Source organism: Notothenia rossii (genome assembly GCF_949606895.1).
Source record: "Notothenia rossii genome assembly, chromosome: 7".
Taxonomy (NCBI): domain Eukaryota; kingdom Metazoa; phylum Chordata; class Actinopteri; order Perciformes; family Nototheniidae; genus Notothenia; species Notothenia rossii.
The window spans coordinates 18,310,990-18,371,937 of NC_136905.1; the positions used below are offsets into that span (position 1 = coordinate 18,310,990).

A 60,948-nucleotide genomic window follows, 5' to 3' on the forward strand; every position below is an offset into this window, starting at 1 on the left:
CCAGTTATTAAATCCAAGGGTTCACATACTTTTTCCACCCTGCACTGTGAATGTTTACATGGTGTGTTCAATAAAAACATAAAAACATATAATTGTTTGTGTGGTTTTAGCTTAAGCAGACTGTGTTTGTCTATTGTTGTGACTTAGATGAAGATCAGAACACATTTTATGACCAATTTATGCAGAAATCCAGGTAGTTCCAAAGGGTTCACTTTTTCTTGCAACTGTAGTTGAATTTAATTTGAACTGTGATTGGGCAAGGCAATCAATATTTTTCTGTGAAAGAGGCCTGCTGCCCCATTTGTGGATATATTCCCAGATTAACACTATAATTATGTTAAAGCACACCGAAATCGATAAAATAGCTCTCCTTTTCTACATGCTATCATAAATGGAGGGGGTGGGTAAATACCAAACAGCCCACATACCACATCCTTGATAGATTTCAGATGAATAATAATGTCTGTTTGTTGAAGCTTGAGTTGTGTAATGAGGATCATGCTGTGAGAGGGCCTGTCTCTTGAACTTGGTTCTGAGGTATGGATGCTGTGTTGATGCCAGGATCACTGCAGGGTGAAGCATGTTAGGAATGTGCGGTGTCCACTGAGATCTGTGGGGAAACAGGTGGAAGGAAACTTCTACAGAACTACAAGATATTTATAAAATATTATCTTCGGACAGCACTGCAACTGTTGATCCAAATAATCTATAAATGTCTGAAAAAACAGGAATAAATCTGCACCTTTATATGTTGCGACCAAAACATTTGAAGTGTTTTAGGTATTTGTTTTTCCTACATTTGGAAAATAGATGAAAGTCAGCACCCTGGAGGGTAACTTCACAAGCACCTCTGGTTATTTATGAGTTTACATATTTGGCACTTTGGCACACAGAACCAGATTGTGTTTTACTATTTAGAGACAGAACAGGGACGCCTGCGCCTCAGAAGTAAACAAAGCTGGCTGATTTTGAGACTGTACCACCCGTGGTGCTATTGTGTGATTGATCTTCAAAAGCTTTTTTTCCCCCTCCCTTAGTTGTCGGCAATTCAACTTAAAATAATGTACTTGGAAGTTGAACTGTTAAGTTGGCATGGAGTCGAGCCTTCAATATTTGCTGTAGAACCAGAATCAGCGTCCCTGATACTACACTCCCATCCAGAGTGACCAAACCTGTACAGTGCCAACTTGTTTGTGTTCTGTGTATACCTGTTTTGTTAGACTGTCAATAATGAGGGAACATACTTTCCATGGGTGGTGGGTATCATTCCAGGTTTCCAGGATTATTCAATCCTGAGACTTGATTTGCCAAGAGCTGGGTGTGTTTTGTTTTGAAATCGTGATGTGTTTCCTATTACATATGCTTGCTCTGAAATAACGCAAACCCATCGTACATTTAGTTCCATCTGCCTCCATGTGTGGAAAAACAAGTCTTTTGGGCTTGGATTGCCTTGAGCTCGTTCACACACACAAACAAGACCAATGACCAATTTAATTGTTTTTGCTCTATCAGTAAAAGGTTCAACAAATGAAAACATAAGGAGTCGTCCGTTCTATAAATATATCTTGTTTTCAAAAGCAAAAAATAGTCAGGCCTTTGGTATTTAGTAATACAGCTATAGTGTCATTGTTGTTCTCAAGGAGCAGCTCTGTGTCACCATAGTGCACTTTTAACCATTAGGATTTGTTCTCCTAAATCCAAAATAGGATCTTTTCTGCCTTATTAGTCGCTCTCTGCACTGTTGTTTCAGATTATCCAACTTGATTTGACTTTTGTTGTGGTCTCAATTGTACAAAAAGCAATAGAAACTAAATGGGTATTATATTTTAATTTCATTTGAATAATACTTAATGCAGCAATTTTGTTTCTTTGGTTACTAGCAACAGCAAAGATATATTTAAAATAAATGACCTTCTACAAAACAGTTGCCATTTCCATTCATAGTAAGAGTGAAGGAGGATGACATAACTACATGTATTTCTCCATTAAAGTGAAATCAAATATGTTCTATTTGTTTCTATGCACAAGAACTGTTTCTGAAACTTGAGAATTAAATCTATTGGCATGTAATGTTAACATGACATAATTAAAATGGTGAATACATACCTTAAAAAAATGAATTGGTCATATGAAAAGAACAACATGCTCACATTTTGTTCAAATGGATCACAACTGCTCATTAGGTATCTTCTTGTGGTATTCTACAAACCAATGTTGACTAAAAACACCCAAACTTGTTTCCTATTCAAATCAACATTAACACAATATGCCCTTTTCATTTTGACATTCCTCTGGATGGGTGAACAAAGGTATTTAATAATATTCATTATGGCCCAGTTTCATTGAGGTGGGGTTGTATTGTGCTCACTAGAATAGCTTTGACACCGTAAATAGAACCGGACCATAATTAATGATATTAACTACACCTGTGTTTACCGTGCTATGACGTGTGAAGAATGGCCGCTGTGAAAGGGCTTATTCTTTATTAATTTGGTTTTAAAACAGGCAGTGCATACTGGGATATCCATATGTGTAAACTTCAACCAAGTCCGATAGATGGCTTATTCAGATTAAGTATGACTAATTTATTAACTATATATTATAACTCGAACTGTACTCCTATGGCAAAGGTTAAGAAGTCCATCAAAATCACATGTGGAACACAGACAGAGAGTGAACAGGAGTCTGACTCACAGCGTTTAGACTCAGACAGGGATGTATGTAAACACAGAGACCTTCATAGGTGTCTGATCTATGGATCAGTCTATCTGAGTGTGGTCGACTGTGTGATGTAAACACATTGTTGTGACTCATGTTGTGGATTAGTTTCTGAGACACATGATGACATACTGTAGTAAGGTTTAGGTGTGTTTGTTGAATGTGGGTAGCCCCATTCCAAACGATATATCGGCCGTTAAAAAAGAACAACTGGTCTTTTGTAGAAGTCCACATTTTTTGTTAGTAACCTATTTGGGGTAATAGTTATCTTGAAACATTCACTTATTAAGTACCCCCTGCACTTTAGGCAAACTTTAATGTTTTTTATGGTGTCCAGTCAATGTGATGGCCATTTGTCTTCATCTGCACATTCTTTCTGTGTGTGCCGTGTCTGCTCTTGGCTCAAATTAGTGTCATCCCTTATATGCCACCGTGAGCTTTTGTTTGCTACAACCTGCAGTAGCTAACAACCATTAATGCCATTAAAGTCTTTATCCAATTTAAGGTCTGTGCCGGCCTGGATCAGCTGCTGCTGGAATCAGCTGAACGCCATCAGGGACACTCACTGTGTTACTCGTGCTTTGTCAGCCTATTTATTTTTCTTAGCTGACAAAGCACAACACACTTCTCTTGGAAACATTTAGTTTATCATGTGTAAAGTTGACGCTGTAAAATACTAAAAATAAAAAGATAAAGGTTCACAAAACAACACACCCACATCATAGGTCATGGTGAACAACTTGGTTAAATATATTTTAGGAACAGCCTGTGCTACACTAACCACATTACAAGGCTACTTATTATTATTAAGGATTTTTTTTTTAAAGGTGGCATAATGTTCATTGTGTTGTTCTTCAAAAAAATGTAAATCTGCAAATGATTACCCATTATTAATCAATAAAAAACACATGTTAGTATTTCAGGAAATGGTGGGAAAATGCATTCACTTAAATATGTTAAATGTGTCAAAAGAAGAAAAAGTGAATTACAGATATATTGTCTCTATAAAACAGCTTTAAATTGCTTTAAATCTCTGAATCCAAGACTAGTTTTCCATTGCTTTGTAAGATAATAGATCGAGTTCATCCAGGGGTTAAACCTCCTGAATTAATAATGTTTTGGTAAACTGAGCAGTGTTATGCACGGCATTTGGCAGGAGCCGACCATCTTTAGTGTGTCACTGCTTGAAAACATTGCACCCATTCAACCTGATACAAATGCCAGCACCATGAGGTAAAAAGCATTGACGTTTCTCCAGAAGTTGTTCCAGCATGTATATCCATCTGCCCCTTACAAGTTCCATGCTTCCCTATTCCCTATTCCCTATTTGGCTGTCTCGGTGTGTTAGTGGGCGGGTTGTTACGGTTTCCCCCTCCCTAACCCTCCCCCATAGTGACGTGGTGAGAAAAGTTTTAACAATGTGCAGGGAGGGGACGGAGCATGAACGCACCAATACACCGGGCTGAATACTGATAACTGCAGCCACTGTAAACCATTGGAAACACACACCGGGGAGCTGTTCTAATTGAAGGAGCTTTATTTAGTTTGACTTTATTTATTAATTTATTATTTGAGTTATATTTATTTCTATCCAAGATGAACGGAGTGTCGAGAAGTATGTGTACATTTGAAGACATCAGAAATCAAGAGCAGGCGGTGAGTTATTCCTTATAGCTATGCTTGTTTTTATGTATTTTATGTTAAATACAATGATAAAGTAGACCTTTGTGTACTTCTGTGTGTTGACCTCCTCTATGGGTGCATTGTGGGACAATAAGACATTTGCAAAAGTAAACCAATGTCAAAAGCTTAAGTCCTTTTTTCCCACTTTTGGATCTGTTGGATCTTTTCTCCCTTAAAACACTGTTAGGTTTCTATTCTTGCTTTATTTTTCCTTTACATGACCCTGCTCAGTTATGTAGACTGTATCAGAGGCTGGTTTACTTACAGATCTTCAGGCTTCACCTCCTATATGTGGTGTATTAACTGTTTAGTCTCTTGTTGTGATTAAAGTATTTGCCCCCCCCCCCCCAACCACAAGCACATGTTCTCCCTACCAACATATAAAGGCATCAGCTCAGAATTAGTCCAATTTACATTTGTCAGTCACAGGTGCCTTCTGCCCAAATCATTCAGGGGCTTACAGTTGCATTTGTGACAGTGTGAAGCCCTGTAAACACTTAGCTTGTACAGTATGTGTGCCACCTGTGCATGAGGAGTTTCCTTAAAGAGGATTAAACATCCTTGACTTTGGCACAGACTTCTGATACTTGCACTGTGAATAAGTGATCACTAGTTGCCTGTTTCAAATATCGAAGAGGGTTTTATTAGCACTCTGTGGCTGCAGAGGTTTAATAATTTACCTCGACTGAAAAAGCAAACTGTTAACCTGCCCTGTGGTTTATGAGGTTGCTGAGTAACATGACACTTTCCCCTTATCAGCAGCGTCCTGCCGAGTACAAAACCTGTCAGCAAAAGATCCCTTCAACCCATCACAGAATAATATATAATAGGCATTACAGTAAAGAGTCCTCATAATGGTTAATTTAAGTTAAATAGTATGATGAGAGCGCCGTGCATTGATATTGACATTGTGTGCCAATGGCCTAGACTGAAATAACAGTTAGTGTTTTGTAACTGTGTGAAGGGGTCAGAGTGCACAAAGGGCAGCTCCACTCACACACCTGATAAACCGATTATTGGTGGAGAGGAATGTCTCATAAAGCAGTATATGAAACTCCACACTTGTTCAGCTTCTGTGTTATCTATCATACGGTACATTTCAACATGCGACTGAAAGCATATTTGCATGAGCTCTATGAGGAAAAAGGCAGCTTTCAGTCAAATCCATTAGTGAAATAGTCACCCACAATCCGTTTTTCCCATATCTGGTAGGGTTATTAACGTCAGATTAAACAAAGCAGCAAAGATACTTCACCTCTACGCGTTACATTTTTTATAATTACTTATTAACAAAAATACCCCTTTGTTATTTATCAGGAAGTGTTTCTGATAAGGATGTGCCTGATGTAGCAGAGAAAGGCCTTCAGTGGGTGGTTTGTGTGCTTCCTGGAACGGAGATGATGTATAAAACACAAGGAACACCCAGGCCTGGCTTTGAAACTAAATGTTACGTTAATAGCAGAAAAATATTCAGCTTTTATTTGAAAATCATTTAAATGTTCTGGCATAATTCCTCCTCCCAAAAAAACTGTTATATTGGGCACTTTTTGAATAATGCCACAACTTTCCCCCCAGACGTTTAGTTCCTTGTGCTGTGTGACCTCACACATTCCTGCTGGCTTTCCTCATCACAGACACCATCTCAGTCAGGAGTGTGTGACGTTACTTGCTGGGAATGAGCCAAACATGACATAGGAGATGCATCAATGTATAGGAATGATCGTAAAATGCAAAATCCCACCTGGTTCACACGCAGAGAGCAGGAGAAGATGATTATTGATGGAAGGATGACTAGTAATTATATATCTGTTCTGATGAAAGCTCTCACTTCATGACTCAAATCGAAGCGTTCACCTGTTCAGGTTCTCACATGTTGGAAATACACACACACACACAAACCTCCAAACGCTTTACTTCACACCTCAACTTGAGTCTTTCCTGTTTGGCCTTTAACACTTTAGTTTGAACTGACTGCTGACTGACCATAGGGCGCAGCGTGACAGTCAGTCACCCTTCACTACTGTGGGAACTACAGCTCAAGGATTTTATCCTAAAACAGGATATATTTAAAACTGTGGCTGCAGACGACGTTTATTGAAATTGATTAATATACTAATTATTTACTATTTAATAGAGTCCAAAGGAAATGTGGAAAGTCTTTTTGTCCTACCAAAATTACAAATCCCGGAGGTACTTCATCAACTATTATTTAAAACATAAAAAAGCAGAAAATCCTGACATTAAAGCAGCTTGAACTTGCAAATGATGAATTTGTTTCTTGAAAAATATAGTTAGTTAAAAATTAGTTATAGATTGTCAAACTATTTGCCAATATTCTTTCAATCGATTAAAGGTTGAAGCTTTGTTGAGCAGGTCAAAATATGTCTGCACTATAGAGTATCTGATGGGGTTTGAATACTTGGCTTTGAATGCTTCTATTTTTTTGTCTTGTTTGATCAATTGATTTATTTGATCAAATATTTCCTGATGTTAGTCATAACTTACTGAGTAGTCAAATGATGCTAATGGTGAAAGCTGCGGGAAAATATGTGTATGAGTTCCTTGTATGGGTAAGGTAATAGAACTCAGGTATTGTATGGTCACTTGATACCTGCCTCAGTCTCACAGCTGTCGCCTCAGAGGCCGAGGTTTATTAAGGAATGGACAGAAGACAAAAGGGGCACAGTGTGGGAAAGTAGCTCATGAAAGGAAAGAGTGATTTAAAGTACGAAGAACACACAACTGTGGAATTTGGAATTTAGTTATGGTATGAAGGTACAACACCTGCAGGCAACATGTGTTTATTTCCAAGATCCCTGCTACTGCATGAGTTCAGAAATCTGAACATCACGTTCTGTTTGAAACTGTCAGCGAGCTCTAAAGAACATTTCGTTTTTTTAACCAAATCCAGCAGCTCTGTCTTTTTATCAGCAGCTGACCTGATCCACAGGCCTCAAAAACCAAAAGCGTCCCCCTCATACCCTTGAATCCTTTCTGCCCCGCAGCACCCTGTGGTCTTTTGTGCTCATTGTCCAAACACCCAGCAGTGTGCAGTGTGTGTGCTTAGTTTCAGGTTTCTGCCCTGTTGTTAAGGTACTGTGTACTTTTATCTGTGTGTGTTTTTCCGCGTGCGTACATGTACACACATACGTCACCCTCCACGAACGCATCCAACTGGTGCCTTTGTCTGTGATCCCAGGAAGTCTAGTATTACAGGTTGTAAAGTATTATAGATGGCATTGTAGTATGATTTATAAAAGAGCAAATGGGCAGAGAGAGTATATGTCAATAGTCACTGGCTAAGAGAGGATTAGCGGACTCTTTGTCTGGTTGTCTATGGAGATCAAGAGAGATTGTATAATGATGGATTCCTTCTCAACAACCCTCGCACTGTTCCCTCTTTATCCCCCCTCCTTTATTTTTATCCCCCCCCCCCCTTTTCCTGTGTTAAAGCTTTCAGGTGTTTGTAATCTGAGAGGAAAGCATGTTGAACAAGAGGGACATTTTTTGCTTTCAATTCCCTGAGTTTCGTTTTTCGTAGTTGGACCCCCCCCCCCCCTTACTTACTGCCCTTTATCTCTGCTTTACACAACGCTGCACAGTTTATTGTCCCTGTTTGGCTAACATCCAGGTCGGGGTATCCTGCATATCAGACGTGATTTCTACAGCAGACAAAAAAATACACTAGTGGCTTAAACTCTTACTGTAAACTGCAACAACTATTGACTTAGTAAGAAGCCGCAATTAACATATTTTTTCCACTATTAATTTGATTGTTTAATCTATTGAAAGTCAGAAAAGAACACACCCACATGGCAGCCATTTCTTCTTTGCCTTTTCAGTCTCAGAGTTGAGTTTAATAACCAGGAGGACACAGTAAATGTATAAGGGAAGATAAACAGATCAAGATGTCGTTTGCTGGAAGGAGTTACGTAATGTCTCTGACCTCCTCCCTAACATTCTCACACTTACACATGCACACACACTCTACAAGGGGGTTCCCTGCAGTACACACACCCATTCACATCCCTTTCCTGTTTAAAGCCACTTCTCTCCTTCAACTCAAAGTAAAAACGATTTTTTGTTTTTGTTTTCGAAGCCATCTGTGCATTGTTTTGTCTCTGACTTGCTCCTCCCAGTGAAATTGTTGGCGTGCCAGGCAGTTTATCGCTTCTGTGAGGATTTTGTTACCATGGAAATATCCTGTCTGGCTTGACATTACATTTTCTGCCCACTTTCCCAGAAATCGAGCCTCTGCTTCCAACCGGCTGTGAGCGCCTGGAGAGTTTCCGCATAAAGTCCCTCTGACGTCCATAGCACACAATTTAATTCAAACAATCTGTCTCTGTGCAGCTGTAACAAACTTTTGGTTTCTCTCTGACGCTCGTTGTACCCCCTCCCTCTCTTACTGGCTACTCTCTCCCTCCTCTGTTTCTGACTTTGAGTATGACTCAGTCTCTCCTCCTCTTTTTCCTCCTCTCCTCAAAATAGTCCTCAACAGTCTCTCCGAAACATAACGGTCTCTTTGTGGTTTCACTTCATCGTGTCCTCTCTTGGTTGCTTTTTTCAGGAGGGGTGCAGGAGACTGCGACTCACACTGCACGACCAGAGGCAGGCAGCCCAGAGAACGGAGCAGTACAGGGACAAGGTAAGAACTTCCTGCACCTGATAACTTAGTCTGCAACCTGGGCTGTAACACCGATGCAGAGAACAGACCTGGGAATCAGGACTGTAGGAGATATAGGAATGTTGCAATAGAAAAACATTCATCACTGTTTTAGATGCGTGGTTTAGATACTCAAGGTGTTATTTATCATGCTGTTACTGTACTTTTGAATTGACTTTTTCAACCTTAATGCATCCATTTTGTCTACTTTGTTCTACGACGTAAGGAAAAACCGTAGCACTCTTTTCTTTTAAGGCAAAGTGATCGTCATTAATGCCATATTTGGATTTGATGATTCAGACAATTCATCTTAATTAATCCCTCTCAAAAATACTGAGGATTTATCTCGGAGCTACCGTAGCGTACATTCACACATCATCATCATCACGGCACATGCCCACACACAATCTGACAGAGACACAAACTGCTTGTAAAATGCCACAGCTGCCACACAAAATGTCAAGAAAAGAGCCAAGACAGCAATTGTTCTCCTAACACCAATGCAAAAGTTAGATATAAAGACATCCAGATTAGCAGTTCTGTCTCCCGACCTGCTGTCTCTGTTTATGGTTGTGATGAAAACTGAATAATACCTCCAACGAAAGCAGATGTTTTTGGGTTTGTCTCCAAAATGTTTCAGCCTTTGGATAATAGAGACTCAGTCACACAGGAATACTCCCTTCACCCCTAAAGACACAGATGGTGTTTATCAGAATGGCATTTCAACAGAAGTACTCTTGGCTTTCCTTTTTAAACGTTGTGTCGCAATATTGATCCAAACCACGCTCTAGCGTCAGCAAAGCACCGTGACTTAACATCTGTTTGCTGATGATGTGTGGAAATGTATCACACCCATCCTCATGCAACTCTGTGCGTGCCACATTGTTAACTCCTCTTCACTCTAATCTGCAGCCAATCGGACGAGCGTATGCGCTGGTGCAGCCGGCCGCTGACAGGACATCTCTGAACCCTGAACCGGTCAAATGCAAAGAGGAGCAGGTGGAGGTTATCAAGGTATGTGTTGTGTTGTTTTTTAAAGAAATATCTGATATGTTAATATAGATTTGTGTTGTGGCGTTTCAGTGTTAATCATCCGTGCCTCTCTCTCCCTGTCCCAGGTGTATCTAGAGGCCCGCAAACAGGAGCAGCAGAAACACCAGCAGAGCCTCAAGATGCTGTCAGATGAAGTTTCACAGATACAGGAGGTCAGTGTCTGGACAGTGTCTGCTGTAGCTCTGATGCACATTTGAAACACACACTATCACTACAGTCTCTGCCTGGTGGTTATATAACGATTTGCATCATGTAAATTCCTCCGCGCTTCCAGACTTAGTCTCTATCTGTTGCTAATAAAGTCTGCTGTTTAACACTTTATAGCGCATTCGCAGACATTCAACACATAGCTGTTAACTAATAAACACATGTCACTAACTCACAATGTGTCTGTATTCATCGCAGGTGAGATATTGCCTGAAGACACTGAGGGAGCAGATGGCAGCCAAAAACAAGGTAGATTTATTTTTGCTTTATTCTGCCCTCCACATTGTTAACCCTGCTTCCTGTGAGCTTAAAGGCATTTCCTCCATCCTCTTTCACTCTGTAGTCGCTGACTTCCCCTTTTTCTCTTTACAGCCGCTCACAAATGGGTGGAAAGTTGGTCTTCCCTTCAGAAGGAGCGCCCCGTCTGCCCCTAAAGACGAGGCTAAAGCGGAGGCACAGGTGAGCATTCAAAGTGGTAAACACTCAATGTGTGTGAGAAATGCACATATCAAATCTCGCATTATATCATAGCAACAGCTCCTCTGTTTTCCTCGGGACAATGTGTTCTTGTTCGTGCGATGCCTGTAAAGCAATCCCCTCCCAGAGGCACACATAAGACGTAACAAGGAGGTATAAAGTTAAACAGAGACACACCGAGATATGGGAGGGGGGAGAAGTGTTCAAATGACAGCATAAGTGAAACTATGCTTATAGCACCCCGGGGTGTCAGAGGAAGCCTGTCCCAGCACACTCTGTTCCTCTCCTCTCTGTGTTGTTGTGCTCAGGCCCTCCCTATTGTTCCCAGCATTCCACAGATACCTCTCCTTTAATGGTTTTGTTGCTGTGTTTGAGCCACACACTTTTAGCATCCACTACTATCTGCGTGTCGGTTGTGTCTCGTACAATTACAAACAAAAGCTGATGTCGCTTTGTTTGGCTGAATAGCTGTTGTGCCAATTATATTATCTATATGTGACTCACGCCGTGGTGCGCTCACAGAAGCGTTGCACAAATTAGGAGGGAAAGGCAAGTCCTGATCCAACTGATCCAATGACGCACACTAACACACCTGCTGACAGCCACCGAAAAGAGGATGTTCAATGATATCATCGGGAAAGCATCTGTCTATCAGTCCAGAGTAATATTGTTGTTTTAAGGTCAATGGTCTGTGTACAAAACATTTGAATATAAAGTGTTTAAAACAAGATCCTAGTAGGTGCGGCTTTTTTGACACTGATTAACAGAAAATAGGTGGAAACCTGGTCTCAATGTAGGGCTGCTCGATTATGGCAAAAATCTTAATCTCGATTATTTGGTCAATAATTGATATCACGATTATTAAGAACGATTATCCATTTACTTTGAAAACATCCATTTATTGGAGAAAAAAATGTGAACAGTATGTTTTTAACAGTTGATTACCCTGAACTTTAAGTATAATTCAACTGAAAAACCAATACAAAAAATATTTAATTTGAAGTAATAATAAAAAAATAATAGTTTTATTTCGATTACGTTGTTTTCGTAATCTTTGCCAGCCATAATCAACATTTCGATTAAAATACGATTAATTGAGCAGCCCTATCTCAATGTGGCAAAAGTAATCCAAATAATTTCAATATTTAAACAAAAAAAGAATTGTTTGCCAAATATTTAAGTCAGTATTTAGCAGATTAATCTCTGATGCAAGCTCAGCCAGGTTGCATAGAGACATGTGTTTATGATTTATATTCTGATTAACTCCTTAATATGAGGACGTAATATCTGCTAATCTAACATTTGATCCTTTCTCTTTCAGGAAGCAGATGAAGAAGCAGAGAGAGCCAAGCTGAGGGAGGTCAGTAAGCGCTTGTATGCTCAGCTACAGGAAGCAGAAAAGAAACACCAAGAGGATAAAGAGAGGCTGCAGGTAACACACATCTACAGAGCTTATTTTCACATTCTTTACGCATCACCAAATATAATGTATACTGTATTCTGGGTGCACTGAAACTGCATTTAACACTAAAGTAATAAGCATCCCCTCTTTTCCTCCCTGTCTCCTCCAGGCTGAGAGTAGCTGGCTGAAGGAGTGTCTGAGCGAGGAAGAGGAGAAGCTGAAGACCACAGAAGAAGCCAGTGAGAGGAAAGACATGCGCATAGACGACCTGCAAAGGCTGCTGGGAGGGATGGAGCAGGAGAGTGCCACCCTGAGGGAGGAGATGAACAGCCGCGAGGTTGAACTCCATGAGCTGCGCACAATCAGAGAGGAGGGCCAGAAAGGGGGGCAGAGGTCAGTTAACTCAAACACATGAACAGAAAACAGCATTTATTCATTAGTGCCAATCAAGTCATGAATGAGTGCCAATCAAGTCACAGCTTTACTGTAACTCTGTGTGTATTTTTAGGACTGAGCAGCTGGAGAGGGAGTTGGCAATTCTCAAAGAAAAGATCCACCATCTGGACGACATGCTGAAGAGCCAGCAAAGGAAAGTCAGACACATGATTGAACAGGTGAGGTGCACATGTGTGAGATTTAGTGAAGCAAACACACTGTCTCCATGTTCATATTTGTGCAGGATTTACTGACTGTTTGACTGTTTGTTTTTTGCTTCTTCAGCTCCAGAACTCTCGCATGGTGATCCAGGAGAGAGACCGCGTGATCAAAGAGCTGGAAGAGAAAGTGGCTTTCTTGGAGGCTGAGGTGAGCGACGGTTGTCTATGAAGAAAGATATTTGCATGGCTTTGAAGTGGAATTCAGATTCAGGATTAAGTGCAAGGCATGACAGGAGAAAGGAGATCAAATATGTTCAGATAAAGAGGTTTTTATGTTTAGTGGCCACATACATTTTTCGTCTTATTGCTGTTATGTGAACTGACCTCTGACCTCCGCCTTTCTGCAGAACCGAGAGATGCATGACCAGATGGATTACTTCATGGGAGGACAAAGGTCCAACTCCCACCTTTCATCCGAGCGCAATCCCCAGATCGTCTACAGGTAACTTATTGTACCCTTCATATTTCTACTGGGCCCTTTTTGCTGATGCATGAGTGGCAAGTATTGCATTCATTGTTTATTTAATTATGCAGATTTGATGAAACGGGTCCCAAAATACAGTACACACACACACACTAAAATATTCCCCTGTTCTATTTGTACACCTTCACACAATAACTTGTTTTTATGCTGTTCCAAAATACAATCGACTAATTTCTCTTTTTCCTCTCCCCTCAGTAAACCGATCAAGCCTTCCAACTCCTCTAACAAACCTCTGCCTTTCATCAAAGTCATCGAGATCAGGTCATGAAGTAACCGCGCAGAAGAAAGACACGGTATTGGACCACAACACCGTTTCACTGCAGACTGAAAACAAGCACGACTCTACGAGCGCCCACATCTGATTTCGCTGATAGTCGGGATGTTGGAGTTGAGCTTCCCTGGACTGTAACTACATCAAAACTTCCACCAAACCACAAACACTCCTTGAAGGAATTGGCGACACACGCACCACAACTTGCTTTGTTTATGCATAATGTGTGAATTTGAGCTTGTTATAGATACTTTAAGCTGATTCAGCTGATGTGCATTTGAAGTTTTACATGTGATACTGCGTACCTTGTGCAAGTGTTTCCGTGTGCTGCCCTGTTGTGATCGCTTTAGTAACCTTTGAGATATGACAATCTCGTGTTGTTGTATCAAAACAGAACTGTGCGGGTTGGCAGACCTTTTGCCAAAGTGGGTTATGATATTATGAAATTCACATATAGTGATGTAGCAACATAGCTAACTAAGCTAAATGTTTTCTGTAGCAATCATTAACCCGAGGATCTAAATCCAGTGTCCTTTTACTGAATGGTCACTCATCCTCCATGACTCCATTCACTTCACTGAGTGAATGGTATAATGCTCTAAACATGTAAATACCGTTTATAATTTATCTAAGGTCAACACCCTCTGATGTTTTTAAACAATATAAGTGTTTTTTAAGTCCTTAACAACTATTTAGCACTTCCTGAAGCTGTGAGGAAGCAGAAGGATGGCGTGTCAGTGGTGATGAAGATATGTGACTTTACTGCTTCATGGAAGTGTCGTTCTACATATTTCTTGTAAAGCATGTCAGCTCCTTATCATTTTGTAAACTGTCACCTTGTTTGTACATATTAATAATAATGAATGTGATTTGATATTTTAACTTCCTAACAGCTTTCTCCTTTGTATTTATTTATATAAAACCTCTAGACAGATTGTGTTATAGGAGGGTTTTCTATGAAGTAAATTCCAATCTATTATCTGTGTTTGTGGCTTTCAGAATAAATTACTGAAAATAATATAAAGCTTCTTTTGTCTCCTCGCTGAACTCAGGCATCCGTAGGAATTCAATGCAGATTACTATGAAAGGTGCGCCCTCTGCTGGACACTAACGTGACATGACCTTATTGTGCTGATCACTGTTAATAACATTGAAACGCTTTTACAACATTTTGACTGCATGTCACTGTTTTATTCGGATGGCAACTTATACAATAAGCATCACAGAAAATAATAATTCACCTGAATGTTCCCCTGATACGAGAATTAACAAACATTTCAGACATCTGGGGGCCAGTCGACCTTTTTAAAAAGAGACCTCCCCTGATGCTACATTATAATTGCATAAATGCACTGGGAAACAGTTAAATTACATTTCACTGAGAGATCAGATTAAATCTTAAGAGCACTTAATAATCACAATTCATTAAATCAAGTATGGCTTCTGTAAAACATGTTTAAGGCTAAAAACAGCAAATGAACCGCAGAGACATACATAGATGTAAACATAAGTGACATAAACAATGTGTGTTTTTCAGCTATTAACACTGGGATTTACCTACAAACATTGTTAGCGTTTAAATACACTTGGTTAATAATAACAATTCTGCATAGGCTTTTATAATTGTATAATAAATACTGATTGTCATGTGCCATTGCATAAAACCGAGAGCTCCAGTGTTGTTTTGGACAAATCAACTCTACTTACCATAATAACTCACTATAGTCATTTTGTACCTAATATAACACTTGTACATGCATTAATACAGGATATATGCATAGGCTAGGTAGAGCAGTTTGAAGTGCATTATACTTTGAACTAGGCAATATGTGTTAGTATATGAAGGCAGTGCTTTTTCATTTCACCCTAAACTACCGATCTGTAGGCACTTAAATCACAGGAAGCTCTACCTTTGTCTTTGACCTTTCTCTCAGATGCGAGTCACATCTTTTCAGAACAAACTGTCCAGAGTGTTGTAGTTGTCTTTGAAGTTCTTCAGCTCCAGGAAGTGTCTGGGACGCTTGCTGCGCTGCTGCATCGACGATGTGAGGTAGGTGGTTTGGGTGGGGGAGGAGGAGGAGGAGCTCATTGGCTCCGAGGTGCCGATCAGGTCTTTGGCGGCCGAGTGGTGGTTCTGGCTCGGAGTGCTGCTGCTGCTACGAGACTTCACGCTGAAACAGGAAGGAAGAATCAGATTGACCCAATGATAGATTAACATTCCACAGTGGGATTAGCATAAAAGTGAGGCTGAACTGCGAGGAGAGGTCGTGTTTACTCACACAGAGGCCAGTTCAGTCAGTGCTTCCTGGTATTTCAAAAATTCTGCTTCACCAAAAGCCTACAGACAAAAAAATGGGTAAAATTATAAGACATCCGTACATTTGACAGCTTTTCCTGCAGTCGCAGCTCACTGTAAAACAACAGGAGGGACTATATGGTGAATAGCAGAAGCACTAATAATAAGGATAATATACATTTGTAACAATTTTGTCAGAAGACCACAATACAGCCACTATGTATAAACTGGTTAAATGTTTGGTCAAAAAAAGTCAGAAAATTGTGAAAAATATATATCCCAGTCTGTCAAAGACCAATTTGATGTCTTAAAAAAATCTCTTGTTTTGTAAGTCAAACTCAGAGATATTCAGTATATGACTTCATTAGACAGGCTAACAACTGTATTTGTTCTGCCATTATTGCATTATTACGTAGTATAACAATTAATCTATTACAAAAATAGTCAGCAACTATTTTTCTGTTGATCAGCTATGACATTGAGTTCGATGGAGCACAATGACTATTAAATCAATTGTGTAACAAACATGACTAAAATACTCTCCTTTCATATTAAGCATATTTTATGATTTTGTTGCCAGTTTAAAACAATTGTTTTGCTCTTTATTTAGACAAGGTACTGTCACACAATATTGCAATGATGTGTCTTAAGAGATGTAAGTTCTTCTCACAAATGGACAGAAGGACACTGACCTCTGCCCCATAACGGGCTTTGTTGTATCCGTCCAGCACCGTGTCGATGAGCAAGCTCAGACTGTTTTGGAACATGCACTGGGACTTTCGTAGCTGCAGAAGCCACGTCCGAAGTCTTTTACCCGTCACAGCGGTAGGTGTGCCGCCGAGTTCACGGAAAGGTAGATCTGTTGACAGAAAGTACAGGTAGAATTGTAACAGTTTGTCTTTACAACAAAACCAGACTGTGACCAGATTGTTGACAGCAAAGCTTACCAGTGTCTCTGATGGCATCCAGTGCTTTCATCCTATACAGGAAGTTATGAGAACCTACAACAGACACACACATTATTCGGTTCACTTGGTTCAAAACTACTCATATAGATAGTTTCAGGAGTAGTGTATATGAGTGTGTGTTGTTGCATATGCCTCTTACCAGACTGTTCTCTGTGCTTTAGCCGGTCGTCATCTAGGGACAGCAGACGAGGCTCAAAGTGGATTTTCTGGACCTGGCAAAGTTTGGCTTCAATTTCTTGTCTCAGCTCCTGCAGCACAGACAACAAACACCTATCATATTTGACCAGAAAACAATGCACATCAACAGACTTAAGTGTAATTGTGTGGGTCACCTTGGGAGCATTGTGGCCGAGTGGAACATGTGGTCCTCTCCGAGACTTCATGGCAAATCGCACAATTTGCCTTTTGACAAAGATGAAGAGCAAAACAAACACCTAGAAAAAAGTCAGGGGTCAGTTTTATTTGTACTCCTCTTTTGAGCATACTGAGCAGAATGCCTGTGGATCATTAAAAATCATAATGCAAATAAAAGTTGGGCAGTAGAAATTAAAATATATGCCCCCTAGATGTAATGGAGTAAAAGAAAAAAGTTGCAGGAAATAGAAATACTCACGTAAAGTAAAAGTTTCTCACCTTTGTACTTAGTTATAGTACTTTAGCACAGTAGTTCTCAACTGGTCAGGCCTCGGGACCCACTTTTTCCTTGGTCAATAAATCGCGATGCGAAATGTTGAACCACTAAAATCTATTCAACAAAAAATTGTGCTGTAATATATACGCTTTTCAGCATACAATATTAATTAAAGTGAAGTAAAGTAACCCTTATAGGCTATCCCTTCACAGAACTAAAGAATGCCTTTAAAATAAAAAGGTAGATTTGGAGCCAATCCTGCAAATTCACCACACGTGAAAAACATGACATGCTGAATACCCAACCCTAGCATGGGGGTCTGGTATAAACTACGCATTCTGGCACACTCTGAGAAGAAAATAAATAAATACTATTAATAATATGTTATTATGCCATTGTTTGTTTTTCACTTTGTTCTGACAGCTGAACTTGCTGCTCCACACAGAGAGAAGAGCAAAGAGGAGAGAGTCTGTGTGAATTACTTTAAATTGTGGATAAGGGTAGATAGCTCCCATTGTTCTGTGACCTGTCAATCATCAAACCAGGGGTCATATCTCATTATGTGTTCATTTGTATCTGAAGTTGTACCCATGGATGTATAAAGAATAGTTCTACCGCAAAGTTATTCTCCGTGGGGACTTCCGGCAACAATCTTGATTCTGATTGGCCAGAAGACTCGAAAAAACATCAGCAAATATGTTTTATTAAGAAGATGATCACTACGTGTCGTGACAGAAGTTTTCAAAACCGTTTATGGTCTCCGGTACTTCCACTCCAACTGCATGCACACTGCACAGCGTTAGAAAATAACCTTCAAAATAAAATAAAAATGTCTTCACACATCTGCGACCCACTTGAAACGGGTCCGCGACCCACCAGTTGAGAACCACTGCTTTAGTACATGTACTTAGTTATTCCATTAACTGTGTGTGCCTTGTAATGACTCAGCATAGGATTTTGAACTCTGTCCAGTTAAGGGACATCTTTTGTGTTTCATAGTGAAAATGAAGCCAATTTGAAATAATAAGCTTTGTAAACAGAAACTCTGTAGTGAAAATGAACCAAAAACATGTTTTAAAAAACTACGCTTACAGGCTTGTCATCGCGAGAGTTAACATACACCTGACCTAGGTAAGAAAATGACACATATATAAAGAGAAACACACTCACCAGACTACCGTAGGCCATTACAAGCACCACGTTAACGCTGGAGAGGAGAGGGTCGCTCCGCATCTTGAAGCGGTGTGTTTAAACGACAATAAACTAACTTTAGTTACCGCTCGCTAAATGACGGAGGGTGCGTCCAACACTTGACACTTGAAAGCCATTCAGTGTCCCTTTAGAGCTCGTTTTTAAAGCACACGAAGCTTATATTAAACGCAACACATAAAACAGGGAAGTAGGTAAAGTAAAGTGCTTTTTAACATTTCGCTGACCGGTTTGTTGACTTCCGCGTTGGTCAGGTGACAGGTACGGGCGGGCAGGACTGACGTCAGAGCAGACGTTTCCACGGCCTCTCCTGCCATCTGCTGCTGACGACCTGCAAACAAACAACAACACTGGAGGGAAGAAAAACTACGATGTTCTTCAAGTGAGTGCAATTTTTAGGTCTCTAAGTTTCTAAGTGCTTGCCTACGTTGCTGCCTTTACTTGTAAAAGAGTGTATTTACGTATTGGAAAGATTCAATGGTTCTATTGCCAAATGCACAGTAGCTAGTGTAGTTATGGCAACAGAATAAGATGGGCTAAAAAAAGAATGTAAAAATGAAATACTGTACAGAATATATTTGTATTACTATTTTCACGTAAAAGATCTGATTAGGCTACTTAGGCAAATGATCCAAACTCCAATAACAGAAGAACAAGATATAAGGATATTTCTGTAATATCCACATAACACAATTCCCAATAGCTTTTGTTCTTGTTTTTGTTATTGTGTTATTCAGGGAGTGTTGTTCAAAGTGCTCTGCAATAAAGTAAAAAAAACAAGATGATAAATAAAAACAGGCATACTGAAACAGTTGCCAATACTTCACGATAAAACCAAGCAATTAAATGTATAACAAATAAGAAAAGATACAGAAAGAACAGGATAAAAAAAGGATTGCATTAGTACATTTAATCAGATAATAATGAACACTAAAAGTAACAGTTAAAATAAATCCCCAAGGCTCCTACAAAATGGGCTGAGCTGCCAACTTTCCTACTCATGTGACAGTTCCAATCCAAAAAGACACAAAGTTCTGAGTGAATTGTATTTTATCGATGGATTGCTTCACACTAAAAGCATGCAGACTATTTATATCCACTGTGACTCATTGATTAAATATCATAAATTGCCCATTCCTCACATGGCCCTCTGATGCCTACACCCTAAAGAATGAATCTATTGAACCAGTTTGTCTGTGTGAGCAGAACAGCGATTTGCATCTATCCTGTTAGACAATAAGTGCCATTCTTCTGTCAGGGACAAGGGTGGCGTTTGGGATTTGAACTGGAGCTATTTACCCTTCCTCACAGACTAATCTCTGTTCTGAGGAGACCATGCGACCTACCACCCCTCTGGCTTATCACTTATTGGATTCTAAGACCTGGCCTATAGGATCAATGTCTCCACTCAGTCTATTTCGGCTTTTGACAGGCACTCACTTTAAGACGTTTCTTATGTAGCGTTGCAGCATGCTGACCACAGTTTCCTCTCTTTCAACGGAAGACAATTGCAGGTGCATGCAAAAAATAATCAGTATAACAAGAGCGTCTACACAACAGACATAACTGTAGGTACTAGAATTGAATATTTTGATTGTATTTATCGCTGTCCTTTTGCTTTTTGTACATGTGACTGTTCATACGCCTTCCCACATTTCACGAAATCTTCTTCTTGTCCTGCTTCTTCTTTATCTCAGACACTTTTCTCCTGTAGCCTGTTGTTTTATTTAGCACATGTCACACGAGAGGTGTACTTTTAACAATATTAATCCCTGCTGGTATTTCTGGGCCCTTTGTTCTCTCTGGTCCCAATTATAGGTGCTCTGTTATTATGTATCTTGATACCTGCTCAGCCCAGATGACTGAACTAAGATTGGCCCTGAGGTGGGGTTATGCAATAAGACTGTGTTGGAAAATGTCATTTTTGTCTGTTTCACACATTAATCTGGACTGCATCTTCTCTCCCTTGGGCTATGAAATGCTAATGTGTGAGGGTGCTTAAGGTTTGAATTGTCAGTGTGTGTGTGTGTGTGTGTGTGTGTGTGTGTGTGTGTGTGTGTGTGTGTGTGTGTGTGTGTGTGTGTGTGTGTGTGTGTGTGTGTGTGTGTGTGTGTGTGTGTGTGTGTGTGTGTGTGTGTGTGTGTGTGTGTGTGTGTGTGTGTGTGTGTGTGTGTGTGTGTGTGTGTGTGTGTGTGTGTGTGTGTGTGTGTGTGTGTGTGTGTGTGTGTGTGTGTGTGTGTGTGTTTTGTCAGGAATGCTACCCTGTGAGAAGAGGAAAAGAGGGAGAAAACAACAATGGGAGGGGGAGGAGAGAGAAAGAGAGACAGAGAGAGAGAGGATGAGAGGATAAACCAGTGTGGCAGGTTTGAGTCACTGTACACACTTCATCATGCAAAGCTGACAGAGAGTACAACACAGAGAGAGAGAGAGAGGAGTTGAGCTGATGTCATTGCAGAGCGTTGCCTTTATTATGAACCTGTTTCACACAGCGGTGTAGGACAAGAACTCATTCCTAGAAAAGGTAAGGCACATCTGTTTATGTGGGATCTATTTTTGCTAATTCTTGATCATGTGAGTGAGTGAATGTTTTATGTATGTATATGTCTTGATGCATTTTTGTTTCCTCGCTCTTCAATCGGGGTTTAAAGTAAACTGAGCAGTGTTGCCTGGTTACCCAGATGGGAGGCTTTGACCTAACAGAACAGGTGTTTCTGTAAACCGATACTCACAATCACCTTCATTGGAAAGCACCACGGAGACTGTCTCCCACAGTAACAGGCTGACACCTAAACAGCTTCATACAATTATACAGCCATTGCTTATCTGCTTGCTAGTCCTGTTTTCTATTTGTACAGTAAATCAACAGCTTACACTACTTGTGTTCAACGTCAAGATAGATTGCTCTTAATTCTGCCTTGATTAATGATCAAAGATGGTTTCGGTGGTTATCAAACAATGCCTGTAATTTGAACAAGTGCCATTGTCCATCAGTAATACAATATATCCCCAAGCAGGTTGAATGTAAATCAAAGTGACTTTGTCCTCATTTTTGTCCATCTTATCTGATCGCTTCCCCTGAACACTGTTACAAAGTTTCAGTCAGTCGTTGTCCTCCTGTGGCTCTGAGGCCGATACGCGCTGCACAGACACTGATTGTTTTATTTCAATACATTGTTTTGACTGGGAGGATTGCAGTTTGGTGAGTTATTCCAGTTCTTAATTCAGGTTTTGCTGACGCTGACAGGTAGTCATGAGTATGTTGCTTGTGTAAACAGCCGTTATGATATGTGTGTGTACAACAGAGTGCATTATGTGAGTCAGAGTCCCACTGGTCTGTGAATGGGCTCATTGAGATAGTGTGAGGGGTATGTCAGCAGGGAAGAGACGTGTTGCCAAATCACATAACTTACAGGCGTTAGTTTACAATAGTTTAGTTCTCTGGCTGTCATGCTCTTTCTTTTGTTCCTATTTGTTGTTCTTAACATTTTCCTATCTTCTGCATTCACTGTCCTCTTTATTCTTCTCTGTTACGTGTTGTGTTCCCTATCATCAAACACTTTGTGCTTCTGTTTGGCCATTTCAACGAGCCACAATCTACATGTCACAACATTTCATCCCAATGCAATTTCAGCATAGAAATGTGTACCTTTGTTATGCTTTGCAGGCAATGGGAGCTGTTCTCTGAAGTCATGTTGGGGGAGCCAAAGAATCCAAGGGACAGAACGACAAGAGATCAATGAGAGAAGCCCAGTGGAGCTCTCTTCTCAACCACAAAACAGACAATCATCAGACAGTTTCTCGGATTTGCTTGAATATCAAGTTCACTCTTCCGCTCTCTTTTTGGGATTTGGCACTTGACAGCAGGTTATTAACTTTGTTTACTCTCAGACAATGGACTTGTCCATGCTGCCTACTCAAGTGAGTGACTATGACAAGCAGCAGACAGGAGCATGCTTCACTGTCCGCTCAGCCAGCTCTCCGTCTTACCGTCTCACTCGCAGGCCAGGTGTCAGGAAAACAAGGAGTTTTCAAGAACAGGAGAAGGAGAGTTCTGAGGAAGTCGGCGAGAGAGATTGCACTCTCTCTGGCACAAATGGCACAAACCAGGAGGAGGATGTCACAGTCACTGCTTATCAAGCCAGGACTGGGAGTCGCAGCACTGTCAGAGGGCAGGGTGAGGAGCAGGAACCATCAGACCATAAAAGGACTATTAAGCTGAACCAGAATGGCACATCAGATCAAACTATCATAGAGTTTGGCATCGACAGAGGTAGAAACTGTAACCCTGCCTCTGAAAGCCGGGGCAGGACTGACTTGAGGAGACAAAACATGCAAAGTAGAAGTAAGAGTTTGGATTGGAGAGAGGGGGACACGAGCCCTGATCGGGGAAGAAAGGCTGTGTTGTCACCCAAACAAGGCTCGAATGAAATAAGGACTGTAGTTGAATGCGTGGGAGACAGGGTGATATCTTCAATTCACGCCTATATCTCTGCAGATACAAGTAGTGATCAAGAGAGGAGGCCAGCGAGTCTCATGAGTGAGACTTTGGACAGGGTCAGTCGGGGTAATTCTCTCCCCGTTAGGATTAGGTCCCTGTCTGGATCTAGCACCGGTGCCAGAGGGACAGCTTCTTCATTCGGACCCAACGGAGGTCAGAGTATAATGGAGCGGATAGAAAAACTTTATGGGTCAGCTAATTTTGATCAAATGGAGGATTCAAGTGACTTCTTTACTCCTTTGACATCCCATCACAGAGAAACAACTACAGACTCCCTTGTTTTGCCACAGCAGAGGTCATATGAGAGGACATCAGGGGGAACCTTCCCCAGGCGTATGCCACCCGGAGAGAATAGCAGCATTGTGCCAAGCAGGAAATCATTCACCTGGACACAAAATGACACTAAAGGTTCTGAGAATTCAATTAATACAGGAACAAGCAGGACCAGGGAGAGACTGTCAGGGGTACAAGGGCAAGGACCAATCCAGAAGAGGTTTTCAGAGGAGGGGGGAGCTAAATGGGGTAGAGGGTTAGAGGAAATGGGCACAATGTCTCTGGATAGAGCGGGAAGCAGGTACTCTGCAGCAGCTCAGATAAGAGCTGTGAGGGCTGCAGCAGGAATTACTGCACCATATCCAAACACTTTCCCAGAAGAGGAGAGTTCATTTTCTTTGATAGAAGAGCAGGAAAACAAGTCAGATAATGCAGCAAAAGACTGGACACTATTGAAGAGCTGCAGCATTGATGAAGATGTGTTTGTGTCACAGGATATCACAATAAAAACAGTAGAGAAGAAGAGATTCCCAGAAAGGTTGACTGCCTTTGCAGCCAGTGTGAGAAATAAGATCAATCAGTTTGAGGCCCTCACACAGAGAGGCCACGATTTAGTTTCAGCACAGGTCGTGATGCCAAGACGAGCCTTTTCTGTGCCAACACAACTCAGCAGTGATTTTGATGGAGTAAAAAAGAGTGGATCAGCAAAAGCGATAGGTGGGTTGAGATACAAGAGGGAGGAATTGAAAGAGGGAAGGGAGGCAGGTGATGAGGCTGAGGAGAAAGTGGGAGGAGCAGGAAAGAAGCCCGGGTCAAGCAGGTCTTTATCAGAGGATGAGGTTGGACTAAGACTAGGGAGGAAAGAGAGAGAAGGTACTGATTCCAATGAAACACAGGAAAAGGGAACAGATAATCATTTTGCTGATGATTTCGAGAAATATTCTAGACTCAAGAGTCGATTGGAAATCCCGCTAAATGGAGGATATGGTAGAAACTTTTTCATAGATGAGACAGATTTCCAAAAAATCTCAAGCCCTGAAGACTCTAGTCAGATCCCATCTTTGCTACTGTCCAAATCCAGCAACACTTCTGCTGGTGTGCAGAAAGCAAACTCTCTGGTTACTTCACCAGTTAGCGATGACGACGAGACTCCAACAAACTCTCCAAATAACTCACCTCTTCATTCACCTACCACTCAACCGGAGAACATCAATTCCTTTATAGGCAGGGAAAAGGAAAGCGCTTCTGTCCTCGCTGTGTCAGCCAAAATTCCTGAACAACATTCCCGCCTTTTCCCTCATCCCCTGGCCAGTTCGTCCCACAGCGACCTCCCCGGTCTCATCTCTCCGGAGAACAAAGCCCACCCAAATGGGAAGAAACAGTTGCTGGACCTTGAGGCTTGGGTGGCTGGCTTGAGCCCAAAGTTGAGGGACTGGAATGACGATGAAGATGGTTATGAAGATGATGATGAAAGTACAGAGAGAGACGATGATTCAAACTACGACTCCGACTCTGGAGAGTCTTCAGTGACCGTCACTAGTAGCATGAGCCAGTCAGATCACAAGAGCTTCTGTGTCAGGTGGGTAATGTTTGTATTATATTTCTTCCAACAATTTGTCAGTACCTCACACCTATAACTCCTTTTCTTTCTTGCCTTTAGTCTTTCAGACCTGTGTAACTTTGCTGGAGTGGACTATGAGTCGGAGAATGACTGCGATGAGTGGCAAACTTCAAGCCGTCGGACTGCCTCCCTGAGCTCAGACATGTCGGCGCTCTCCTGTGTGTCCGTGATGCCCAGTGAGGAGCTCGACAGGCTGCTGGAGGATGTCAGGAGCGTGGGGGACAGCACCCTACAGGTACAAACATTAGCAACAGTCACTTTCTGTGGTTCTGAGACAAGAAACATTACCATGAACTAGGGAGTTTATACAAGTGCCAAATAATCAGGCCTATTGTAACATTGTTGTTGTTCTCTCTGCCTTCCCTTTTTGCAGGACTATGATGATGTGCAGGTAGTGGTTCTCCATAAGGACATGGGAGTGGGACTAGGCTTCAGTCTGGCGGGAGGCGTGGACCAGAACAAGCCTGTCACTGTGAGAAAATACCCCTTGCTGCCTTCTCCTGAAAAATATTTAAACTCATTGTCCTCAGTCTCCAAATTTGTACCACAATGTGTTCTCAGGTCCACAAAGTGTTTCACTCGGGCGTGTCAGCCCAGGAAGGCTCCATAAGGGAAGGGGACCAGGTTCTGTCAATCAACGGCACAGCACTGAGCGGCTATGCCCACTGGGAGGCCTTGAGGGTCCTGAGGAGGGCAAAGGCTCGGGAGATGGGGGTGGTGGTCCTGAGGAGGGGAGAGGTTAGCAGTGTCCAAAAGAAAGGAAACCCGACAAAAAATCAGGGACCAACACTGACTCCGTCAACTGACACGGGTGAGAAGGCGTACTTTAACAACACTTTGTAAAGATCATAGTCCTGTATCTACACGTTTTTAGAAACAAATGTTGACTGTTCTTCTGCTTTTGCTACTTGCAGGTCAGCTTTTGTGTGTGCGACTGGAGAAGAACAGCAGGGATCTGGGCTTCAGCCTGGAGGGAGGTGCGGACTCCAACCTGGGAAACAGACCCCTCACTGTACAGAAGATCTTCCAGGGTGAGGACTGTAATATTATTTATCTTCCAAAGAAGAAATACAGAGATTTAACCATCATTTAAACTCTATCCACCCCACAAAGAGGTGAACATAAGTTGTTAGGTTGGGTTTAGGTCAGTGCTCCCTGCAGGCCAACTTAGCTCTTTCACTCCAAACTCAGAAACCACGTCTTTGGACCTCATTTCAATTAACATGGTAAACAAAGTCATGTTTACACAGAAAAGCATAAAAATGTCAAGATTATGTTTGTTACCGTGTAAGGTTTTGTTATAATCAGAACCCAAACCAGGAAAAAGCCCCAGAACGACAACATGTGGACAAGATTTCTCTTTATCTCCTTAAATAAATGGTGTCAAGCGTTGGATTTATTAAGTACTCAACGTTACTTTATTGAAAAATAACATTAGTTAAGAAATCAATAAAAAAAAAACATGAAACAAAGTGACGATTATTTTTATTTTACTTGGCTCTTGTTATCCAGATATTCTTGTAAATAGGCCGAAAAGAGGAAGACACCTGTTTTTCTTATGCAGTACAAGCTTAATAAAACATATTCTAAGCAACCCTTTCATAATAACTGTTCTCCATTAAAACTATATTATACTACTGTATACTACTCTTGCAGCAATTGCCTTTCCCCTTGCCTGTCCTTTAAGATCTTAGTAAACAAACATGTGATTAAAGCCACCCTTTTACCCTTCAGGAGGTCCTGTTGACAAGATGTATCCTGGTGATGAGGTCGATGAGATTGAAGGTGTGAGCGTGGTGGGGATGAGACGCCTGGAGGCTTGGACTTTGATCAGAAAACTGCCGTCTGGGCCTGTGGACGTGGTGCTTCGACGCCCTCTTGAAAATCTGGAAACATGAGGACTGTTCCGGTGCTTTGTGCACAGTAGAGCTCAGTGACTGATGACAGCTCGAAACCCATCCATTAGTGGCTATACCTTTTGTATTCCTGAGGCCATTAAAACAATTCAGTAATTTGTAGTAATTAATACAAATCCCTATAGGAAATATAATCTTGAAGACCAGGTCAAAAGTGTGTATTTTTCTCACTCTATCTACATCTACCTCAAGGCTTGGGATATGTCTGTATATAATTGAAGTGCACTGATGGCTCGTACATTTATTAAGTCAACCAACCTTTGTAAAAGTTACTTTGGTTACCTTTAAGCTAGAAATGTGGCAACTTTAAATGAAAATACATATTGTTTTATATTGTGAATAAAACCTAACTGCATTTAAAGTTTATATTGCTTTTTAATAAATCCTAATTTAAAGAAATGCATTGTATTCTTATGTCCTGCAGAGGGAGAGAGTGTTACGACGATATCATCTTATCAATGAAGTTCACATACCACAATCAGTTAGTAATACCGAAAAGAAGATGTGATAAGATATGTCCCCCGATGCATCATGTCAAGGTTTTTGTTGTGGAGAGATATTGATCATTTACTTTACTCAAATCACCAAATAAAAAATATAGTCTACTGGTCTGTTTTTAAATGAAATAGCAGTAAAGAAATTAATAAAATAAAGCTTTCTTACAAGTAAATAGGAACAACTTCATCAAACAATATTTTTATCTTATCAAATGTCAACAAATAATTTCCTGCCACATCGTGTGGCTCTTTGAACATGATCAGCAATAACACGTTTCTTTACTACTGCAGGGAATTTGATGGTTTACATAATCCACTAGGGGTCCAGAGTTCAGTACAGCAGGGTTACGGTGACATCTTGCTATTTAATGACTTCTCAATCAATTGCCTTATCAAACTTTCACCAAAGACGGCTTCACCACAGTAATTCTAATATTAGCAATAGTATTATTTGTACATTTATACATTGTTTTTTATACTTAAATTCCACAGAAATCATCAATTCCAGGAACCTACCTAAAGCAAGACATAAAATAAAGAGTACAAAGTATTGTATGTACACTGCATATCATGACGAGGGGTGTCATACTGTAAACCTCTGGTTGTGACGGTGGCCTGGTGAGTGGTATCCTATTTATTTTTAGTGTGTTGGTGTTACCTGCATCTGTCTTTCACATAAACCTTATGAATATATGAAGAAACTAGGGATGGATGCCTATTTATCATTAAGATCAGTAACTGGTTTTTTGAGGGAGGTAGATGGTTTTGGCTTTATGCCTGTTGCGGCTTATTGCTTGTCATGGCTATAATCACATAATCTGACCGTTTATGGCCCCTGTTCATATAAGAAAGCTCCAACAGCTGAGGCATTACTCTCTGTGCTCCAGCCAATCCTGAAGGGTGCCTGCCCAATAAATGAGAAACAGTGTTTGACCAGCTGTGGAAGAACAGAAGGCAGAGAGGACGTGGGACACAGATTGCAGGTCTTCAGATGCTCAGGTGGAAGTTGTGACAGAAATAACTTGTTTTTTTTTAGCATCAGGACTGACTTTAGCTTCCGGACAGAGAGGCAGCCCAACAGCTGGTGTGTGTGACAGCAGAGACAGAGTTCAGTGTGAGATGAAAAGAAGGATTTAACTCGAACAATGTTGAACCGCCGAGTTCTGAGAGTGAGGAATCCTCTGATACGAGAGTGCATGGCTGAGTTCTTAGGAACATTTGTTTTGCTGGTGAGTCTATCAGCTTTTGGAACTTTTTTATGGTCTAATTGTTTAGGCCCACCTCACCCCTTTAAAATATTAAATAAAAGCACACGAAAACAAAAACAGAGATGAATTTATGAATAAATATATAAAAAACTCAAAAAAGTATGTTTCCTTCTCATTTTTCAGCTTCTCTTTCCTTTAAAATGCAATAGGACAACAACAAAAATACGATTGATAAAACTTAATTTGAATGACTAATGGCACATTTGCAGCATCCTTTTTTCAGTTTATGGTATTTTATATTCTCTGATGTATAAAACAAATTATGAATTGAGCTTAATTGCACAACATATATATATTTCATGAGCTGCTACTGAACTTTTATTATTTTACAATACCATAACATGCTTTAATGTGACCTCAACCTGTCATAGATGTATAAATCAATCATGTCAATTGGTGATAGGCCATAAAGTTTAATCAGTGTTTTATGAATACATTAATTCATGTGTGTGTTTCTTCTTCTGTTCTCCGAGTCAGATTCTTTGCTGTAATATCTATGAGATAAGAAGTTTATGATACAATAAAAGTAACCACATTTGAACAACAACAAATGTTTCTGTGATAACTGCAGTACCTTTGTTTGGCCTATTGATAATTACCTACAGTTTTTTTATTTAATCATTCAGGGATTGTTTCTTGTTTCTTGAAAGTGTAAAATATATCTTTTGACGGAACATACATTTTTGGATTTTTTTCTTCATCTTCTGGTAAGCTCTTCGGCTGCTCTGCTGCGGCGCAGGTGAAGACGAGCAGAGAAACTAAAGGCCAGTTCCTGTCAGTCAACATGGCCTTCTCTGTGGGCGTGATGTCGGCTATGTACCTCACTAAGGGCATCACAGGTAAATCAAATGAATACTTTTCAAATAATGAGATCTTCTAACTAAATATACATTTGCAAGATGTATACAGAGTCAACTATAGCAGCAGTGTTTAGTTTTCTGCCTTGCACTTCCAAAACATTAGGGATAGGTAAATTGAGGAAATCCACAAAGAGTAACTGGAGATTTAACATGGCTTGCAAAAGTCTCCAAAAGTCCGTAAAGTTATAAACACAGACAGCTCATCCCTTCAAGCCACCCTCCAAACTACTAAAGTGATCATTATAAACCTTAGAAAATTCATAATAATGTAAAGAATGAACATGGCCATTGTTAGTACTCACAGTTATGAATGAATGCACAGGCAGACTGTGCACAGCAGGTAGGGTAAGGGTTAGCATGAAGTGATTGGATAGATTGTCAGAGCATTTGTTTTCTTGATTTGTCTCAGAATGGGAACAGTATTTCAAAACCACAAAAAGAAATCTAAAACATATTCCATTTCAGCAGTTATCCACTGATCTGAGCACGCTGTATTTATCACTGTAATATAAAAGAGGCCTTGTCCAGCGTCTCAAGGTCTTTGCTTTGACTTATGTCTACCAGTTGACACACTTTGTGACTACAAGTAATCTACTATTCAATTGCCTTCACATTTCTTTGTCTGATCCCATCCATCTCCTATGTTTCTCTGCAGGAGCTCACCTGAACCCAGCAGTGTCTCTGAGTTTCTGTGTGTTGGGCCAGGTGCCCTGGGGAAGGCTGGTGCCCTACTTCCTCTCCCAGCTGTTGGGGGCTTATGTGGCATCGGGACTCGTCTACCTGGTCTACTATGGTTCGTCTTTCTGGCACTTCGAAAGACTTTATCATTGCTATGTATATGGGCTGATAGATAAAGATCTTAAGTCATGACCAGATAAATCAAACAAATGGAGAAGCTCTGTGCACAATCAGTTTTTAACATTAAACTCTCTGTCTGTTTCAGATGCTATAATGGAGTTTAGTGGAGGAGTATTGACTGTCTATGGCCCAAATGAAACAGCATCTATATTTGCCACATACCCCTCAGAGTACATCTCTTTGGGCAGCAGTTTCCTTGACCAGGTCAGTGGGAGAAATTGTGTGGACCTTTTTTATTATTTTAACTGCTGTTCCTTTATTGAACTGTGCATTACCGTTTTTACACTTTTCATTAGGTAGTTGGCACTGGCATGCTGATGTTGTGCATCCTGAGTTTGGGTGAGAAGAGAAACACCCCGGCCCCCCCGGAGCTGATTCCTGCGATCGTGGCAGCGATCGTCCTGGGGATCTCCATGTCAATGTCAGCCAACTGTGGTGGTGCAATAAATCCAGCTCGGGATCTGGGGCCACGCCTCTTTACACTGACTGCAGGCTGGGGCACTGAGGTCTTCACGTAAGTAAAAGTATACAGCTCCTATATCTCGCTATCTCTTTACAGCTGTACACATACAACTTTCCAAACAGATGATTCTGGAATTCCTATTTCTTATCAATAATTTTATTGCCTTACAGATTAAGCTACACGATTCATTAAAACTGTTTGAAGGGCATTTTAAGAGGTCTTTGTCCTTGTCTTTCTTACTATAATCCCATATGTCAGAGGTTATCAATAGTTCTCTGCACTATCAATAGAAAATTAGGTGTCAGCTCCTTACAAAACATCTGACTGGTGTTTGCTTGACAACACAAACATAGTGGCTCCACAGCTGTTCAATAATCCCTTTGCTTGATCTTGTCTATATGAAAGCTGCATGCATTGATGTTATCCAATAGGGGGCATATAATACCAGAAAAGTCCAGCAAAGTTAGTTAGATAGATAGATACTTTTTATGTATCCCAAAATTGGGAACATATTTTTGTTCAAGCAGCAGTGTCATGCATTTACACGAGTGAATTTTTTTTTTAAAGATACAATAACATACAAATATAATAGAAATGAACACTAACATTTGCGGGAAGTATATAAAGTAAGTATTTTAAATGAATAAATTAAAAAAAGATAACAGTAATCATTAAAAACAAAGGTTTTAATTAAAAATCAAAACATTTAAAATGACTTTCCTTATGAATAAAGTGTTAAGAAATTATTGCAAGGATACACATTCAGCTGATATGATAAAATCAGAGTTGATATTGTGGCAACCTGACTGGTTTGTGTAAAAAAATCTGTGGTATCTTAGCAAACCAACACTAATTGAAAAATAGCTGCTTTCTAATAATTGACACTATTCAACAATAAGCCGGTAATTCTTTCTGTAACTTTGTTTGGAGCCGAGCAGAGCTGAGCGTGTTTATGGAAAAAAGCTGCTTCTGTTTTAGGAAAATACTCTTTTAGCTCATTAACCAATCCCTTTCATATAACAGATTCAGTGTCATTATAAGAACATTGAATAATTCCACTTTAAATAACAAACTCTCATCTGAATCCTTTCTGTCTGCTCTCCAGGTGTTACAACTACTGGTTCTGGGTGCCCCTGGTGGCCCCACTTATAGGAGGTGTTTTAGGGACATACATGTACTTGATCTTCATCCACTGGCACCTGCCTGACCCCGACCCTCCGGAGAGCCTCACCCCTCTCTCTACCATCAGTGATAAAGTCCTGCAGCCCAGCACAATGTGGGACAACGGAGAGGTGTTAAAGGCTGCACGTCTCTAATGGTTACTGTGATGAAAATATGTCATCATGACATCAAGTTAACGACAATTATCTGGTGGTGAATTGGAAAAAACAAATCCATGAGTTGAGACACTTTTAAAACGCACACACCTCTTGTGATCTTCTTCTGGATTACTATAATACCGAAATATCTTATTTGAATACTGTATGATCAAGAAAGAGTTTCTTAAACACAGTATGTGGAGGAAGCTGAGAGAGATAATGATGATGAACAAATATATCAATGTTTCTTTGCAACTTAGTACAGCTGACTCAATGTTGATTATGTGAAGTCTTATAAAGCACTCTCTTCAACTGGAAGAGAAATCTAAGTGTACATACTGATACATGTCAACAGTGAAACATATTTATATTGAAATCAAAATTCAGCTTTTCATAGTGAGAGTCACTTTATCTATCACTGTTCAGACAGCTCAGGTAGAAGGGATGCTGCTTCACAGACTGAAATGTGTTGGTTCAATTCAAACATGTCCATATTTCTGATAAACCCTTCAAGATACTGTATTTCATTTGTGTATCCATTTGATAACCTAAAACCTGAGGTGCAACCCCAAACAATGGACAACCCACCTGAATTTTGATGTAAAGTTACACATGTAATTAGACTTACAGACGTACAGAATTGATCTTGTAGAAAAGCTTAGTTAGATGGTTCTGAGTTGAAGTAACATCTGTGTGTCTTCAGTCAGTCAACCCCTTAGACAGTTTTTACTAAAGGTGTTTCTTGTATAGGCCTGGCTTGGCTAACCTTAAAGTCAGAAAGTATAATTAAACAAATGTAAAAAGGAACTACATAAATAAATGAATAAATAAATTAAGGACATTTTAAATATCTATTAAAATGAATATAAACCGATGCCTTGCTCAAGGGCCTCTTCAAGTACTAGTCCACACTCCATATTTTACTGACTGAGCCACTGCCAGTTGAAGGTTATCTGTCTTAAGCAGGATTGGTCATCAATATAACTTAACAAAACATATTTTAAAAGTCAGAGACAATATCAATTGTAATATAAATATAAATTGTACAGTCTGTGATTGTGAAACTGACCAGTAGAGGGCGGTATGGCACAAAAAAGACCGCACATGGCCACAGTCTGTGATACAAACAGCAGTGTGAAAATTAAAATGTGAGTAGCCTATAAAGAAAGTGTGAACAATTAGAAACATGTCATCACAGCTTTACATTATCCAATTTAAATGTAAATGCAACTGTGGGAGTTTAAAACCAATATAATATAAATTCACACCTATAAAAAAGACATCCAGTGATGCAGAGCAAAACGTCAGATAGTGGTCCTGAGTGCAGGAGGTTGGGGTGGAGGTGGGAAGGTGAAGGAGACTCAGCCCCTCCTTTCTCTTCTCTCTTCTTTCTCCTCTTCCCTGGCCGAAGCCAAACCCTCCCTCACCCTCCCTCACCTCGACACGGTGCGCGTCCCCGGTCCCTGCCTCACCCTCCCACCTCAGTGACAGCATCTCATCACGGGGACAACGTCCAGTTCAAGCCCGAAACCTCACCATGACCTCGGCTAGAGCAGCAGCAAGGACGTGTCTACCAGGAACCTTTTTATAAAGCCAACTTGAAAAGGTAGGTTTGCGTTTCCTGAACTGTTGTAGCGGTGCTTAGAAGCCTCCATCATGTATGGCCAGCTGGTTTATTTTACAGCCTTACTTTCTCAGCTGACAAATATTGATTTGTGTCTCGGTTTTCATTTTAAAGTGTTCAGCTCTTATTACTGTGCCAGACAGTGTTATTTACAGTAAAGCTGCTCGGTTCCTACTGTAGATTTCTTAGTTTCAATCGTCCCTGTAGCCCACTATTAGTCACAATATTTTCCCAAAGTCAAAGTGAAAGTTAGTTATGTCACTGTTTACTGACCCCAGGCCCAGACATAACTGCATTTATTCTAATGGATATCTAAAGAAGCATTGGAGCTTAATGGTATTCTTAAATGTATTCTTAAGAAATGTGCAACCGGCCAATTACATGATGGTTTCACTTTGAGTTATTCAGGTCATTTGTTGTTAGAATGTGTTGTTGTGTGCATCCTTATGACAGTTTTGACCTGAAACCTTGTATGCTATTTCCCCCCCCCCCCCCCCCCCACAATATTGTTACCAGCCGCCACAGCCACACTGGTTTTGTTTTCAGTGTGTCATAATGGCAAAATGTGGTCCTGCAGAGACCTACAGTAGCAGAAACTACCACACAAACACTTTTGAGTCATAGGTGTTTAACTTACTGTCTGTCTCTGGACAGATTTTGTCACTGCAATAGCGTCACAACCCTGCAAGATGCAGTCACAACACTTTGTTTGAATAGGTGCTTATTTAAAGCAAGTCCTATAGGGCTGCCCACTTTACTGCAACTGTAGGCCCCTGGTCCAAGCTGTAAATGGGAAAAAAAGAAGTAAAAAGAGCAAGTATTTCTATTTTTTGTATTAATTCTATAACGACATTGTCTACAGAAATAAGTAATTGACCTCATCATCTGTGTAATTTCAATCCTTACTGGAAACTTTTAAATAAAGGATGCCATGCTGACTCCACATTAATACACCACAAGACAGTAACAACCACTCTCAATCCTTAATTATTGTTTAAAGACAGACAGATGTATGGAGTGTGTGGCATAAAGCTGAGTCAAACACACACTGGCATTAAGACAAACATAAATACCATAAACAATAGATGTTCGTTTCTGTATCACACACATCATCCTCAAAAAGTATAACCTGACTCTGAACAGGCCTCTATGTTAGAGTTAATCAAGTGATTTGTTGTTCTCTGTTTCCTTATAAAGTCACTAAAGTCACTTACAGTAAACTTGTTATTAATTTTAAACGAATGCTGTGCAGATACCACAAAAACAGAATTAGTATTTACTGTGGCAATATATCACAAGACAAGAGATATAAAACTCAATTTGAACTACTCTTCCAGAAATGTACAACTTCCTTCAGAGTCCAAATGGGTATGGTTTCACTTTGTTAGAGATGTAGACTTTTGTTGTTTCAGTTCCTAGATCGGGTTTCTTATAATTGTAACAATAGCGGTGTAATCTGTGGGTTCATGTTCACAGGGTTTCATGCAGCAAACATTGAAAAATTATTCTTTTTATAATACAGCGGCAGAGGAGAAAGGGCATCTAACGTCATTATTACGTGAAGACTGAGAATGTTCTGTAATGTACAGCATGAACCAAGCTGAACACAGCAAACACTGGGTATAAAAAAAAAGAAGAAAAAAAGAAAGAAAGACTGCCTTATTGTCATTGTTCTATATCCGGTTCATTCAGAGGGTCATATAGCCTATCCATCTATAAATGTGTTTTTGTGTGTACAACCTGCCTCAGAGCTGGGAAATGACCTGCATGAGCTACACACACTAGGAATAGCATATGCAATACTGGTTGTCTTTTGGGATGTTAAAGATTAAAGTATTGAATGTTGGTTTTGCAGTTCTGACATTCCATCAAGGATTTTCGCTTCAAATCCTCTAAAACCTCAGACTCAAGTAAAAGATATGTCAAGGGGCTAATAAGGGTCCTAAGATATTCGTTGTGTCCATAGTGTTTCTCCCAGCTTTGTTTAATAATGGCACTGCTGCAGATCTAGGGTTTTACAAGGCTGCAGCCTCCACAGATGGAGAGTTAGAGAACTGAAAGACTAGAGAGAGGCGAGAAGACATGACAAACAACTCCACAGTCTCTAGACTCAAATGACAAGGCAAGAGACGATTCTGGAAACTGTATCTGAAAGCTGATCTGCTTCAACTTATATGAAGAGAGGCAGATTCACTTTTTCTCAGGAGTATTGATTTGAGGCTTGCTGCCTGCCTGCCATCCTGTTTGTCCTTCTCGTATGAGAGAACACTGAGATGTTTAAAGCCCAACACTGAGATGTTTAAAGCTTCCCCTCTGCAACCCCATCTCTCATCTTCCTGCCGTTACTTAGCCGGGATAAAACACAGCGAGTGAAAGCTGCGAGGTGTGTAATATTAACAGGTCAGCATAAATGGGTAGAGGGGAAAGTTAGAAGAGAAGAGTGCAGGGGAAAATGCTGCTCCATTACTCTTCCTCATCCACTGTATGAGGAGACTGACAGTGATCCGGCTCCAGCCGGCAGTCCCCAGGCAGATGCAGCTCTCTGCTGAATGTCATTTCCTCATTATGGCTCCAACAGACCAGAGATGGTCTGGTGTGTGGTGTGTGTGTGTGTGTGTGTGTGTGTGTGTGTGTGTGTGTGTGTGTGTGTGTGTGTGTGTGTGTGTGTGTGTGTGTGTGTGTGTGTGTGTGTGTGTGTGTGTGTGTGTGTGTGAGTACACGTGTGTGAGTACACGTGTGTGTCCGGTTGTGTGGTTGAGATGCCTGATTGATTTAAACTTTCTCTTTTCTGTGAGAGAAAAATCTTTTTTCACCCACTGAAACAAAAAAACATCTCAATAACAATAAATAGAATGCATCACATACTTGCTGTTATTTTTTTTTAAGTGACGAGTTTTCTTGTCATTTGTTTAAAAAGAGAAAATATGCTTTTATGGTTTTTACCTCCTCTTCTATAACCACCTCGACCTTACTCATCCCTCAGTTTTATTCCTCTTCTGTGTCTTTCACTTACTCGTCTTTCCCTCTGCAGACAATCCCATGGGCCATAGCAGAGGGACGCCGGCTGAGCGGAGATGTTCAGAAAGAGGCCTCCTCCAGGTCAGTACCTGACACTCAACACGCTAATTACTGGTGCATTAAGGTAAAGTTATTTTTCAGCGCCAGCGACAGCCGTGGCCGGATGCATTATGTTTTTAGGTTGCAGTCTGTCACATTAATGTGAAAGCTAAATCTCAGGAACGCCTTGATTTTTTTATTTAAAATAACTAATAGCAAAAAATGATGAAGTGATAACATTTTGGACAGACACGGCATTTGAACCTGTTAATACCAGGGACAAACGTAAATGCAGAGGTAGAAGGCGTACTCAGATCTTGTGAGTAAAAGTAGAAGTACCAGAGTGTAGTCTATTTACTCTGTTACAAGTAAAAGTCCTGCATTCAAAAGGTTACTCAAGTAAAAATACAAAGATGTAAGAATCAATATATACTTAAAGTACCAAAAGGAGAAGTAACTATTATGCACATGTTTCCATTACAGAATGACATATCATATGTTTAGATTGTAATTATTGATGTATTCATTTATTAAAGCTGGTAAAGGTGCAGCTAGTTTTTATTACTTTGTATACTGCAGGGTAGATTGTGAATGTTACTCAAGATGTCGCAGTGGCTCAGTCAGTATGGGGCTCGGATAGGGAGCCGTAGGGTCGCTGGCTCAAGTCCCTGAACCAAACTTAAAATATGGCAGTTCACCATGGGCCCTGCCATGCAGCCCTTGCTCCCCGGGTGCTGTGCAATAGGTTCCCACTGCTCCTAGATGGTTTCAAAGCAGAGACAAATAAAGTGGGTTTGGGGTCTTTCAGGCTTGTGGTTGCAGTATGCAATGGCATTTATTAGTTGGATTTGTTCTCCACCCCATGGATGCAACTCAAATTGATAATGGTTTCACTTTGTTAGAGATGTTCTAGACTTTTGTTGTTTCAGTTCCAAGATCGGCTTCCTTATAATTGTAACAATGGGTCATTTTACAGAAAAGGTGGAATCTGGGTGATACAAATCTGCTGAAATATATTCCTTCTAAACACATCTAAAACCTGTTAAATAGCAATAACTAACTCTTAACTTGATGAATCCACAACAAGTAGAGCTTAAAGTATTTTTATTATTTTTATACATTATACAAAGCTTATTTGTATAGGAATGTCACTGGTGTTACGTGTTACCAGGAAGAAGAGTAACACCAGTGACCAAGGCCGGATTAGTACCTCCAGGGGCCCCTGGGCACTGGGCGCTCATGCCCCCCCCCCCCCCCCCCCCAACCCACGTACCAAGAAGTAACACCACGCCTACCTTATCCTACTAACTTGACCAATATTTAGAATTTCCAGTCAATCTGGCATGTCAAATCGCACACCTATTTGTCAAAAGCAGGGACACAGCCACATAGTTCCACCAAAGTAGGTCTAGCCTTTTGCCGTTTTAGTCAAAAATCACAAGACAAAGATACATTGGATAAGATCCCAAGACAGTGTATGGCTCAGGAATACCTAGGTAATATCACTCAAAACCTCAGAACAGCACCCCACTTAATGCCAAAACATGACTGGCTGGCTGTACAAGTACACAAGGAGTTTTATTAGTTACAAACATTGAGAGTTACAAGAGTAAAATATGTAGTGAAATGGTGTGGTTGCTCAAATAAGTGATCAGTATATGTGATGGAAGATAGAGTGTGTGTGTGTGCGTGCGTGCGTGCGTGCGTGTGTGTGTGTGTGAGAGAGAGAGAGAGAGTGAATGAGTGTGTATGAGAGACAGTGGATCTTAACTTTCTCTTTGAAAAGTCTGTGATTAGGTCATCAAAATCCAGATCCCTCACAAGATCAGACTCGATGGCCATCAAAGAAAGGGCTGAAAGTCTCTTCTGAGCCATGGTTGTCCTAAGTTCATTTTTGATGCGTTTAAGTTGTGAAAAGGACCTATCACCCTCGCAGGTGGTTAAAGGCACTGTGATAAAAATCCTGAGCGCAACAAAAACATTGGAGAATGTTGTCTGTAGTCCATGTTTAAGCACCAGCTGCAGTCTGTTTGCAGGAGTTTTAGCTGGCTCTGTGCAGACAAAAGCCCTAAACTGGATCAGCTCCTGCCAGTCAGTGCCATCTCGTGCTCCACTGTCTCATCATCAAATACTCGTCTTTTAACAACACGGTGAGTCTCGTGCTGGTATGTCTGTGTCACGCCGGTGACGGCCCGGGCAGATGTCTCAAAGTCCGAAATTGTCCCTCGTAGTGATGCAACATAAGTGCGCAGCGATTCCAAAAGTCGCACAGCGGTCATTAGGTCAATGTCTTTCTTTTGCAAGCCAGTGCTCGTAAGGTTGAATTGGTGCAGTACAGTGTCCCAAAATATTGCCAGCAGAGCAGTCTCTAGTTTCCCGAGTTTGCCACACAGCGCAGAGGCCTCTCGCCGTGTGTCCTGACGCTCTTCGTCATCAGCCGCCAACATTTGTAAAGCCCTTCTAATACCTCATTCACACCAACGGTGTTTCAGGACCGGTTCGGAGCTGGAGCTTGAAAAGCACCGTGTTTTCCTGTTCACACAGCAGCGGAGCAGCCTCTTAGCTCCGGAATCCGGTTTGTTTTTAAGCACCAAAAAATTGTCCGGCTAGAGCAAAAGCACCGCATACGTCACGCTTACATCGAGGCGGGGCAGGGGCAGGGGCGGGATCAACTCCTGAACAACATCAAAAAGCCCGCGTTTTATCCAGTTTGTACACAACGATGGAGAAACCTAACAAGCAGCAGTGGTCCACTGAAGAGACCAGCTACCTACTGGGAATCTGGTCTCCCAAAGAGGTACAGAGGAAGCTGGAGCACAATCGGCCATTGTTGTTGTTGTCGGTGTGAGCTGTGAGGGGTTTCCGCTCGGTTTGGCTTTATGAAGCAGGCACACAAACGGTTACGTAATGACGCAAACGATGACGCAATGACGCAGCACCAATCGGACTCTGGGCAGTGTGAAAAGAGCTGGAGCTAAACCGAAGAACCGGTTCTGAACCTCCACGGAGCTTGAACCGGAGTTGCGTTGGTGTGAATGAGGTATTATTGCAGTTTAATTCTCACAAAGAGCTCTTGTGGAGTCTCCTCTGCAGCTTCATCTTGTACAGGAGAGAGATTTTAGCGTCAGTGTGACGTTTTCAGTGAACACTTTATTCCATCGGTGGGTAAGCAGAGCAAAAAGCATAAAGTGCTTGTAGTATATCAAAAAACTGGCTTGCTTCACGACAACTATTTTCAACACAGTTGAAACCAACCAAATTCAAGGAGTGTGCTGCGCCCGGAATGTAATGTATGAGTGGGTTGCTTTTCTTGAGATGAGTTTGCAGCCCATTATATTTTCCTGACATGTTGGATGCGTTGTCATAAGCCTGGCCATGGCAGTTTGAGAGATCCAGCCCCATATCAATGGCCATCTTCATCACAGAAAAAAAAAAAATTAAAAAAATAATAATAAAAAAAGATTTAAAAAAAAAAAAAATGTCATCTTGTCACTGAGGGCCCTCTTTACTCAAGGGCCCCTGGGCACTTGCCCAGGTTGCCCATATGGTTAATCCGGCCTTGCCAGTGACGGTAACACCAGTGACAATTTGGAGAAAACACTACCATTTTAACAAAATGGCTGCATATCAAAATCGTTTAACTCTTCAATACAATACATTTTCCCATTCCAATGTTCACCCCTAGGGCTATGAAATTAGTAACACTAATGACAGACTTGAAAGACGCACATAACATTTGAAGATAAAATGACACCATTAACAAACAAAGAAGTATCTGACTTTCCTTATGTCTTTGTCCACTGCACCATCCCAAATTATCTCTTGTTACAGGAGGCACTTCAGAGACAGTACATTATTTAAAAAATAAAAGCGTTTTGTGTAGCAGTAACACCAATGACGTAATTTTGGGTGACTGACATTTATTTGATATTATTAATAATAATTTGCGTTTTTGTTTTTTTACCATTTCAGTGTTATATTTAATGCTTGTAATGTTATGAAAATATAAATTAGATTTATTTATTGTAAAAAAATCTTTTAAATTAAAACTATAGTCTCCACTTCCATGTATGACCAAAGTGAGAATTGCAATTTATGTATAAAACTATTTTTTATTATTTTTTTATTTAGTACCATTGCAAAGATAATCTCAATTTATTCAACATATAGCCTATAATGAATGTGAGTATTAGGTCAACGTCATGTATTTTGGTGTCTGCAAAAGTAAGTGACAGTACTTCCACCTTTTCTGTAGAATGACCCAGCTGTGTAATCTGTGGGTTCATGTTCACAGAGTTTCATGCAGCTAACAGTGAAACATATCATTTTTATCATAGGCTATTGAAGAGGAGAATGTTTTCCGTCAACAAACTTAATTATTACGTGAAGAATGAGAATGTTCTGTAGCCTACTGTACAGCTTGAAGCAAGATGAACAAAGCAAACACTGGTTATAAAAAACTAAAACAAAACGAAAGACTGCCTTTGGTCATTGTTCTATATCCGGTTCATTACACCATTACACCATCATAGCCTTTCCATCTAGAAATGTGTTTGTGTATGTACAGTACAACCTGCCTGCAGAGCAAGGAATTGAGCTACTGTAACACACTTGGAATAGTTTGTGTGCTACTGCCTGGTTGTCTTTTGGGATGCTTAAGATTAAATTACTGAATTTTGGTGTTGCAGTTCTTACATTCTGTCAAATCATGCTTCAGATCCTCTAAAACTTCAGACACCAGTAAAAGATATGTGAAGAGACTAATAAAGGTGCTCAGATATTCGTTGTGCCCATGGTGTTTCTCCCAGATTTAGTTAATAGGCCCTAATGGCACTGCTGCAGATCTTGTGGCAGCCTCCACAGATGGAGAGTGAGATACATTTGGTTACATTTAACTGCATATAGGTCTATTGTGTCACAATCTAGATCAGTGAATGACAAGACTTTGTGGAAAAGTGTGTTCGGCAATCTTATATCGGCACGAGTCTCGCCAAACAGCACGTGCACCGGCACCTGCCTTGCCCCGCCCATTGCAGTGCACCTTCTCCTTTAAAACGTGCAGGAAACTGCGCTGCTGAACCAGCCACTTTGGCTCTAAAAGCACAGCCTTGTCCTAATCAGCTCATGCTTTCTGGATCCAAAATGGCGCCCAGTTACCTCATCTGGCAACTTGCTCAGCTGTGAGGTCCCTGCAGAGGCGGCTGCCATGGCAACGTCAGTGACACCAAGTGGTTACGTAATGCTTTTAGTGTTTATGTTGTGGATGAGACGTAAAGCTGACGGTGCAGACTCTGCACATGGTCTCTTGATTTATGAGGCAGCTGTGGTGCAGAATTGATAACGCATTTTCGATGTGTGCGTCATAGAGAAAAAAAACAACCCCAAAGGCTAAAATCAATTGTGAACAACCTTCGTGTTTAATATTTATTATATCTGTTAAGAGATTGTCCTTATTCTACACCATGACCTCAGACAGTGTTTCAGGAGGGAGAGAAACATAGCAACTGATGGACCCAGTGTCCGTGGCTGCGTGCGTGTTTGTGTTTGGGAGGCGAGAGAGGGAGAAACAGAGAGACAGGGATGGGACGGTGCGGCGCGCGGGCAATCCAACTTGACTGAAGTTGGGACCGGAGCTCCATCCCCGCGTCCTTGCGGAGATGCGGCGGTCATTGAATTACAGCAATTCAGATGGTGACTGCTAGAAAAGTTAAGATGACAGTACCGAAAGACATCCCGGAGAAATGGTTTCCACTCATTCTTCCCCTGAAAAGAAACAAACAAAAAGGACTTAATGGAGCCACGTCGAAAAAGAAGAGGACAGGTACAGTTTGTGTGAGAATTAAGGATGCGGGGTAATTGAGCTTGTTGATGTCAAAAAGTGTTCACTGTCGTCGTCATCGGGAGTTTGTTGCACATCTCAAAAATAAACATCATGTTTCACTCTCATCCCAACTGTGTCCAAGTGTCACTCCTGCTTCTTCATTTTACTCACTCCTTTTTATAAATAATTGTGTTTGTGTATGTGTGTGAACACTGTGGGCTACACCTCATCATATTGCATGTCTGCATCAGACTTAATATACCATTCCACATTGTTTTGCTGTTCCTGCAATCACAGAGGTTTTTCATTCTGTTAATTAGATATCAGCATCTGACATGAATAGCTAAACTGTAGCCTATACAATAGGGAAATAACAACAATGGACATTTTTCATACTTAAATTCAGTTGTTTGTCCTTTGTCCTAATATAAGAAGCTAGCCTGTTTAATGTGTCATCGCTCTATTTTAGCTGTTTGCCTGATGTTTGCTGCTGATTATGAATCTGTGCATGTGTAAACAAAACTGAGTGCATATAAATCTGTATTTTGCATAAATAAGTAGGATGATGTCCTTCTGGTCTCGGCTGCCTGAGACACTGATCAATCTTCCAGGCGCCAGCCTCCGCTGTCACTGCACTGCCTCGTCTGTACTCCTTAGCTTAACTATCACAAATCACAGTGGATGTACACCTTCATTTGACCTCCAGTCCACCAGTCTGTCACTGTTTCCCTCTGCATTGTTTCCAACAAATGATATCACTGTGTGTGTGTGTGTGTGTGTGTGTGTGTGTGTGTGTGTGTGTGTGTGTGTGTGTGTGTGTGTGTGTGTGTGTGTGTGTGTGTGTGTGCGTGTGTGTGTGTGTGTGTGTGTGTGTGTGTGTGTGCGTGTGTGTTTGCACGTGCATGTGCGTGAGAATTACTGCAGACAATTCTACCATCCCATCTTCTTCTAATTAAATCAGCCACATTGAGTGAGGATCCCTTCTGCACAGATTCTCATCCTGACTTTTAGTGATGTGAATGACAATAGCATTTCCTATAGCTCAGGCTGACTCTGCTCTTTGGTCATTATTCTTATGACTTCAGTCTGCGTTCACTGTGCAGTGAGTGTGTGTTGCTGCAGACACGAGGAGATTCTTGACATGTGTCCTCACATGTCCGGCCAGGGAGGGAAGAGTGTTAAAGAGACAGGGATGATATAAAATGGATTTAGGAGTTAGCCAATCTGTGTGAAATATTGTGATATTAAGGCTTACTGTTTTACTCAATATTTATGGTAGTCGTTTATTAAAACCTTACGCTCTCAGCCGAGTAAGCCTGCAAACTGAACGTTTCTCAGTAATGGAGCTTTATAGATTTATACAGACTTGCTGTGTAGCATCTCGTCTGCGTCAGGGTTTCATATGCCCTTGGAGCTAGCAGAGACATTAAACACTTAATGGACAGTTTGCTAAAGATGCTCGTGCATTCAGTTAGGGGTGGTTAGCTTGCACAGCTGGGACAGACACCGCCTGGTCTGACATCAGCCTCAGTCTCTCTCTCTGCTTACCTAACATATGGCCTCTTCATGGAGGGTTAATGCAGCTTTTGCAGACTCTGCCTGTCAGGCAGAATCTCTCTGGTAAACACTTCCCACTGAAAGCACTGTTACGACCTTCAGGTAGATGGGAGGACTGCCAGAAGGAAAAGAGGAGAAAAAGGATTGGAAGAATTTCAACAACAAGACATGGTGGAGGATGTTCATCTACCTAATCACACAAATATGATAGTGTTATACCAACCAGAGTTTAAAAGAGAGGGAAAATCTAATAAAATCCGCCAAGAGTTGCATTTTTATTTTATTTACATTCACAGTCATAACAACTGTAGAATTCACTGTGACCAAACACTAACACTGTGATCGAGAATGTTGTGCACTCATTCTGTTGCACTTGTTGCAACATTACTCCTCTTAGGTATTAGCGGCCACTAGTAACATCAAATGTAAATCAAAGGGACATGCAAATCATTTGTATTTTTTAGCAATACTAAATACAATCCAATCCACTTTACACAATGTGTCCAAAAAGCAGTCAACTGGAGATCATCTTCTGCACCAAATCTGTTTTATAACCTGAAAGTGATACTGCATCTTTTAAGTGGCCTGTGTTTGTTTTTTAGAAGAGACCCAGATAAAACAAGTCTTCACAGTGCTGCAGAAACACAGGAAACCACAGGGTCTTTGTTTATGTGTGCATGAGATTATGTTTTATGATGTCCCTTCCTGTATTGCCTCATTGCATCTCAGTCATCAGTCAAAGGAGTGTTTCGGAGCTACATACGTCTGTGCAGAACATATACTTCTGGCCTGAATTTTAAATCTGGATGTGTGTGTGTGTGGGCGTGCATGTGAACTATGTACAGCCCTGTGCAAAACAGGCCAGTCATTTCATTTAAAAAGCAGTCTCATCAATATTAGAGGAGACAGGCCTGGAAGAGGAGGAGGGGAACTCCCAAACTACCTTGCTTCAGCATAAAGAGAAACCTAAAAACAGCAAGAGGATAAAGAGCAGGGTCAAAAGGGGAGAAACATACATTTCCCTGGTGTATTTTTATTCTTTATAGATTTAAGTCATAATGCATGTAAAGTTTTATCTGTGACTACCTGGCATAGCTCCTGGTACTACTTTTTGCTCCTACAGATGTTCACAATCGTGATTACATTTTGCTTTACTGTCCCAGATTGCACATTTAGTCATTGAGAGAAAGAGGCTGCAGATAATTGAAGATCAGATATAATTGGACAGAATGAATGTGACTTACCCAATACTCAAACAACCTTCAGCAGACTACTCTAGCTACATTGATTTATAAATAAACACACACAAAGTGGACTGTCTCTTTCTCTGTTCTCTGGAGGATTTTAATGTTATTGACATTTTCGAAATTATTGCTGGTCCTTTTATGAGCTTTGATCAATGACTTTGACACACAGAGATGCAGTGGTTTGGGTGCTTTTCTATAAAACTAAGTGGCGATATCATCGTTCATGCCTCATTATGTGTCTTGTGTTTCTGCAGAGGAGGAGAGAAAGGTCAGAGCCAATGACAGAGAGTACAACGAAAAGTTTCAGTACGCGGTGAGACAGCTTAATCCTGTCCATGTTCCAAAATATTGTCGAAAGATGAGAGACCATTTTGATGTAATTCAACTGAAATAATCTGAAATATAATTTTTCTATTTTTCCTCTCCTCATCCAGAGTAACTGTATTATGACATCAAAGTACAATATCGTCACCTTTCTGCCCGTCAACTTGTTTGAGCAGTTCCAGGAAGTAGCCAACACTTACTTCCTTTTCCTGCTCATACTGCAGGTGAGGAGAGGGGCTGACCAAGGGATGTAAAACAGGGATTTGAGCATGACACAGGAAGAGAGAAAAATAAAGTGCATGCTGAATTTTCAAAGGATGAAGAGTTACTGGCTTACATCTCTATAGGACAAATATGTGTTTTATTATGAGCATTAGCATGGTGAAAGAAAATACACGTCTAATGGCGTTGGAGACAACGTTGTAGTCAAGGTAATATCAAGTGGATAGTGAAGTAGCTGAAGTAGAAATACCCTATCAAATATGTTTGTGTCTTGTGAAATCACCTGCTCACTTGGAACAGTTAGGTGCACTCAGGTTCTTAGGCAGCTGAGCGTTCTGCTGTGTGGTTATGGTCCGATGTAGCTTTCTCTGAATCACACTGCCTCTGTGTCCCTTTTCTAACTAATCTGCTCCTCTCTGTCTCTGTCTAGTTAATACCTCAGATCTCCTCCCTCTCCTGGTTCACCACCATCGTGCCTTTAGCTCTGGTGCTGAGCATCACTGCAGTGAAGGATGCCACAGACGACTATGTGAGCTCACTTTTTACGCACCGAATACTCATGAAGTTTTGCTCATGACATTTCAGTGAATTAAAGTAACATGACTCACATTGACTTTTGTCTCCTGAAGTTTCGTCACAAGAGCGACAGCCAAGTGAACAACCGTCAGTCTCAGGTCCTCATCCGTGGCTCGTGAGTCTCCTGTCCTGTCATTTGCACCTGAGCACTCACAAGAGCATTGATTAAGTCTGCTTTTCAGATTCTTTCAAGGTTTCCTACTTTGCAACCATTGTTTAACATCTCTAACTTTATCTGTCTTTACTGTTTCTGTCTGTTTTGCTCTTACAGACTACAAAATGAAAAGTGGATGAACGTTAGAGTGGGTGATATCATTAAACTGGGAAACAACCAGTTTGTTGCAGTAAGTGTGTGATGTACATTTCCACAGACTAAACACTTAGGGATCACCTCTTGCAGGGCACATTTTAACTTTGTAATGAAACTACTTACTAACCTACTTCAGGGATCACCCTCAAACCATCTTCATACTGTATTGTGAAGTGCTAAAATGCCTAATGGATTTCCGTACAGTGTGCCTTGCTAGGGGACGCTCCACGACATATGTTTGTTAGTTACTCACTTGTTTGCGTATGCTAATACTAATGTTGTTTTTGTGTCGTAAGTGCAGTGCAGTGGATTCTCAGCTTTTGTATCTATTTTCAGGCTGACCTGCTCCTGTTGTCTAGCAGCGAGCCTCACGGACTCTGTTACATCGAGACAGCCGAGCTGGACGGGTCAGAAAACACCCACATATTAAAATGACTCGCATCAACTCATAAACTGCAGAAAGAAAAAAAAGAAAGAAAGAAAACATAAATAAGACATTTTATTTAAATTGATTCAAAATGTAAAAATAATATTATTATGTCAGTAAATAGTGCTGTAAGAACATCTTTATTCGTCCCTCGAGGGGAAACTAAATTCAAAGAAGCAACATGACCCTACATCTAATTAACTGTGTGGTGTATTATCTTCCAGAGAGTCCAATATGAAGGTTCGTCAGTCGGTCTCAGTGACATCTGAACTTGGAGATCAGAACAACTTGGCTTCGTTTGACGGTGAGTTTCAAGAAAACTCATCCTCTTCTCTTGATTTCTGGTTTGGTTCATCTTCAGTTAAGGTAATATTTAGGTCAACAACAGGTTTCAGTGTTTGGCACAAATGTCATCCCCCTTCTCACCCTCCGACAAAACAAAATGTACACACACACACACACACACACACACACACACACACACACACACACACACACATACACACACACACACACACACACACACACACACACACACACACACACACACACACACACAGACACACTTCCTTCTCTACCCTGCCAGCATTGAACGACAGCCCATCACCCGCCCACTAGTCCCACACAACGAAATACTTTTGTGTCAGCAGCACAGTGCGCCCACACACACACTCCTCACCTGCTGCGGAAAATACATTACTGCAGCAAATCAACCCACACTGCCTCATATCAACTTTCAAAAGGTGTGCGTTTCGGCCTTCGACTGTGTGACAAAGGAATGATGTAATGAGGATGAAACATTCAACCTTATATCATACAGTTAGAAAAAAAAAACTTATAATGTAATTGGATTTTGTGGATATCTATAATGAAGCATCAGATTAGGATGTATCTGTGTTTGTGTTTAAAGGTGAGGTAGTGTGTGAGCCCCCCAACAACAAGCTGGATCGTTTCTGTGGGACTCTGTACTGGAGAGACAAGAAATACACCCTGTCCAACCAGAACATGCTGCTACGAGGATGTGTCCTCCGCAACACAGAGGCTTGCTACGGCCTCGTCATCTTTGCAGGTCTGTGTATTTTTGCGTTTGAATAAAGTATCATATGATGTGTATAGCAGCTCTTACTGTAATTCCCCTGTTTTTCTCCCAGGCCCAGATACCAAGCTAATGCAGAACAGCGGTCGCACCAAGTTTAAGCGTACGAGCATCGATCGCCTGATGAACACTCTGGTCCTCTGGGTAAGACATCCCAAACCTCTCACTTTCCTCGCTCATAATGTCACTAATTCAGGAAATGAGCTCAGTGGCTTTACCTAGATTCATATATCTTCTCTAAGCCACCCTAACTTGGGTTCAACTGTCCAGAGATCAAAATGTAACACATCTGATTTGGACCCTTATCTACAATTTCTCCATCTGTGTGTTTCTGTCAGATCTTTGGCTTCCTGGTGTGTATGGGAGTGATCCTGGCTGTGGGTAACGCAGTGTGGGAGAGGGAGGTGGGCTTCTTGTTTCAGAGCTATCTGCCCTGGGACCCTCCTGTGGACAACTTCCTCTTCTCGGCCTTCCTCTCCTTCTGGTCCTACGTTATTATTCTCAACACCGTGGTGCCTATCTCTCTGTATGTCAGGTGAGGAGAAGTCCAAGACATACAGTTTGAAATGCAAGTGTGTATACAGTAGACACATATGAGACAAGACATATACAACATTCCTGCTTATATCCGACAGTAAGCTTTGTTGACACTGTTTGTACATGTGGTCTGCAGAGATTTCCTCTCAGGTAAGGGAGCTGACACCCTGAAAACTGTTTCCTCTGCTCACCAATTTACAAACAAGCTACTGTTGAACCCCTGAACCTTTGACCTAGAACACTTTGAGGTTACGTGTGTGACTTACATAAACTACTAACTGATTTGTTCCCCCTATCTTTGTTGTCTAGGTGTAAGTGTTAGAGAACTTCACGTGGCCCTATGTTAGATTACTATTACTCTGTTGTTAATGTAACAGCGTCTCTTTCTCACCTGTCTGTCTATCAGTGTGGAGGTGATCAGGCTGGGTCACAGCTACTTCATTAACTGGGACCAGCAGATGTTCTGCTCACAGTGTAACACACCGGCTGAGGCCAGGACCACCACTCTGAATGAGGAGCTGGGCCAGGTACAGCAAAAACAGTCTATGTGTCATATTTATGTTTCAAGCATGTTCATTTATCGTCTATTATGTATATCAATCCATCCTACATTGGCCCTACTTTCCTTTGCTTATGATGCTTAGTTTTCATCTTGTATTCTATTGAATTTGAATTCTGAAAGAATGGTAGAATTAGGTCAGAAATGAAATACACCTGCAAACTGAAAGCTGTCTAAATTCAGAGATGAGGATGATACAGATATTGATTTGAATAATGTATTGCCCTCTAGGGCTATGGTGTGTACAGTATAAACTTTATTAACTGCTATTTCTTGAACTTCGACAAAATCAATTACTTTGTCTATGTCGATTTAGATCATGTGTTCACATTTAATTGACTTTCATTAGGTTGAATACATCTTCAGCGACAAAACAGGAACTCTCACTCAGAACATCATGAGCTTCAATAAGTGCTCCATCAACGGACAGACTTATGGTAACTGCACACACACACCACACTTACCAAACCACGTATTGCAAATGAGGCCTTTAAACTAAATAGCCACTTTATTACATACACATACTCCACTCCATACACACTCCATTCAATACAACTGTAAAACAATCTATTTTAATATTTTCGGTTTGTTTTTTTGACTACATACAGTAAATTGTATAATAGGCTTTTTGCTAAGGTTACTTGTAAAGCTGGTGTTGAACCGGGCTATATTGTATTCTGAACAATGTGTGTGTGTGTGTGTGTGTGTGTGTGTGTGTGTGTGTGTGTGTGTGTGTGTGTGTGTGTGTGTGTGTGTGTGTGTGTGTGTGTGTGTGTGTGTGTGTGTGTGTGTGTGTGTGTGTGTTACTATCAGGTGAAGGGTCAGACCCATTGGGACCTCAGCCAAAGGTAAGAATACTTATTTTGTTCTAAGTCAACACACACACACACACACACACACACACACACACACACACACACACACACACACACACACACACACACACTTATACACTTATTATCAGAGTCCCTGTCTCACCGTTTAATTTCAGAGATTGGACTTCACTCCCTTCAACCCCCTGGCAGACCCGGATTTCTGTTTCTATGACGACACCCTGCTGCAGGCAGTGAAAGTGGGCGACACACACACTCACAAGTTTTTCCGCTTGCTCTCCCTCTGTCACACCGTCATGAGCGAGGAGAAGAGCGAGGGTGAGCAAGGGCAGGGGAGAGGGGATTCTGGGAGGTCAAATAGCAGCAAGCAGGTCACACCCTCTGTCCATCTGTACGCTATTTATTGCCCATTATTTACCATCTTTTATCTGTATACCCAGGAGAGCTGCTCTATAAGGCTCAGTCTCCAGATGAGGGCGCTCTAGTGACGGCAGCTCGAAACTTCGGCTTTGTGTTTCGCTCCCGAACACCTGGGACTATAACCACCACGGAGATGGGACGATCTGTGACCTACACCCTGCTCGCCATACTGGACTTCAACAACATACGCAAGAGGATGTCTGTTATAGGTGTGTGTCTTTTTCAGTTTGAAAATTACAAATAAACCGGTAAACTATTATTCATATTTTCCCTATATTTTTGGGGACTTTTAATCTGTCATTAGGCCACGTTACTTACTTCAGTCTGCTGTGATCAATATCTTGCTGCAGCAGAAATAAAAGTGTTGCATGTACAGGGACATTTAAATTACGATCCACACTCCTACAAACTGACACGATATAGGCTATTAGTCATGTTTACATTTTATCCGTCAGTGAGATTTCACTGTGTGTTCCTGTGATTAGTATTCCTGTAAGGTGCTGGAAAGCTGCCCAGAAATAACTGGTCATAAATCACCTTGCTTTCACACAAATGTGGTCAAGCAAAAGAGCGGCAAGGACCACGAGGCACACGTTCATACATCTCTGCCACAGACTGCGTTCTGTTTATCTCCCACTATCCACAGGAACGACATTTGTTAAAGCTCAGAAAGAGGAGATTGTTATTTGAAGGTAATGTTGGAGGTGTATAGATTTCTTTAAGTATGTTGTCTTCCCTACTTTTATTATTTTCAGTGCGTAACCCAGAGGGCAGAATATGTCTGTACTGTAAAGGAGCTGACACTGTGCTGCTGGAGAGACTCCACCCCTGCAACCAGGAAATGATGAACATCACCTCGGACCACCTCAATGTGAGTAAACACATATCACATTATCTCCTGGGTGGATGGAGCTGTACTGCCACCTAGTGCCTCCAAACTTGAAAACAGCTATGAATGTCCAAGTCTTAACTCATACTCTACTTTTCCTGATAGATAGATACAGTAGGTACTTTATTAATCCCAATTTGGGAATTGTTGGCGTAATAAGGCAATGTATCACCTTGATATGTGGGAGACATGGCAGACCATCGGCCTCAAGGTTTCCATTGTTTCTCGTTGTGTCAGAATGTTCGTATATTTAGTGACATGTCTGTGTAAATGTGTTTTGCTATAGGAGTATGCGGCAGATGGTTTGCGGACGTTGGCTCTGGCCTACAGAGACCTGTCAGAGGACGAGTGGGAGGCATGGTCAGAGAGACACCGCAGCGCTGCTAAGGCTGCCAACTGCAGAGAGGACAGACTGGCAGCCACATATGAGCAGATAGAGCAAGACATGGTGGTTAGTGACTTGTGCTGAGAGTGTGCACTTGACAGTATTGTTAATTTGGATTGTGATAACCATGGCGGCAACTATTCCTGGGATACATTTAAGGCTAACATTGCAAGGCTAGCAACATCTCATATTTTCTACAGTGCTTTTTTAGTCCATTCCTCATAATTTCTCATCAGCCATATTCCTCTTCCTTCAAATTACATTCAAGCAAGTCTTTGAAAATGCCTCACAAAGTATTTATGTGTGTGTGCGTGTGTGCGTGTGTGCGTGCGTGCATGTGTGCGTGCGTGTGTGTGTGTGTGTGTGTGTGTGTCTGAATTTAAGTTTCTTTTTGTGGAACATTAAGCCATTTCTTCATACGCAAAAATTCTTCCTTCCTTCTGCAAAGCTAAAATTAATATGGTAAATCAAAAAAGGGAACTTTAGGTTTCGTTGGTTGTATCGTTCAGACATATTTGAATAGGGGAATTTCTTTACTGTGGATTAAAAAAAAAAACACTGTCAGATCTCAGATTAAGTTTCATACTTTCTTGCTTGAATAAGAATTGAAATGTACATGTATATCTGTTTGTCTAGCTCCTTGGTGCCACAGCTATAGAGGACAAGCTGCAGGAAGGCGTCCCAGAGACCATCGCTGTCCTCTCCCTGGCTAACATTAAGATCTGGATTCTCACTGGAGACAAGCAGGGTGAGACTCACACACATTTACACACATTTCAGATCTGAGTTTGCACAGAGTTCTTTAAAAGCACCATCATTTGCAAATAACCAAACAAAATGTTACATTTCACCATAAGTCCAGGGGCTGCGAATGTAACATTAAAAAAACAAACAGGTTTTTACGTGTTTTGTGTAATGGATGTCCAAACTGTCCCCCATTAAGAAGTCGAAAAGTGATGTCAGGACTGCTTTCCTTTCACATATGAGTAAATGTTCTGCCAGACCTCCAGCTGATTACAACTTGTAGTCACCGATCACAAGCCAATGATCAATGGTCCGGTTCATGTGCCACAATTATGTAATTTATTTGAGGAGGCACATGCAAGAGCATAATAGACTGTCAAAAAACTGTGAAATTATTTATTTTCCTCACATATGACTGAAGACATAACGATGTTCAACTCAACTTTTGATCCACACGAGCGTGCAATTTGGCTCCTGTTCTCTTTGAATGGATGGATACAAAACACTGGCCTTCCACCATTTTCCTGTAGAGAGAAAACTCACAGAGAAACTGATTTTTTTTTTTTTTTTAAACCATGCCACCTGCAGGGAGGACCTCTCAAATTAGAGCTACTTAAACCTAGGCCACATTTCCAACAAACGCATTATAAAATGAAATTGAATCTATATGTTGAACAGATGAGAGAGTTGCATGTTCTTCTCAGCTTAAATACCAACATTGACTGAAGGATTTTCAATGGAAGTGGAGAAAAAAGATGAATGTTTACTATAAATATTTAACCAAATGGTTTACTCTCCCTTTCGCTCACATAGAGACGGCTGTCAACATAGGTTACTCCTGCAAGATGCTGACAGATGACATGACCGAGGTGTTCATCATCAGTGGACACACCGTCCAGAGCGTACGACAGGAGCTCAGGTCAGTCTGTCTTTTACCCTGCATTGTAGGATACACAATAAACTGAAGTATACAAAATGCATTTATATTCATGTTTATAGTGTGTGTGGAAGCACAGTGTTTCAACTACTGTACAAGAGTTACTGAGAAATATCCAGCTCTTTACCCTAGCTATAAAATAGACACTATACAGTTCAATCAACACAATAAAGTATCTAAAAGCACAGCCAAACAAATGAACTAAATACGCCAAAAAGGGCCTTTTCAGTAAGTTCAAAATATATTGTTGTTAATAGTTCTTTCTAACAATAACTAAAACATCAACCATTTCTGGTGCTAAACCGGCATAGGCATGTCAAAGATTTGGCCCTGTAAATGCAATTGTTCAGGCCACTGCTACAATATCCACACTCCAGCCTCCTGTAACATTTAACTCATGAACTCAGTGACTGATACTGACTGTCTTCCTCTCCAGGAGGGCGAGGGATAGGATGATCGAGGTGTCAAGAACCAGAGATGGAAAAGAGGAGGGGGTGGAGGGATGTTTCATGGGTAACGGTTTCAGAGAAGGACAAGGCGATAGTAGGGGAGGAGAGAAACAGCTGCAGTGCCCTCCTCCTCCTCCTCCCTCTAACCTCATGGACAACATCTCTGGAGAATTTGCCCTCGTAATCAACGGCCACAGTCTGGTATAAAAAACAACCACCGCCACCTTCACATTCAAAAAAAGCAGATGCCATTAAAGTTAAACTGTCAGCTGTGAGAAAATAATAATTTGCCTGAAGTGTGTTTTTTGATCAACAACAAATATTTCCCCTACAACTATACAACTCTAAACCCTTAACATTTACCCTTAAACTTCTCATTTGTATCTGTTGTTCTTTTATAGGCCCACGCACTAGAAGCAGACATGGAGACGGAGTTTGTGTCGACGGCGTGTGCGTGCAAAGCCGTGATCTGCTGCAGAGTCACCCCGCTGCAAAAAGCTCAAGTGGTGGAGATGATCAAGAAACACAAGAAAGCCGTGACCCTGGCTATAGGAGACGGGGCTAACGATGTTAGCATGATCAAAAGTGAGTTGTGAAGATGTGTATTAGAGGAGGAAGTGTTTGTTGATGATTTTTGAGACGGAGAGGAAAGAGAGAAGTTGAGCCACATTGGTGCGTGACTACCTTTATGCAATGGAAATTCTCATCAGAAGGGCAGAAGAAGTTGTTTGTTTACATCGTGTTACTAGTAGTCGAGAAAGGTTGTGTGGAAATGTCTCTTGCAGTAAGTGTGATTTCCTCATCAAGATATGAACAGATATTTTGTGTCGTCAATTTCGTGAGTGTCAACCTAAACTCAACTCATTTATGTCTGCAAACAAACATTGTTGAAATCTGAGTGGAAATTCCAAACATACCAGATGTCAGACTGAACTTTGGGAACATTTGTATACAATGTTAAAAGAAATATATTTTAAAAAATGTAAATGTTATGTAATCGTTAAAACAAAAACATGAAGTCTTGTGTTTTAATATTTCACTCTGTGCATATTGCAAATTGCTTTCATTAATACTGTAGTTGCAACAGTGTGAAACAGAATGACATTAAGAGTTGGTTTTTTTATGTTAAGGGGAAACGGAGAGGTTTGGTTAAGCCAATAGCCCAATGTTCCGTTTATTTTAATATGTGTGTAATAGTAAGTGTTTTGTAAGTGTTGCATCACCTTGTGGGTTTGTCTGTGAATGTACGTCATTTGAACATGTTTTTTTTCCTGAGGCATTTGATTTTATATTTACATATTTTAAAGAAGGAACAATTTGTTCTTAAGGCCAAACATTACATTTAAGCTTACCTTTCTCCCTCTTTCTCTGTGTGCCTCTCTCTACCCGCTCCTCCAGGTGCTCACATAGGAGTTGGTATCTCAGGTCAGGAGGGGATCCAGGCGGTGCTGGCCAGTGACTACTCCTTCTCTCAGTTCAGATTCCTGCAGCGCCTCCTGTTGGTGCACGGCCGCTGGTCCTACCTGCGCATGTGCCGTTTCCTCTGCTACTTCTTCTACAAGAACTTTGCCTTCACCATGGTGCACTTCTGGTTTGGCTTCTACTGTGGCTTCTCGGCACAGGTCAGAGGATAGAGCTTGTGAGACTACTCAAGGACATTGATCAGGGGCTAGAAAAGGGTAATCACTTTCAATGTGTTTGTGTGCATCTCCTCTATCTTTTAGACGGTGTACGATCAGTACTTCATCACTCTCTACAACATTGTCTACACCTCCCTCCCTGTGCTGGCCATGGGGATATTTGACCAGGTCTGTTCAAGCATAGTCTCTGTGCATAGTTTGTTCTTACTTTACATAGAAGAAGAAGAAGTCTAATAAATAACTATTGGGAACTAGGTCACAAAAAAAAGACGATTATGTTTATGTCTGTAGTTATGACCACAACATAGCAGGCTTGACTTGTTTCAGTAATTGCATCTCCTAAATTCCTCTCGTCTTGTAGGACGTTCCTGACCAGAGGAGTCTGGAGTATCCTAAATTGTACGAGCCCGGACAGCTCAACCTCCTCTTCAACAAGAGAGAGTTCTTCATCTGCATCGCCCAGGGCATCTACACCTCAGTAGTGCTGTTCTTCGTCCCCTGTGCCATCCTGTCCGACGCCACTCAAAGCACAGGTGTGCCCCTCGCTGACTACCAGACCTTTGCGGTCACCACGGCAACAGCCCTGGTCATTGTGGTCAGCGTTCAGGTGAGAAGGTGTTAGATTTCCTCAAAGCTACCAAAGTGAACGGTCTGTTCCGTGTTGGAGCATTAACCGGCCTGTTCCTCTGTTTGTGTAGATCGCTCTGGACACAGGCTTCTGGACTGTTATCAACCATGTGTTTGTGTGGGGCTCACTGGGCTTATACTTCTCCATCATGCTCGCTCTGCAAAGCCAGACCCTCTTCGGGATCTTTCCCAACCAGTTCCACTTTGTAGGTTGGTGTCCTGTTGTCTTTAATTGTCGGTTACACACAAAACGGCCTGACCAATATAATATAGCAATTTCAAATCAATATTTTTGTATCAAATTTCTCAATTGTAGTAGTAATGTTATCATAATGTCAAGAATTGCAAGTTCTGACCCAGGCACAGGCAATAATTCACGAAACAAAAAAAAACTTACAGTCCAAATTAGGGAAATGGTCCAAAAAAGGTCCAGCAGGTAGGTGATAGGTAAATCCAAATGTTAACCAAAGCAACACACTGGATCAATACTGGATCAAAGACCTCAAACGATTTAAACTAAAAGCAAAGAAACAGGAGAAACAATGAGAAGGGAGCCTAAGACTAAACACACAAGGAATGAAGGGAACTGGTGACAGCAGAACCAATGAGGAAGAGGTGAAACAATCAGGAATAAGCCAACAATCACACAGGCGGGAAAAGGAGCCATGACATATGAGGAGAGTGAGTAAAATAACTCAGTGAAAAAATAACAGACAAAAGAGCTAAGGAGCATGACAAGATAGCACTGAGGAGGATGTTGTCAAAGTGACAGTTAACCTGTATCATCCAAAAAAGTATACTACTAATTATAAAGATGAAACCAGGAAAAGATCAATAGGGTCAAATAAACATACAATTCTATTAAACATGTAGGCACCTGTTTGTATAAATGAAGGATATCTAAGTCATGTCCTGTGGTGCTGAAACAATTATACACCAGTGAGTTCATTATGTAAAGATGTCTAATATATGTGTGCTTGCAGTGTTTGGGAAATGCTGTAAAATCCTGAGACATATTTGCTCATGTTTGTTTATGTGTTTGTGAGTGCAGGTAGTGCCCAGAGCACGTTGTTGCAACCAGTCGTGTGGTTAACTATTGCGTTGGCGACAGCAATATGCATAGTTCCAGTTTTGGCATTCCGCTTCCTTAAGGTGGATCTCAAACCTCAGCTCTCAGACACGGTGAGAAAATACACACAAAAACAAAGTTTCTGATGTGTCCATCTTGTTCGTTGGAACATGTGTCAGTGTTGCATCATCCCTACAGGTCAGTTTAAAACAAGCCAATGATTAACTTCTCTCGTACAAACAGTTCATCTGAGTGTGTGTGTAATGATGAGTTCATTCTTACCGTCCTTAAATACTCTGTAAATATTGACTAAATTAGCGTACCCCAGTTACACCAGTGACTTAGTCTTACTTCATAAGCTCATGGTGCTTTCAACCAGAGCTGCTGGTGGTGTGAAGAAGACCCTTTTTTGATTTTTTTGTTGTTGTCACTATTACTTGTGTCTGTCCTGGATATAAATTAAAGTTGTAAAGTACAGACAGGTTTGAGTATGGACTAGATTAATGATCAGGTGGAGAAGAAAGAATAGAAGAATGAAGTAACAATTTCCCATTTGCTTAGCTTGGTACAAAGGCTGAAAACAGAATCAAACTGCCTAATTAAATAAAAAGAAATCTCCTCTGCTCCATCTCCAGGTGCGCTACACTCAGCTGGTGCGGCAGAAGAAGAGAAAGCCGGCAGGTCGCAGTGTGGGCGGAGCCTGGCGGGGGGTGGGCAGTGTGTCGGAGGGCCGTCTGGGCGCCCGAGGCAGCTCCAGAAGGTCGGGCTACGCCTTTGCCCACACGGAAGGATTTGGAGAGCTGATCACCTCAGGGAAGAACATGAGGCTCTCCTCTCTGGCCATGGCCACCTTCGCCTCCAGACACAGCTCCAGCTGGATCGACACGCTGCGCCGGAAGAAACATTCTCACACTAACACCCCCCCCAGCGCCTCGGGGGAGAGCAGCCCAGCACCCAGCTGTGTCTCTGGGTCCATCCCGCCGCTCTCTAACTCCTCGTCTGTTCTGTGTGGCTCACAAGATGCACCCATAGAGGAGGAGACAGGAGCAGCCCCCGACACACAGACTGCCTCCACCTCATCCACACAGAACCCACCAGCTGCAGCACCAGCTTCAGAAGCAGCTGATGGTTCAGCCCAGACCCTCAATGCTGGAGTCCTCACCCCCGCAGCATTGAGATCCCAGGGGGGAGACTCACCTGGAGGCTGGACGATAAGTCTGGGTGCCGTGCAGGTAAACTGCTGTTACTTCATGTATCACTGACAAAAAATGAAACCGGTACAACAAATCTTACACAATTAACACAACTGTCCCTCTCTCCTACAGGAAGCTCTGTTGAGATGGAAGGGTCGAGCCTCTGCATCCAACAGCCCGGTGAAACTAGCAGAATAAATGGAGGAAAATCCTGTCCACTGCTATCCATCACATGTTTACACACACATACAGGATGTGTGTGTTTTCCTGGAGATACTGATAAAAAAGCTCCCCACTCAGTGTTCTCCTTTCCCAACTAAGGCTTCTACAATAAATCAATTAAATCCATAGGAACAGGTGGCACAATGTAGCAACATGGACATTGTCCTACTATGAATTGATGATGATATACATGTTCCAATGATAACTGTGTTCATGAATGACTACAAGATCAAGATATTTAAAGAATTAGACTGAAGGAAATTAGCAGATGCGATAACAGATTATTATTAAGGATCTAAAAGATTGTTTCCACTTGTTATTTCAAGTTTAGCCTCACTCACAAACCAGTCACGCAGAATCTTTGAAATGCAATGCGTAGAATGAAGGAGCAGAACAATAAGACTTTCAATCAGCAAAGCAATATTAGAACTGTTTTTTGTTAAAAGCTTTACGTTCACTATAGTTCTCAGTGAGAACGGTATTTTACGTTACTCTTTTCTCCTATGTATCTGTTTTTTTACTTGACATACCCCTACTTCACATGTTTTCCTTCCTTTTTTGCATCATATTGATGTGTTTTATAATGGCCTAGTTGACCTTTAAGAAAGCCAAAGCGTTTCATTTGTCAGACAAAGGGCCAGTTCATGTTAACCTCTGATGTAAATGTATTTCACCACCCTAGAAAGAACAAACTACCACTTGCTTACTGTAGGCATTAACAGACATCTAAACGTAATTTGTCAAACATTGTACACTTAAGTATAGTGTTGCAAAATGTTTATCTATCCGCAAATAAAGGGAATGTGTTTTGGGATAATGATGCCTTAACAATGTCAACATTTTGGTCGTTTAAACTCTTTCTGTTTCCTGATCCATAAAACAAGTACGACATCCCATCTGTGTTGCAAATGTTCCTGTCAATCACTGACCCCTGTCCATGACTGGGGTGAGATCAGGCGCGTCGCCTGGGCTTTTTTCTTTAGCCCCGGACAATTCTCCCTCAATAATATAATACATTAACCGTGCTTTACCTGAACCTCATCATGACACTAGAGAGGACGGCAGGATTGTAATTTTCCGTGTTCAGTGAATGCAACAGAGACAAGACACCAGACCAGTCACCAGAGAGTTGCATGGAAATAAACATCTGTCTTATTGGCTGACAGGTACCTATCCTGTGACAATGTTTAAACTGTCAGTCGGACTCTGAGTTTTTAAAGATGGACATAAGAAAAACATTTCTTAAAAAAGACGATAATTCTCAAGTGGTGGCTCACACAACAACCCCAGAGCCACCACTTGAGCCAGGTAAACAAGGTAATGTCATAAACTTCCAAGTTACGTGAACATGTGCAAAGCATAAATTACAGCTAGGTTGACGTTACTTTGAATCGCGGGGGTAAGCTAAACCGTTAGCAAGTAGCTATAGCTAGCCAGATATATTAAATAAACACTTTGTCATACAATATAAATGTTATGTTTTTTAGCGTTACCTGGTGATTTAAAAAAGAAAGCTCTCTGGAAAATGTTGACTTACTGTTCAACATGAAGCTATAAGCTACCTTACATTACACAGTCACAGGGGAGTGATTTGTAAAATATCCATAAAGAAAAAGAAAATCTGTTTACAGTTCTGTTTCATATGGGTGTTGAAAGATGTATGCATATCTCTTAATTTTGCTCTCAAAGGGCACCAGATTGATGCTTTTAACTTTTTTTAAATCTTCCATGGGGAGCATGCCCCTGGACCCCCCTAGAGGAGGTGAGGCCCCCCCTAGAGGAGGCGAGGCCCCCCCTAGAGGAGGTGAGGACCCCCCTAGAGGAGGTTACCCCTGTTTACACATGCCGTGAGCTGATTATCGAGCCTTCATTGTAACAGTCGCGGGTGC

The 60,948-nt window shown here is 41.1% G+C and overlaps 5 protein-coding genes across 12 annotated transcripts; 4 read left to right on the top strand and 1 right to left on the bottom strand.

Annotated features, from left to right (window-relative positions):
- The first annotated feature begins 4,162 nt into the window (after nt 1-4,162).
- On the top strand, nt 4,163-14,786 carry tuft1a (tuftelin 1a). Its single transcript, XM_079640153.1, has 12 exons — nt 4,163-4,374; nt 8,972-9,049; nt 9,980-10,081; nt 10,186-10,272; nt 10,526-10,576; nt 10,700-10,786; nt 12,126-12,236; nt 12,376-12,599; nt 12,715-12,820; nt 12,927-13,010; nt 13,210-13,304; nt 13,542-14,786. The coding sequence occupies exons 1-12, from the start codon at nt 4,315-4,317 to the stop codon at nt 13,612-13,614; spliced, it is 1,158 nt and encodes a 385-aa protein (XP_079496279.1). The 5' UTR covers nt 4,163-4,314; the 3' UTR covers nt 13,615-14,786.
- ltap1 (lipid transport auxiliary protein 1) lies at nt 14,777-18,968 on the bottom strand. Of its 4 annotated transcripts, none has more exons than XM_079640156.1 (7): nt 18,683-18,968; nt 17,214-17,315; nt 17,021-17,129; nt 16,861-16,914; nt 16,606-16,772; nt 15,897-15,955; nt 14,777-15,788 (listed from the first exon to the last, which is right to left on the bottom strand). In XM_079640156.1, exons 1-7 carry the CDS (start codon nt 18,743-18,745, stop codon nt 15,569-15,571), a joined length of 774 nt encoding a protein of 257 aa, XP_079496282.1. In that variant the 5' UTR covers nt 18,746-18,968; the 3' UTR covers nt 14,777-15,568. The 4 variants fall into 4 exon arrangements, with proteins under 4 accessions (XP_079496282.1, XP_079496284.1, XP_079496281.1 ...); XM_079640158.1 differs by lacking the exon at nt 18,683-18,968 and adding an exon at nt 17,515-17,648; XM_079640155.1 differs by having other exon boundaries at nt 17,021-17,315.
- LOC307012946 (uncharacterized protein) lies at nt 18,506-27,428 on the top strand. Of its 3 annotated transcripts, XM_079640151.1 has the most exons (8): nt 18,506-18,643; nt 18,976-19,103; nt 22,386-25,071; nt 25,153-25,348; nt 25,487-25,585; nt 25,675-25,924; nt 26,028-26,144; nt 26,848-27,428. In XM_079640151.1, exons 3-8 carry the CDS (start codon nt 22,613-22,615, stop codon nt 27,009-27,011), a joined length of 3,285 nt encoding a protein of 1,094 aa, XP_079496277.1. In that variant the 5' UTR covers nt 18,506-18,643; nt 18,976-19,103; nt 22,386-22,612; the 3' UTR covers nt 27,012-27,428. The 3 variants fall into 3 exon arrangements, with proteins under 3 accessions (XP_079496277.1, XP_079496278.1, XP_079496276.1); XM_079640152.1 differs by lacking the exons at nt 18,506-18,643; nt 18,976-19,103 and adding an exon at nt 19,150-20,289; XM_079640150.1 differs by lacking the exons at nt 18,506-18,643; nt 18,976-19,103 and adding an exon at nt 20,974-21,242.
- Nucleotides 27,429-28,415: 987 nt separating this feature from the next.
- On the top strand, nt 28,416-32,869 carry aqp10a (aquaporin 10a). The gene is made up of 6 exons (XM_079692045.1): nt 28,416-28,755; nt 29,507-29,633; nt 30,310-30,447; nt 30,598-30,716; nt 30,809-31,026; nt 32,081-32,869. Exons 1-6 carry the CDS (start codon nt 28,672-28,674, stop codon nt 32,289-32,291), a joined length of 897 nt encoding a protein of 298 aa, XP_079548171.1. The 5' UTR covers nt 28,416-28,671; the 3' UTR covers nt 32,292-32,869.
- An 887-nt stretch (nt 32,870-33,756) lies between these two features.
- atp8b2 (ATPase phospholipid transporting 8B2) lies at nt 33,757-59,953 on the top strand. 3 transcript variants are annotated; one of them, XM_079691335.1, is made up of 30 exons: nt 33,757-33,900; nt 36,950-37,017; nt 45,855-45,913; nt 46,035-46,148; nt 46,577-46,675; nt 46,776-46,837; nt 46,994-47,066; nt 47,369-47,439; nt 47,684-47,763; nt 48,370-48,528; nt 48,611-48,699; nt 48,894-49,090; nt 49,499-49,619; nt 50,001-50,088; nt 50,465-50,499; nt 50,643-50,802; nt 50,925-51,113; nt 51,660-51,775; nt 52,080-52,244; nt 52,815-52,926; nt 53,736-53,841; nt 54,296-54,509; nt 54,710-54,893; nt 55,707-55,930; nt 56,033-56,116; nt 56,310-56,555; nt 56,647-56,785; nt 57,627-57,757; nt 58,280-58,876; nt 58,970-59,953. In XM_079691335.1, exons 2-30 carry the CDS (start codon nt 36,993-36,995, stop codon nt 59,033-59,035), a joined length of 4,005 nt encoding a protein of 1,334 aa, XP_079547461.1. In that variant the 5' UTR covers nt 33,757-33,900; nt 36,950-36,992; the 3' UTR covers nt 59,036-59,953. The 3 variants fall into 3 exon arrangements, 2 of the variants coding, with proteins under 2 accessions (XP_079547461.1, XP_079547460.1); XM_079691334.1 differs by lacking the exons at nt 33,757-33,900; nt 36,950-37,017 and adding an exon at nt 42,471-42,796; XR_013809954.1 differs by lacking the exons at nt 33,757-33,900; nt 36,950-37,017; nt 58,970-59,953 and adding an exon at nt 42,467-42,796 and having other exon boundaries at nt 56,647-56,781; nt 58,280-58,414.
- Nucleotides 59,954-60,948: the final 995 nt, after the last annotated feature.

Bases quoted from the DNA above. Each gene is read 5' to 3' on its own strand.
- tuft1a (XM_079640153.1), top strand. From the start codon at position 4,315: ATGAACGGAGTGTCGAGAAGTATGTGTACATTTGAAGACATCAGAAAT. The intron at 10,273-10,525 runs GTCAGTGTCTGG...TATTCATCGCAG, and splicing joins AAGTTTCACAGATACAGGAG to GTGAGATATTGCCTGAAGAC. The intron at 13,011-13,209 runs GTGAGCGACGGT...GCCTTTCTGCAG, and splicing joins TGGCTTTCTTGGAGGCTGAG to AACCGAGAGATGCATGACCA.
- ltap1 (XM_079640155.1), bottom strand. From the start codon at position 18,745: ATGCGGAGCGACCCTCTCCTCTCCAGCGTTAACGTGGTGCTTGTAATG. The intron at 16,915-17,020 runs GTAAGAGGCATA...TGTCTGTTGTAG, and splicing joins AAAGCACAGAGAACAGTCTG to GTTCTCATAACTTCCTGTAT. The intron at 16,773-16,860 runs GTAAGCTTTGCT...TTCTGTCAACAG, and splicing joins GGATGCCATCAGAGACACTG to ATCTACCTTTCCGTGAACTC.
- LOC307012946 (XM_079640151.1), top strand. From the start codon at position 22,613: ATGGACTTGTCCATGCTGCCTACTCAAGTGAGTGACTATGACAAGCAG. The intron at 25,349-25,486 runs GTACAAACATTA...CCCTTTTTGCAG, and splicing joins TGGGGGACAGCACCCTACAG to GACTATGATGATGTGCAGGT. The intron at 25,586-25,674 runs GTGAGAAAATAC...ATGTGTTCTCAG, and splicing joins ACCAGAACAAGCCTGTCACT to GTCCACAAAGTGTTTCACTC.
- aqp10a (XM_079692045.1), top strand. From the start codon at position 28,672: ATGTTGAACCGCCGAGTTCTGAGAGTGAGGAATCCTCTGATACGAGAG. The intron at 28,756-29,506 runs GTGAGTCTATCA...TCTTCTGGTAAG, and splicing joins TAGGAACATTTGTTTTGCTG to CTCTTCGGCTGCTCTGCTGC. The intron at 29,634-30,309 runs GTAAATCAAATG...GTTTCTCTGCAG, and splicing joins CCTCACTAAGGGCATCACAG to GAGCTCACCTGAACCCAGCA.
- atp8b2 (XM_079691334.1), top strand. From the start codon at position 42,664: ATGGTGACTGCTAGAAAAGTTAAGATGACAGTACCGAAAGACATCCCG. The intron at 46,676-46,775 runs GTGAGCTCACTT...TGTCTCCTGAAG, and splicing joins AGGATGCCACAGACGACTAT to TTTCGTCACAAGAGCGACAG. The intron at 50,803-50,924 runs GTGAGCAAGGGC...CTGTATACCCAG, and splicing joins GAGCGAGGAGAAGAGCGAGG to GAGAGCTGCTCTATAAGGCT.